The 67,685-nt window shown below is 56.0% G+C and overlaps 4 protein-coding genes across 10 annotated transcripts; all 4 read right to left on the minus strand.

Moving 5' to 3' along the window:
* Positions 1-11,515: 11,515 nt before the first annotated feature.
* Positions 11,516-29,607, minus strand: ZSWIM4 (zinc finger SWIM-type containing 4). The gene is made up of 14 exons (XM_025983515.2): positions 29,323-29,607; positions 27,141-27,342; positions 25,009-25,365; positions 24,208-24,356; positions 23,946-24,096; positions 22,709-22,876; positions 21,688-22,047; positions 20,044-20,181; positions 19,460-19,714; positions 18,779-18,914; positions 16,389-16,543; positions 14,975-15,138; positions 13,938-14,019; positions 11,516-13,550 (listed from the first exon to the last, which is right to left on the minus strand). The coding sequence occupies exons 1-14, from the start codon at positions 29,473-29,475 to the stop codon at positions 12,691-12,693; spliced, it is 3,330 nt and encodes a 1,109-aa protein (XP_025839300.1). The 5' UTR covers positions 29,476-29,607; the 3' UTR covers positions 11,516-12,690.
* A 4,953-nt stretch (positions 29,608-34,560) lies between these two features.
* On the minus strand, positions 34,561-40,168 carry C9H19orf53 (chromosome 9 C19orf53 homolog). Its single transcript, XM_025983427.2, has 3 exons — positions 39,926-40,168; positions 39,793-39,848; positions 34,561-37,844 (listed from the first exon to the last, which is right to left on the minus strand). The coding sequence occupies exons 1-3, from the start codon at positions 40,020-40,022 to the stop codon at positions 37,701-37,703; spliced, it is 297 nt and encodes a 98-aa protein (XP_025839212.1). The 5' UTR covers positions 40,023-40,168; the 3' UTR covers positions 34,561-37,700.
* Positions 37,767-46,634, minus strand: MRI1 (methylthioribose-1-phosphate isomerase 1). The gene is made up of 8 exons (XM_072721452.1): positions 46,409-46,634; positions 46,089-46,327; positions 45,110-45,285; positions 43,641-43,817; positions 43,339-43,563; positions 41,576-41,705; positions 39,793-39,848; positions 37,767-37,844 (listed from the first exon to the last, which is right to left on the minus strand). Exons 1-6 carry the CDS (start codon positions 46,538-46,540, stop codon positions 41,578-41,580), a joined length of 1,077 nt encoding a protein of 358 aa, XP_072577553.1. The 5' UTR covers positions 46,541-46,634; the 3' UTR covers positions 37,767-37,844; positions 39,793-39,848; positions 41,576-41,577.
* A 1,392-nt stretch (positions 46,635-48,026) lies between these two features.
* Positions 48,027-60,358, minus strand: YJU2B (YJU2 splicing factor homolog B). 7 transcript variants are annotated; one of them, XM_025983510.2, is made up of 11 exons: positions 60,274-60,358; positions 58,012-58,099; positions 57,729-57,933; positions 56,225-56,278; positions 55,039-55,121; positions 53,570-53,625; positions 52,195-52,255; positions 51,294-51,436; positions 51,039-51,211; positions 48,855-48,993; positions 48,027-48,724 (listed from the first exon to the last, which is right to left on the minus strand). In XM_025983510.2, exons 3-11 carry the CDS (start codon positions 57,729-57,731, stop codon positions 48,243-48,245), a joined length of 1,194 nt encoding a protein of 397 aa, XP_025839295.2. In that variant the 5' UTR covers positions 57,732-57,933; positions 58,012-58,099; positions 60,274-60,358; the 3' UTR covers positions 48,027-48,242. The 7 variants fall into 7 exon arrangements, with proteins under 7 accessions (XP_025839295.2, XP_072577556.1, XP_025839296.2 ...); XM_072721455.1 differs by having other exon boundaries at positions 58,012-58,076; positions 60,274-60,328; XM_025983511.2 differs by having other exon boundaries at positions 58,012-58,076; positions 58,272-60,286.
* Positions 60,359-67,685: the final 7,327 nt, after the last annotated feature.

Raw genomic sequence — 67,685 nt, forward strand, 5'->3', positions numbered from 1 at the left:
CATGGAAGTGTTAGCCGCCAGGGACTGGGGCCACCTCATAATGTCCTTCCCCGGATGTGGGGATCGGCCGGAGCCCCAGGGAGGGGGCAGGTGGTGGGATCCCTGCTCACTCCATAACACTGTCTGTCACCAGGGCGATGGGAGGCAGGGGCCCTGACTGGCAAGGAGGAGCACACGCGCCAGGGGGGCTGGGCTGGGAGGAGCCACCCTAACCACAGTGACGTGGGACTTCCTCGGCAGGGCCTGTTTGATGTCTCTGTGTGCAGCGTTGCCATGGGGCCCGGCAGGCAGCCCTGCGTGTGAGCTGGGGTGACCTACGGGGCGGCTGGGTCTGACAGGGTCCCTTGACCCAGCACCCCCATCCCAGGCCTACACGACTGCCTAGACCTGGTACACCTCTGCGCACACGCTTATCCGACTTTTACCCCACCCCAGGCCCTAGGCCAGGACATTTCTCATCTCATCTCAGAGCCTTGTGACAACTGCAAACTGCGGGTTTTCGAGATAAAGAAACTGAGGTTCAGGGAGGTGTGATCACTCGGCCAAAGATACTCAGCTAGAAAGTCGGGGAGCAAGGATTTGAAACTTAGTTCTTTTTTTTTTTTTTTTTTTTAATATTTTATGTATTTATTCATGAGAGACACAGAGAGAGGCACAGACAAGGCAGAGGGAGAAGCAGGCTCCATGCAGGGAGCCCGATGTGGGAATCGATCCCGGGTCTCCAGGATCACGCCCTGAGCTGAAGGCAGGTGCTAAACCATTGAGCCACCCGGGCTGCCCCTGAAACTCAGTTCTTCTACTCTGCTCCTCTCCTCCCTCCATCACGCTGGTGTCCTCATTTTTTCTCAGATACCCCGGCAGGTCCCTGCTCCCTGCCTCAGGACCTTTGCACTGGCTGTTCCCTCTACCTGGACTTTTCCTCCAGAAGTCTGCATGCCTTCTCCTTCACTTCCTACAAGTCTTTGTTCAAATGTCACCTCCTCGTCATGTAGCCTTTCCCGACCTGGCCCCCACCCGCTCCATCCTCATCTCCTTTGCCCCCTTCTGTTCTCCCTTAGCACCTATCACCCAACAACACAGTCTATCTTTATACTTACTATCTGTTTTTGTGTGTGTTTGTTTCCTCTCCAGATGTTAGTCCCAAGAGGCAAAGATTTTTTTTTTCTAGCTTGCTCTGTGCTATATCCCCAGCGCCCAGAACAGTGCCTGGCACACAGCAGGCACTCAATGAATGTTGGAAGAATAAACAAATGGGCGTGTGTTTGATCCCTGTGCCACTTGACCACTTAACCTGGCCTCACCCTGGCGCTGTCCCCCTACCCCTCCCTGTCATGACAAAGGATCGGTTGGCCAGTTTGGAGAGCTCCTATCCCTGTTGGCTGCTATCCCTGGGTAAATTGGCCAGCCCCAGGTCCAGGGCATGTGGGGCAAATGTCGGGGGGACCCAGGGGGAGGGCTGGTGGCACTGGGAGGTCCCGTCAAGCTTGTGCTGAGGGATGCTTGGTGAGCTGGGGGTGGTCTGAGCCATGTACACGTAATGGCTCATACGGGGCTTTGGCACAGGTATCCCTGGAGAACAGCGTGGAGGAGGCTTTTCTCCTAAATGTACGCCCAACTGGACTACTGACAGGAGAGGGATGGTTCTGGATGGGAGGCCTCGTTCTGGGGTCTGAAGGAAGCGTTCTGGAGGCGCAGTGTGGACGGGGTGCTCTGTTGTCATTTGGTCACTTTCTATTTCTACAAAGACGAGCCTGTGCATGTGTCTCCACAGGGAGACCCTGGACCCCCCGGAGAACTCCATTCCCCTGTTTGTAGCTGCTCAGGAGGCCATGTGGCAAGTGCCCCACCCCTCTCTGGGCCCCGCCCTGAGTTGGGGAATTCTGTGCCACCCCAAATCTTCCCCCAGGGCCCCACAGGCTGCTCTGCCCCCTCCTGCCCCAACCTGCCAGATCCTGCAACTTGGGCCAGCCTGCCCCTTGGGCCCCACAGAGAAGAAAGACCCAGAAACCCCCCAGGCTGGGTCCCATGGGATGGGAGCTAGGTGTGGCTTCCACCCGCCTCTCCCCATTCCCACTAAGATCCAAGGTGGGAGTCTGCTGAGCCGAACCAAGGAAATGGAGGACTCTGGAGGAATTCTAGGGTGCAAGGTGACCCAGAGGCATCCAACCAGCCCCCTCTGGTCCCCTGCCTGGGCCTGCTGCTGGGTTCCCCACGCCCCAGAATTACTCTTACTTCCCAGGATGGTGAAGAATGTGGCCCCCAATCCCAAATATATGATGTCAGAAATGTTAGGAGTGGGCAGAGAAAAATGTTCCCCCAAAACAATGCCCATACGGGTCTGAGAAGGGTCCTTTGGCCCCAGAACCCCACCCGCAGAGGTAGTGGTGGCTGGTGCTGGTGGTGGTGGTGGCGGCTGCTGCGGCGGTGGTCTGGCAGCCATCAGCTCCTGTCCCATCTTGTAGAGGGCAAAGTGGCAGTCAGGCATGCCCAAGGAGGCTGTCTTGGCGGCAGAGGGCACCCCGCCCCTCCTTTGCTTAGTTTTGTTCCTGGCCCCCCACCTGGGCACAAGGCCAGGCCCCAAGGCAGGGCCCCGTCCTGGGGAACAATGCAGCCGTGTTTCTCCGGGTGGAGGGGAGGTCGGTGGAGGATGTGGTGGGAAAGACGCAGGCAGGGAAGTAGGGAGGGATCCAGGGAGGGACTCTATCCCAGGGATACTCCAGGAGCTGGGGAGTTTCCCAGAGCCTCTGGGTAGGTGGGGGGTGGGGATGCTGGGAAGCCAGGGTGGGGAGGGAGCCTTGCTCCAGGGACCACCTGGACTGGGGTCAGAGTCTTCAATGGCAGCAGGAGAGGGTTGGGTGGGATAAAAGGAGGGACTTCCTGGGGTTGAGGAAGGCATGGGGGGAAGAACTGCAGGAAGTGGGGATGGGTGTCGGGCAGGAACCCAGAACACCCAGGCCCCTGCCCTCCCAGGGAAGGGTACACAGTCCCCATAGGGCCTGGTCAGGCGCCGAGCCTCCCACCCCTCATCTCCCTCGCGCGGGCCGAGGCCCCCTGGGCTCCTCTTGCCCTTGCGCAGGACTTTGCCAAGAGGGGTTTGGGGGTGCGAGGGGGGATTAAGCCCCCTGCTTCTGTCCTTTCCCCCGCAGGGAGAGCCTTCGCTTGAAATCTGGGGCTGCTTCCAGGGCCCAGGACCGGCAGGGGGAGGCCAGGCTGGGTTCGGGGCCCCAGGTAGAGTCGGGACAAGGAGGGAGAAAGTTGGGGCTGAGTTGGGGGACGGAGAGAGAAAGTGGGGGCGGACCGGCTCCGGGGGCACATGACGGCGGCGCCCGCCCCGCCCCGCGCCCGCCCCCTGTCCGGCCGAGGGGAGGAGACGGGAAGGTTTTAAAAGCGATTCGGCCCCGCGGCGGGCCGGCCAGTGAGTGGGATGGAGCGCGGCCGGCGACCGACCCCGGCCCGTCCCGGGCCCGCCGCCCGCCCGCGTCTCTGCCGCCGGGCCCGGGGCGGCGGCCGGAGCCCCGAGCGCCGCTCCCCTCCCCCGCGGGTGAGTCGGGAGGGAACCGGGAGGGAGGCGGCGGCGCCGCGGCGGCGGCGGCAACTTTCCGCGCCGGACTCGTGGGCGGAGGGGGGTGCGCCCGGCGGGGCCGCGGCCCTCTGCGAGGGGGTGGGCGCCCCCCGCCGCCGGCGGCTGGGGGGGCAGCGGGGATCGTGCATCTGGCGGCGGCGGCAGAGTCCCGGGGCGCCCCCTACGGAGCGGGGGAAGGGCGGCCCAACCTTTACCCCTCCCCGGGGGCCCACTGGGGACCCCTAGCCACTCCCCCCCACCGGAGACCCCGGGACCCATGAGAGCTGGCGGGGAGGGCGGGTCCCCCAGAGACTGGGGCAGGTCAAGGTGGGCAGGGTGGGAAGGGGGAGGGCATATGCCCGGCTTGGGGTTAGGAGGGATGGATACACGGTGTCTGGGCTCCTGGGGTGCCTATCTCGCCTTTGGTGGGGATGGGGCAGGAGGAGTGGGTGCAGGGGTCTCCCCGAGGCCCATGGATCGCGGGTGACACAGTGGTTCAACTTCTCGACATGTCAGCCAATGAGTGGAGGGGAGGCCTTCCAGGGAGGAGGTCGAGTGGGGGCCCAGCAGCTAGCCCCAGCTTGGTGGAGACTGGGGAACCCCTCTCCTCCCTCATGGCTCCTTCTGGGCCAGGACAGAAGAGCTCATTCCGGGTTGCTTAGAAAGGGGGCCGGGTTTGGGAGATTCCTGGGAGTAGCTGAGATTCCTGGGAGTAGCTGCGGTCCTCGTGCCCTTGGGCTGCAGGAGGGTGGAAGGGCCCAGACTAAAAACCTGAACCTTGCATTCTCACCCGGCACTGACCTCTGACCCCAGCACTGGACTTGACTGCCACCAAAGCCCCCAGCCCTACACTGACTTGCCTATCCCGCCCAGCCAGGCCCAGCCAGGCCCCACGGCCTCCTGAATGCCTTGAAAGTGTAGCTGGCTCTGTGTCACCGCCCCCTCCCTGCCCCAGCCCTAACCAGCTGCCCACTCCTGACTCCTGACGGCTGGTGTATGCGGGTAGGGCTGGGGGGGGCGGTGCGGGACTCCTGGCATGAAGGGTGTCCTCTGGCAGCCCTGCCCATGCCAGCCGGAGCTGGAGGGCAGTACCCAACAGGTGCCCCGGCTTAGAGAGGCGAGGTGATGTGGGACACACCCTGTCCGCTCGCCCACGCACCCTGCCCGGGCCAGCCCGTGCGCATGTGTTCACACGCCACCGCCGTCCTGGGAAGGCACGGGCCCCAGGGCCTGGTGCCAGCTCTGTCCTGGCTCCCAGAAGGGCACCCATCGCCCTCTGCCCTTGCGGGATGTCCTCTGGGAGCTCCTTCAAGACCCCAACTGGCAGGCCTCGTCTGTGGGCCTAAGAGGGGGCCCTAAAATAGCTGCCGGCCTGGCCCAGGGCTGGCACGCGGAGCACAGGCGTGACAGGGCGTGTCCGGGGGGGTCGGGCCTGTCGGTGCTGGCCCGGCCTCCAAGTCTCCGCAGACCCTTGCTCACTGGAGAGAGCGGAGGCGGATGCTCCAGGGGTCCTCGCGGGGACCCCCATACCCACCCCTGCCTGTTGTGAGTGGAGGCCAGATGTTCTGCGCGTGCTAGGCAGATCCCTGTCCCTCTGCCGTCCCGGGGTATCTGGCGCTACGCTCAGGGTGGGTACAGTTGGGGCGACCCGCTTGCTAGGGGCCCAGGTGGCGCTTTGATAGACCTTAAGGCGATTTTCAGAGCGTGCCCTTCACCTGGGAAGCTGGGTGGAGGGGTGGGTGCGCGGTGAGGGGTGCCGCCCGGAGCCCCGGGTGGTCTTGAGCAGCCCCCCCGGCCGCCCTCATGGGCTGCTGGCCGGCCAGCCCCTCCCTACGGTGGATACGTTTCTGCCAGGAGCAGACCTGGCTTTTCCTTAGATTTGCTGCATGACCTTGGGCCTGGCTCCGAATTCCTCTGGGCCTCGGTTTCTCCATCTGTACATGGGGAGCGTCGGGAAGCGAGCGGAGGGACGGCGTACCTCGCCTCCCCGTGGCGGGCCCTTGCCTTCTGGGGCACTGTGGCACCGTGTCTCCTGCCTTCGGGTGTCCTGGGTGGACGAGGAGGTGTGTCTGCAGAGGGCTGGTCACCTGGGAAGGACGGCCGTGGAGGGCAGTGGGCGTGGGCGGATGGGAAGCCTTGCGCAGAGGGCGCCGCCATGCTGGGCACGGCTGAGTCATGCTCGAGCGGCGCCTTGCCCCAGGGTGCTGGTGCTGGCGCCACCCTGGGTGTGGTCACTGAGCTGTGGCCCTGGGCAGAGCGGGCCTGGGTGGTCTGGGATGGGGGCCCCGGGGGCGAGCGGCCACGAAGCTGACTTCTGAGACTCTAAGACCCTTGGCCTTCCCCTGGCCTGGGTCTGGCATCGCCAGCCAGGACTGTGGTCACCCACACCCTTAGAATGCCTTGGCGATCCTGGGGGCCCTGAGCCCTGGGCTTGGGAATGTGGGGGGGCGCTAAAGGAAGGGGGACGGGACCCAGAAGCCAGCGCCAGGCCTTGAGGCCAGCAGCCCCCCAACACGCAGGCCGGGGCCAGGACGTGGAGCTGGGAGGACGCGGCAAGAGGTGGACATGGTAGAAGGGCGTGCCCGTCGGTGGAGGGCTCGCAGTGTGGCTGTTAGGGGGCCCCTGGGAATTGTATGGCTGACCCTATGGGGATTAAAGTCGAAAGCAGGGGCTGGAGTTTGGTGTGGTGTGGCTGGGCGCAATGGGGGCTGGGATGTGACTTGCCTGGTTCCCCTATTTATAACAAGTGATTCAGTGCTCACTTACTCACCCCTTCCTGGGCCTGTCCCCCCCCCCCAGCCCCGGGTGGGCAGCGGGGGCCCACCCACTTGCCACCGTCCAGCTCTTGCCTCCACCCAGGTGCCAGTCTCTGAGGGCCGCCCATGGGGACGGTCGTTACGGTCGCTGTGTTGGGGCTGGGGTAGCGGATTGGGGGGGCTGGTGGTCAGGCGGCACTTGGCTGGGCGGCCCAGGTTGGCGGCTGGCTCTGGGCCCGGCCCGGGGAGCCTCTGCGGAGAGTCTGGGCCCATTAGGCAAAGCGTTAGTGACAGGCTGGGAGGGCGGGCGGTGGCGGGCAGGGCGGGGCCTGCAGCCCTTGGTATTTTCCGATCCCAGCTGCTCCGAGAGGGTGGAAAGTATTTGGGGACCAGGCTTGGGGGCGGTGGTGGTGGCGCCCCCGGCGGAAGCTGCCCCTGATTCATTCTTGGAGCACGGGGTGGGGGGGCAGTACTCCTGCCGGCTTGTCTCCTGCCCCCACGCCCTGTCTGCAGAGCGCACTCCGGCTCACACGCATACATCCATCCATCCGTCCGTGTGGCTTGGGGCCTGCTTTGCTCCCTCGGCCCAGGGGCCCATCTTCTCCCCACGCCTCCAGCTGCCAAGAACTTGGCCTTCCCTGGACACCGTCTCCTGTGGGCCCGAGGGGCGCACCATTGGTAACGGGGGTCCTGGCTCCGGGGCACCTGTGTGGCGGTGCCCCATCCATGAGAGACCCGGGCCTTTTGTGCCTTTGGGGATGGGGAGTGGCCTTGGCCCCGGCCCGGGGCTCTGTGCAGGGGAAACCCCACAGGAAACGGGCCTGGCCAAATGGCCGCCCTTCCCGTTCTCGTCCCTGGGACACGAATGTGCTGTCTCACTTCCGGAGGCGGCCCAGGGAGGCCGGCCGCCCTGCAGGGCCTTGTCTGCTCCCGGTTGGTGCCCCCAGACCCCGAGGGGACAGGGTTGGGCTGGAGCCTGATGGGAAAGCGGGTGGCCAGTGTCTGTGTGTGCGTGTATATGGGAGGGATCGGGGGATGGAGCGGGACCCCTCGCTCCACCTGTCTCCCAGTGGTGGGCGCCACCAGCTCTGGGCACTGGGGTCCCACCAGTGTTCAGAGTCTTCGTTTCCACCATCTTTTCTGTTTCTGTGTGATGACAGCGTAGCCCCGTCCTGAGTACACGTATCACTTCTGAGATCCTTACCACGACATTATCCCCGCTTTGGGAACGAGGAAAGGGAGACCCAGAGAGGCTGAGTGACTTTGTAGGAGTCGCCCCCGCTACAGAGCTACAGAGCCAGGGTTCAGATCTGCCCAAACTGGCTTCAGAGTTGGGGTGTCCTAGCCACAGGGCTCTTACCATTACGGAGATCTCCATTTACTGAACATAGAGCAGCTTCATGGCCTTGTAATGTGCAGCTCACAGGGTCTCTCCTGCTCAGAAGGACCTGAAGCTTGGATTAATGCTCTGCTTCAGCCTCTTGACATTCTTAGCTTGGGAAGGGGCCCCACAGTTGCATTTTGCACTGAGTCCTGGAAGTTCTGGAAGGTGGTCCTGGCGCTGGGCACTTGCTAAATGACACATACACTCTTGGCGAAACCTCCCCGTGATATGCAGTTGAGGCCCTTGGCTCTGTCTTACAGAGGGGGAAACTGAGGCTTGGAAGTCATTTGGGAGATGGCCGAGTGGGGATTTGCACCTTAAGCCCAGTCTGATGCTCTGCGGTTGCGTGTGCCCAAGGGAAGAGCGGGGCACCCACTGCTGGCGTCCGCTCTGGTGGGGTGCAGGCTGAGGCCTGGCCACTGAGGAGACCAGGCCACGGGGGGGAGGCCCTGGTGGTTTCCTCCTGCCCTTCAGGCTTCTAGGAAGTGGCGCCAGCTGGGGTGAGATCACTTCCTCACCCGCCTGCCCGCCACCCCCTCGACTTCCTCTCCTCATGGCCCCATTTAGCCCGCCCAGGGCTCGCTGGTGGGGGGGAAGGGGGGGACCTGGCTCTGGGAGTCCCTACAGCCTCCTTAGCCCAAAGGGATCCTTTGGGCATCTCTACGTCTTCGGGCCTGGGACTGAGTGCATGGCCGTGTCGGGGACGTCCAGTCTGGTGGTACAGCGTTCCCTGCGTGTGGTTCTGGAGAAGAGCTTCCCTCAGTGGGCAGCGGCAGGCAGGTGACCTGGAGGACAGATGTCTTCAAATCTCATTACCTCCTTTGCTCTCTCTCTCTCCCCCAGGTGCCAGCTGCTGGCCCCACCCGGTGCCCCCCCACCCCTGTGCCATGGCCGGCTGGGGTTCCTGGGGATGGGATTTGCTGCCTGTCACAAATCACATTGCCAGGGATTTCCAACCGACCCTGAGCCCTGCCTCTGGGGCTGCCACCACCACCACCACCACCACCACCACCACCACTGCTGCTGCCACTGCTGAGGACACTGCCTGGGGATGGGGATGAGGCTGGGGTTGGGGTGGATGGCAGAGAGGCCCCTGCTGTCTTCGTCTGGCCTGGGGAGCAGGGCTTAGCTGCTTGTGAGCAGAGTCCACACCAAATCGTGTTCACAGTGGCTAAGTTCCGCCCCCCGGGACCCCGCCTCCTCTGGCTCTGCCGCTGCGCCTGTCTGGGCCTCCCTGGGCTCTGCCTCCCGTGCCTACTGAGCTGAAACACAGTTGATTTGTGCAGACTGGCTCAGTTCAGCAGGAACAGGAGTCGAGCCCCCTCGGAGCCTGTGGCGCCGGCTTTCCTTGGGTGGGCTGCTGCCTGGGGGAACGATGAGGACCCTGACCCAGACCTGTGTCTGGAGGCGGGACTTGCGGGGAGGGATGTAGCTTGGGATGGGTAGGCAGGCCCAGCTGTCTGCTGCAGCCTTCCACCCCTGTGCAGTCCTACCTATCCCTGGATCTACCCTGGGCAGAATATACAGGTGGGTGGTTGGCCCTTCCATGGGAAAGGAAAATCAGCTGTATCTGCCCCCACCCAACCCCCCATCCCCCAGATAGACCTCCCAGCCTAGAGCCTTGGCACTTTCTCCCCCAGGCCTGGTGGGGCATGGGCCAGGCCTGTACCTTCCCGGCAGCCAGTTACCCAAGAGGAAGCTGCCTTGGCCCCCAGACCGTTAAATGCCAACTCCAGCTTCCGGAACCAGGCTGGCCTGACCTGAGTGTGCCTGGCCCCTTCTCCCCGAGCCCAGCAGCTTCCTAACTTGGGGGTTGGAGTTGTGACGTGCTCCTGGCACGTAGGGCAGGGAGCAAGGTCCCTGTGGGCCCAGAAAAGACACAGATCACATCCTGGGGTGTCTAAGAGTTGAGGCTCTGTTCCATGTCAGATGGGATGGGCTCTTTTTAGAGGGAGACTGGGGAAGCAGAAAGAAGCCCCCTAGGCTGTCAGGGGTGGCACACCCAGGGTGGGGGCAGACACAAGCTTGGGGCAGGGTCTGTATTGTGTGTGGCTCCTGTTGTCCAGTTAAATAAAAGCTGCTCCCTGCCTCATTCCTGAAGGTCTGGTAGTTTATGGTTTACTCCTTCCTCCCATCCCTGCAGTTTTGGGTGGGGAGGGTGGGTGGTCCTCATTTTACTGTTCTGCAGCCTGACCTTCTGACCTCACAGATCCTCATCCCTGTCCCACCTGTTCTGAGGAAGGCCACCGTTTAATCATGTGGGCAGAGAAGGCTGGAAGGGTGACCCTGAGGGAAATCCTTACTTTCAGGGCAGATGCAATGACAGGTAGCACTGTTCTGGGAAGGACCCCAGACAGAGGCCATATGAGGAATGTCCCAAGCCCAGGGCTGAGGGGGATTGAACCCAACCCAACCTGGCAGTGGTGGCAGTCGAGGGTGACCCTGAGGGAAACGCTGGGCATTCAGAGATGGCTGGGACCTGAGGATGTTGAGCTAGGGACAGCTGGGGTGGCTGAGACTCAAGGGACAGCTCCGGGTGCTGGTATCTGAGAATCCTGGCAGGGAACTTGGGTTCGAGCTGTGCCTGTGTCCCGAGAATCCCTAGGCCCAAGGGGGACTTTTTTGGAGGACTTTGAGAGCAGAGGGGCACAGTTAATGGGGGGACCCCCTGAAGCCCGAGGACCGCCTCTGCAGGCAGCTCAGACAAGGGCAAAGGAAATGCCAAGCGCTCCGCGCCTCTACTCGGCCAGGCCTCTAGGCGGCGCTACGGAGCACGCCGGCCAGCTGGAGTCCGCCGGCACATACCTGCGGGAACAGGCGAGGCGGGGCAGATGGGCCCGCCTCCAATTGGCCCTCTAGGGCGGAGGGCGGCGCCACCAGCCAATCGCTGTGGCCAGCGCTGCCGACGCCCCGCCCACGAGTGCGCGCGCCGCCTCGGCTCCCGCTAGCGGCCGGCCCCGCCCCTCCGGGAAGCCTGTCCTCGCCTGCCCCGGCCCGGGGAGTGACCCAGACACGCTTTGTTCGCCCAGCCGTCACTCTCCAGAGGCGGGCAGGTCCCCGGGGAGGCCCCGCTTCTCAGGGAGCCGGGGAAGGCAGGCAGCCGAGGGCCTCCTCCGCAGCCCCCAGGGCCTCGCCGCGCCCTGTTTGGGGGCTGGAAGGCCTCCGGTGCGGCGGAGCCCCGCCGCGCCCTCCCTGACCACGCCCGCCCGCCTTCTCGCCGGAGCCCGCCCACCAAGGCCTAGCGCCCGCCCAAGCCCCGCGTCCTGTGTGCGTGTGGCGGTGGCGGAGGAGGGGGCGTCTTCCCCGCCAGGTGCACCCAGCACCTGACAGGCCTCCGGTGCTCAGCAGCTTGGACGCAAGCACCCCCAAGAGCGGTGTCTGGAGCCAGGGCGCCCCCTAGTGGCCATTCCCAGCAGTGCGGGGTCCGTGGCTCCCGGACGGCAGGCACAGCTCTGCCTCTTCCTAAAATGGGTAGCTTTTCCTTAAAGTTTGGCACCTGTCTTCTCGTCTGTAAAATGGAAAGGATGGTCTCCCGTCTTGTAGGGCCGTTGGGACAGGTGTTGTAACAGGTGGCAGGTATAAAGCGCTCCTCTTGGGGTTTGCCCTACGTGCTAATGTCTACGCTACCGCCACTGGGGGAAACCAGCAGTCTGCTCCCCTTCCACCCCTCGCTTGGAGTTATGCCGGGAGCAGCGAGCTGAGGCTAGAGGTTTTCTATGGAGGGACCAGAGGGCCCTGGTCTGGGGTCGGGACACACCTCATTCTCAAAAGCCATGTTCAGTATTTAAAAAAAAAAAAAAAGGAAAAAGGAAATACAATATACGGTTCAATAAATAGAAAAAAAAAGTTACAAAATGACAATGATTTTGTCCTTAATTACAAGAGAAGAAAAGACAGGGGGGTGATGGGGGTGGGACACTCCCTCCTCCCCGGGCCAACACAGGGCAAGGGAGACCCGAGAGACAGCAGCTGATATTCAGAGCCACAAATAGGAAAAGTAGAGGGAAACCCGGGAAGAGAGAGTAAGATGAAGGGGTGGATCAGGGACACAAAGGAGGAGAAAGACAGAGCCGGAGCCAGAGCCAGAGCCAGCCAAGATGCCGACCTCTCTTCTTTCCAGATCTGGGCTGGGGGTCCCTGGCTCTCCTGGGCTTGTCTCCCCCAACACCAGGTTTGAGGACAGCATGAGCCCGGCTCAGTTCCTGAGCTGTATGTCCAGTGACTAGCAGGTAGGGGGTGGGACAGCAGTGACCCCTCGAGGCTGCCCTGGGACCCTGGCATCCTCAGGATTGGGAGTCCTGGCCGGACGGGGTGGGGGTAGGGGGGTGAGGTATGTGGCTGAGGCCTGAGGCCTCTTTAGATCCTTCAGTGGGGATGAGCCATCGGTACCAGCTGGGCAGCCTGGCTCGGGCACAGGGCTGCGGAATGGGGCCCCTGAGGCAGTGAGGGGAGGGTATAAAAGGAGATGTAGGCGCCCTAACCAAGTCCCTAACCAAGTCCGAGGGCCACTCAGAGTGGGGCGTGGGGAGGGTCTGCTAAACTGACTTTTAAGAGCCAGTTTCTGGAGAGTCCTGCCTCGCAGCCCCCACCCCCAGCCCCAGTCCAAGCCAGGCCTGTGAATTTGGGGAGGGAGAGCTTGCCTATTGCTTTTGGGGTGCCCAAGGCGGGGTCATACCGGCTGCCCAAGCACACACTCCCTTCCAGGCCTCTGGGTGGTGGTATGGCTTCTGATCCTTGCGTCTCGCACACTCGCTCGCACACTCCTAGGCACGCACGTGGCAGGACGCGTCACCCCCCCACCCCATGTCCCCTCCTCCAGCAGGGCTTGGGGGGACAGCAGGCAAGACCACCTAGCTCCGGCCCGGCCCCTTCCCTGACTTAATACTGAAATGCCACACAGGCCTCCAGCGGTGAGGCCCCTGATGGAGAGAGCTGGTGCCACGGGAGCAGGGGCGAAGGGGGTCCCCGCCGCTGCCGCCCGCGGCCCCTCAGCCGAAACGCTCCCGTACCAGGAGCATGAGCTTCTTCTTGCCCTTGTAGGTCTGTTTCAGGTTCTCCAAGAACTGGGCGAACTGCAGGTGCCCATCAGGCGCCAGCAGGAAGGTCTCACGGGCCTGGCCCAGGAACTCGATGAAGTCGCCATAGTGCCGCGGGCTGATGTGCGTGAGGCGGGAGTGGCTGGTGGCGATGTAGGCCGCGACCGCGGCGTCCAGGAGCTGACAGAGCGGCGCCCGGTCGGCGCCCAGTGGCTTGGCGGCCCGGCGCGCCCCCAGGGGCCCCAGGCCAGGTGCTGAGAGGGTCCAGCGGCGCAGGATGTCGGAGAGCATGGGGGCGCAGTGGATGCTGCGGATGATGAGGGGGACGATGGCCGAGAGCTCGTGGCGGCCCAGCGAGTGGCTGAGCGAGCAGGCCCAGAGCACGTCATTGACGGCGGGGTGGCTGTCCTGGTTGAAGGCGATGCTGAGCTGCGCCAGGGCCAGCGTGGCCAGCTTGTAGGCCCGCAGCGGTAAGCCGCGGTGCTCCATGTAGCGGGCCACGGTGAAGAGGTGGGCATGGCCCAGGCCGCCGGCCGCAGCGTCCAGCACGATCTGGTAGGCTGCCTCGAAGGCCGCGTGGTTCTTCTCGCAGAGGGTGAGGGCGGGCAGGGCGCAGTTCTGCGGGTCTTTCATGGCGCACTGCAAGGCCAGGGTGCGCGCACAGGCCCAGAGCTCCTCCCGCCGAGGAGCATCCAGCTGCAGCCGCGACAGCGTGGCATGAGTGGTGCCCGTCACCGCCACGATGGTGGCAGCCTCCACTGGTGTGAATAAGGAGTACCAGTTCTGCATGATATTCATCAGGGCTTGTGGGCCTGGGGGAGGCAGGAGGACAAAGCTGGCCTGGGGACCGCATGGGCGTGCACGGGTTTGTCCCTCCCACCGCCATCCCCACCAGCCAGGGCTGAAGACATCACCCCGCCGCTTCCACCCCAGGCCTGACAAAAACTGCACTTCACCTTGCCAAAGGAGCAGGGGGCAGCTGGGAGGGGTGGGAAGAGCGTGCATGGGACTACACTTCATTCAGGGTGATTGTCCCTTCTCCAAGCCACTTCAGCCTGGTCAGCTTCCAGGCCTCTGTCCAACTGTCCCCCCAACCTGCAGCTCTGCCAGCCTAGCCCTGAGCACGGGCCCAAGCCAGGGCAAAGGCCCTGCTTCTCTCTCGTGCCTGCCTGCTTCCAGGGTCACTCGGGGACTCTCACCGATCTCTGTGGCGCAGCTGACCAGCCAACGCACCATCTCCCTCCGCCGCCAGGTCATGGTGTTCAGGGTCATCCTCATTACCTGCAGGACGGAAGGGAAGAGAGAAGAGCGTTACCCCAGAACCCTGAGCTGGCCATCGGAGAGGGATGGCCATCGGAGGGGGATCGGGGATCCCAAGGGGCCCAGGAGACTAGGAAGTTAAAGCCATGTGATCTGGATAAGTGGCCCCACCTCCTGGGACTGCAATTTCCTCCTCTGTAAAATGGGGATTAAGAGCCTCTACCTCCAGGCTCTTCTAGGAAATGAGTGCAGTTTTTCAGGTAAAGAGCCTGCACAGTACCTGCTGTTCCATGCTTCGTGTCAGCAGATTCCCTCGTGGCCCCAAACAAGGCACCTGCCCTACAGGCCCCACCTTCTTCGGGTCCCACCCCCAACAAGCCCCTTCCCTACTTGCTCCCCCAGACCCCCTCCCCAGGTCCTGTCTGGTGGACTCTGCCTTCTGGAAGCTCCTAAGGAGGAATGGGTCACCTCTCTAAAGGACCCCTCCCTTGTCTCACCTCCCACATATGCCTGAGGATGGTTCCACGCCCCCACAGGAGGTTCTTCGGGAGGAACTCCCTAATTCCACCTTCTGCAGGTCCCCTGCCTGCCGGTTCTCCCTGGGCAGGTCCCACCCCATCCTGCAAGCCTGCCCCAAACTGTTCTTCCTTCTCTTCCTTCACTTTGGCCTCACTTGGAGGTCCCGCCCCCTCCGGGTCCCACACCCCGCCGCCGACACCCCACCTACAGGCAGCACCCGTGCTGGTCTCTGACTTGCCCCAGCAGGAGAGCCCTTGCCCGGCCCCTGAGGATGGCCCCAGCTCGCAAGCCCTGCCTCAAGGACTTGCAACCACAGACCTGGTCCGCAGAGGTGGCTTCAGAGCACCCCCCGCCTCCACCCACCCGCCCCTGCCAGCAGCACCCTTTCCTAGGACCTTTCCCTTCTAGGCCGGTTCCTGGGCAGCATCCCCCCTCCCGTCTTCCCTCTGTCCCTCACCTGCAGGCCCAGCTCCAGCGCAATGCCCAGCAGCGTGGTGTCGGGAGGCGCGCTGGCCGGGGTGGCCGTTTTGCAGGCGTCCTGCGCCAGCTTGAAGAGCAGGGCAGGCGAGTGGATGTTCTGCTGGATGGAGCCCAATACTGCATGCAGCCACTTGGGGTCTCCTGGGGTGCAGAGAGGGAGGAGGGCTCGGTTGGCACCTCTGGAGCCAGCCCCTGCTGCTGCTGCCTGACCTGTTCACACAGGTTCCTCCACCCAGGTGTGCGCGTGTGAGGCGGAGGCACCCGGCAGTGGTTCTGGGAAGATCCAGACCACTCTTGGCACTCCCTCTCTTTTCTCTCCCCACCACTCAGTGGAGAAGGCCACCTGGGGACCCCTCACTGTTAAGGGCAGTGATTCTGGACCCAGAACACCGGGGTTCAATCACTAGCCTAGCTATGTGATGGCTAGCTGCCCCATCTGTAAAATGGGTTATACTGATGCAACGGTGCCTGCCTCACAGGGCCTCGGTGAGCCCATACTTGAAAGGCTTTAATGTGCCAAGAGCTATAGAAATGTGAACTTTTCTTGCTATTATCACTGGCTCGGATCCTACAATTATCACTTCAGCCACACAGGCTTTCCTCTGTTCCTCAAACGTACAAGGCACAATCCAGCCTCAGGGTCTTTGCACTGGCTCTTCCCTCTGCCTGGAAGGCTCTCCTGGCCTGGACTGAACCCTCCCCAAAGTCATGGGAAGCCCTAATCCCCAGCAGGGTGGTATTCAGAGGTGGGGACTCGAGGAGGCTTTTGGGTTTGGGTGGTGTCATGAGGGTAGGGCACCACGATGGCATTAGTGTCCTCCTGAGACAAGGAAGAAATTGGGAGCTCTCTCTTCCTCTGCATTGTGAAGTGTCCTCTCCAATGACAGGAGGGTGGCTGTCTGCAAGCCAGGAAGAGAGTCCTCCCTGAGAACCCACCATGCTGGCACCCTGACCTTGGACTTCCAGCCTTCAGAGCTGTGAGAAAATAAATGTCTGTTGCTTAAGCCACGTGGTCCGTGGTGCTTTTATGGTGGCTCAGGGTGACTGGATGCCAGACCTTGGCAACAGCTCTGCTCTCTTGGCTTAAGCCAAGCTTGCTTCTCTCCCTCCGTGGCCCTTGTTTCCTCCTTGCCTACTGTGTGACATCACTAAGTGTTTGACCTCGTTTAGGGTCTGTCTGCCTCCCCCTAGAATGAAATGCCACAGGGCATGGAACCTGGAACAGTGTTGTTCAGTCCTCAACACCTGGGACAGTGCCTGGCCCATCTAGAAAGTGCTCAAGGAAAACTGAAACTTGCTGAAAGGATGAAAAGAAGAGGAAGGGATGAGGGAGAGAAGGAAGAAGGTAGAGGAAGATGGTGGGGGAGAGAAGGGGCAGCCGCCGTCCTCACCCTTGGCAGCTGTCAGCATGGCAGAGGCCAGCTCGCACTGGCGTGTCTCCAGGTGGCCAAGGATGAACCAGCGGGGGAAGCGGTTGCTCATGATGGAGTCCAGTGGGTTGGGGTGAGGTTCTCCAGCTGGAAATGCTGTCTCCAGTACAGGCAGCCTGGTGGGGGCAGAGGAGGGAGAAGCAAGCCCATGGTGACAAGAGGTTGGGGTCTCCTGCCTCAACTGGAGGAGCCTCTCTGCTTGGGCAAGCCAAGCCGCAGGCATCCAGGAAGGCGGAAGATGTGTGTGCAAGATGTTCACTGCAGTACTGTTTGTGCTTATCACTTGGAGGTTGATTAAATAAACAATGCTCTATCCATGCATCAAGGACTGATAAAAATGTGAGGAGACTGCTTGGGTCCTGATGCAGCCTCCTAGTGGTCCTTCTGTCACCCCCACTTTCCTTTCTTACTCTGCTCCAGCCAGTTCCCCTCAATGTCCCTCAAATACAACCCGGCAGTCCTACCACAGGGCCTTTGCATATGCCTGGAACCCCCTTCCTCAGACATCCTGACACAGCTTTTCCCTCACCTCCCTCAGGTCTTTACTCAAATATTTTTCAGTGGGTTCTTCCTGGCACTCCCACCTATGAAATTCCCACCTCCCAACTCTTCCCACACCTTCTTTGTTGTAGGTCACCACCTGACACACAATGGTTTACCTATTAGTGAATTTATTTAATAATTATTTAAAATCATTTATTATTTTATCTCCCTTACTAAAATATCAGCTCCACGAGGGCAGGCATTTGTGACAAGTTTGTTCACTGCTTCATCTCCAGCAGCCAGAACAATGCCCAGTACACAACGGGTGGTAGGACAACAAATGTTTTTGGAATGACTTTACATGCCCGCTAGGGTATGTTGCTAAACGGCTCAACTCTACATATGTATTTTGTATTTAGTAAGTTCCTCAAATTCGTTAGATATGATCAACAGCATTCAATTAGCAGCAAGACTATTCTGGTTTCAAATATTATCGAAATCTCTTCGACATGTGACTTTGGACACACCTTAAGCGCATCTATGTGTAAAATGAGGGCAAACATGTTTATTTCTCTAGGTTGGTAAGGTTACACAAGGTAATGTGAGTCATAGATTTGGACCAGGGGTCAGCACCATTTTAAAAATTTTTGCACCGGTTCAGACAGTTAATATTTTTGGCTTTTCGGGCCCATTTGGTCTCTGTCACAATCACTCAACTTTGCCATTACCACGCAAAAGTAGACAATACATAAATGAATGTGCGTGGCTGTGTGCCGATAAAACTTTATTGCTGGACACTGAAAGTTGAATTTCATATACTTTCCATGTGTCACAAAATAGTCTTTTATTTTCAAACACTTTATATAAAAAGCCACTCTTATCTGAAGGGGTAACAAGTGCCAAATCTGGCCCATGTGCTGTTATGGGCTGGTGCCTGCCTGCTTTAGAAATTGGAGCTCTTCACAGATTACTCTTTCTAAATATTCTGGAATGATGCACTCTAAGTGGTTAATAGATATCTCTGGGTGATGAGATCAGAGACTGGGGACAGAATTCACCTTATTTGTTGGGCATGGTGTACTACCCAGAGGGCCTTTTAAAATTCTGCTTCTGGGGATCCCTGGGCTTAGCGCCTGCCTTTGGCCCAGAGCGCGATCCTGGAGACCCGGGATCGAATCCCACGTCAGGCTCCCGGTGCATGAGGCCTGCTTCTCCCTCTGCCTGTGTCTCTGCCTCTCTCTCTCTCTGTGACTATTATAAATAAATAAAAATTAAAAAAAATAAAAAAATAAAATTCTGCTTCTGTGATCCGTTGGTATAAATGAGAAACTATAAGTTTATTCACTGCAATATTTTTTGGGAAAAAGCATCAATTATCTATCAACTCTAAATTGGTTCTTTATGGTACATCCTAACAATAGTTCACATGCTGTGCAATACAACCAAGCCTTTAAGATGCACATTCAGTGAAAATAAGGTGCAAGACAGACACAGAATGTATCATGGGTATAAAAGGGAGACCAGCCTTCAATTTCCAGATTACGGGTTTGCAGAAATATTGATTCTTATGGGATAGATAAGAAGACAGTGGTGACACTGCTTGTTTTTAGAGAGATTTGGCTAGGCTGGACAAAAGTGTTTGGAGAACAACTCTGAATTCTGTGCCATGTGGCACTCTCTCAAATTCAAAATAATAATACTCGTGTATATTTAATAATCAAAAGCACGGGGCAACTTGGAATGCCAGCCTGAGGGCGACTGAAGTAACCAAGTTGTGGGTTCAGGTGGGAGGATGGGGCTCCAAGGGCGACTCTCTCCCTCCAGTGCTGCCCATTCCCAGGGCCAGGTTCCCAGCTGCACATTCTCACCTCATGGCTCGCAGGGCCAGGCGGTAGGCCAGGTCGGGGTCGTGGGGCAGCAGCGCGGTGAACAGGTAGCGGGCACAGGTGTGCATGGGGACGCTCTCTCGGAACAGCACCTCACCGAAGCCGCTGAAGGGACCCCCTGCAGGGGCATGCTGAGCTCAGCCCCCAGGTGAGAGCTCATCTCCACCCCTCCCAGAGTCTCCTGACGCCCCAGGCCGAGTAGAGGATGGGCTGGCCCCGGGATGCGCGGCTAGGGCTAGGGGCTAGGGAGCTCCCGGAGGGTGAGGGGCTGGGACAGAAAAGCGCTGGAAAATCCTTAGGAGACCCTGGGCACCCCTTGGTGGTGGACAGGACACAGAAACAAGGCGGCCCGGAAGGCGGAGGAGGGGCTACACTTGCTCCAGAGGTGGGGCCTCACAGGGACTAGGCTCCTTGACTCCAAGGGGGGCAAGAGGCGGGGCCTCTTCCAGCCAACAGTATTGGCTGCCAGCACTTTCTAGGGAGCTGAGCCAAGGGCTGATCTCATCTGTCAGGCACTGCCAAAGTAGCAGCGAATTGTAAGGACCAGGAGACGAAGCGTCCGGAATCCAGCAGCCACCGGCCACCAGAGGAAGGGGCAGACCCCGCCCCCTGGAGAGCCAGCCCCGCCCCCCGGGGAGAGCCAGGCCCGGGGCGGGCCCTCACCTTCCAGCAGCAGCCCCGCCTGCTTGCGCAGCACCTGCACCAGCCGCTCGTCCAGCTCCACCTCCTCCAGCAGGGCCAGCAGCTGCTCCTCGCTGCGCACCACCTTGTCTTGGGCGTACAGCCCCTCCGGCAGGGCCCGCTGCTGCCCCAGGCCCAGCAGAGCCACCTCGAGGGCCAGCGCCAAGTAGGACTCCCCAGGGCTCCCGGGCACCGGCACGTGCTGGTAGGCCGCCTTCCGCTTCTCGGGGCCTGAGTCTGTGGGAAATGGGTACCAGGGCTGCTGGAGGGGGATGCTGCCTCCTTCTGGGGACCCCCGGCAGCTCTCCGACTCAAACGTGGATTTGGGGGAACCCAGCAGCTCCCAGGACTGACCAGACCCCTTCTACCTGGCAGATAGGTGGACAAGCGAAGTCTGTCGGCTCCTGGCACTGGTCAGGGTGCTCTAGGCACTGGTCAGGCCTCTGCGAGGCCAAATGTAGGGACGTGACCAAGGGTAAGAGTGTGGCCCCACTTTCTTTTCTTGGGGCACTGGGCTGGGGAGGGGGAGATGTCCCATGTCCACCCAGGGGCCCCAATGTGGGTACCTGGGTAAAGGGCGAGGGTCTCCTCCTCTAGGCGGCAGGCTTCCAGCAGCGCCCTGCAGAGGCAGCCGATGGGGTCCAGGGGGTGGCCCACCCATCCTTCCGTGTTGGTGATGCAGGTGTTACCTTTCTGCAGCAGCTCTGCAGCCAGTATGAAGGGCTCAGTGCCTGCCCACCCCCAAGTCTGGGGCGGGGGGGCTTTTCTCCTCAACCTAGTCCAGCCTCCCAGCACCCGCCCAATGCCCATCACCCAACCACCCACCCAGCAGCCGTCCTGCCTGCCCCGGTAAACTGTAGCAGCCCTCACCTCCACAGCCTTGGCCTCCTGTCCCACAGCCAGACCTCGGGCAGGCAGGATACAAGAGTAAAACTGGGTGCTTTCTACAACATCCCCCCAGTGCCATTCTCTTCTTAATCCCTTCCATCTCTCCCCAGTGCTAGCGGCTTTCAGGGCACCATGTGTCCACCTGTCCCTCTCTGAAAGCCCCATTCTCCAGTCTCCTCCCATGAGCCATGCTTTCTCCTGCCTCTGGGCTCCTGCCTCTGCTGTTCCTTCTACCTGGAACACTGTTCCACCCTCCCCTTCTTCTGTGAGAAACTCCTATACATCTGTAAGATCTCAGCATAGCTCTCACCTGCTCTGGGGGCAGGGGGACTTTCCCTGTACCTGTAGGCCGGGACAGGACTCTGCTGGGGTCCCAGGTCCCCCAGGGTTAATTTCCTGACTACTGACCTATCAGCCCAACCCATCACCCTGACCATGAAACTGGTGGCCTCCTTCCTGCCTCCCCATAGTTCATCCACAAAGATTTTTTTTTCCTAATACAAATTTGAATTTGTTGCTCATGTCTAAAAATGAGTAAATTGCACATCACCCAATCCAGATTTCTGACCTGTCTTGAAAACTTGGAAGATCTGGCCAGACTGGGTTCCTGAAAGACTCGTATTGGCACCCGCCCTGTACCTCAGGTCTGGAAGCCTAGAAACTGCGAGTCCTAGGCCCATTTGTGGGAGGCCGGGAGGCTGGGATAGGATGAGGCCCTGATTCTCCTGCAGCCTCCGTGAGCAGGTGTGTGGCTGTCTGCAGGGCACAGACATGAGGTTTTGCCAGCAGGTTCTGAGTGCCCTCTTGGGAGTGGCCCCCCAGTGGGGGCTGCAGCCTGCTGAGCTCACTGGCACCCCAGTCCCTGTGCTTCTGAGGTTCAGGCTCTTGAACCTAAACAGTGGCTTCCCTAACTTTCAATCCCGCAGCCCTTCTGGTACTTTTGTGAGCCCTCAATCTCCTGTATTAAACATTATTTTTAGGCACACCTGGGTGGCTCAGGGGTTGAGCGTCTGCCTTTGGCTCAAGTCATGATCCTAGGGTCGTGGGATTGAGCCCCACATTGGGCTCCGTGTTCAGTGGGGAGCCTGCTTCTCCCTCTCCATCTGCCCCTGCTTATATTCTCTCTCTCGCTTGCTCTCTCTCAAATAAATAAATAAAATCTTAAAAAAAAAAAATCTTTTTGGCTCAAGACTCCTTCAGGTGCTCTGGTTTTCCTGGTGGGACCCCAAGAGGAACCCACAGATGCCAGGGTTGCCACAGTGCCCCACAATCAGCATTGGTGTCTACAGCCCCGGGGGGAATAGGACAGTCATGGCACCCACCTTTTTTTTGCTGCTTGTAGCTTTCAAGCTGATGCCGCCGCTGGAGCCGGAGTGTGTTGATGATGGCACCTGCCAGCCGCAGGGCCTGGCGGGGGTATCCGTGGGCACGCAGGGTGTCCACTCGGGCGCAGGCAGTGGGGAAGGGCTCGCCCAGCCACAGTGGACGGCCCTGGGGATCAAAGGTTGGCTTTTCACCACTGATGGTGCCCGTGAGACTGGGGCCGTAAGAGTCGCTGGCCAGGATCCTCTGCAGGTGGGCGTCACTCCAGTGCAATGATCCCGCCTGCAGGGCGCGGCCGAAGACCGTGTGGCGGGAACCTGTGGCCACCGCCTCCTCCTCTTCCTCCTCTTCCTCTGGGCCTGCAGGAGAGGTGCCCACATGGCCTGGTGAGGGGGCCCTGGCACCCAGGCTGAGGCAGGCTCCCCTTGACTGAGAGCCAGCTTGGGACTGGACTCTGGGTACAGCAATGGGGGGGTATCATCTCCCTAAATCCCTTAAACAGCCCTCCAAAGATGTGTGTTCACATATGCGAATGTGTTGGGGTAGCTATTGTAGCCCTTTGTGCCAATGGACCATGGAGAGTGAATAACTGCCCGTGTCTCTCTGTCCATCTTGCCCCCTCCCCAGACTCTATTCCTCTCTTCCTCCCTCAGTCTCCGTCCCCATCTCCCATCCCTCTTTCTCCTGTCTGTGTCTTTTCCTTTCCCCATCTCTGCCTCTCTCTCCTTGATATCTTTTTCTTTTTCTCTCAGTCCCTCCCTCCCACTCCAACCCCACCCCCACCTCCATGGCCAGGAGGAGGCTGAGTCAGGAGACCAGCCCAGAATTACAAGGCGTAAATCTTAAGCATTTCACTTCACGTGCTTCACACTGCCCATGGCCCCTGCCTGGGCACTCCCTCCCTCCCGGTGGGGAGGACAGGCAAGGGCTGGGGGCCCGTCTGCTCTCCCCGAGAGCACCATGATGGTAGGTGAGGCCGTAGGCTAGTATTCTGGGGGAATGGCAGGGACCCTCTCCTACCTGGGCTGATGGCCACGGTGGGCTGCAGGCTGGGTCCGTCGAAAGAGTAGTTCCCCTCTTCCAGCGGGCACACATCCAGCTTGTCCCACTTGCCAAGCAGCTGGAGCCAGCTCGCCCGTTCCTCTGGTTTGCAGTGGGGGCTCAGGACGACACACACCCACAGGGCCCCTGGAGAGGGAGGAGGCTCAACAGTCATTCCAACAGTAGCCGCACACACTCGTGGAGTGCCTACCATGCACTGGCAACTGGGCTCTGCTTAGTCCTCATCTCCAGTCTCTGAGGTTGCAACTGATAGTCTCTTCACTTTACGGCACAGAGAAGTAAAAGCAGTTGCTCAAGGTCACACAGCTGGAAAGTGGGAAGCCAGGATTCGAACCCAGGCTGCCAGACTCCTCTTGCTATTTTTTCCCCCTATAGCACTCACCACCCTGTCATTACAGGGGTCAGTAGACCCCTACCCGTGGATAAAATTGAACCTGCCACCTGGTTTTGAATTGCCTGAAAGCTAAGACTTACTTTTGCATTTTTATTATATTTATTTATTTATTTATTTATTTATTTATTTATTTATTTATTCATCCATTCATTCATTCATGAGAGACAGAGAGGCAGAGACACAGGCAGAGGGAGAAGTAGGTTCCATGCAGGGAGCCTGATGTGGGACTCGATCCCAGGACTCCAGGATCATGCCCTGGGCTAAAGGCAGCGCTAAACTGCTGAGCCACTTGGGCTGCCCATTACTTCTGCATTTTTAAATGGTGGGGGAAAAATACATCAGAGGAATAGTTTGTTACCTGTGAAAATTATGTGAACTTTCCATAAATAATGTCTGTAAATATAATTTTATTGGAATGTTGCCCTGCCCAGCTGGTGGCATGTCTGTGGCTGCTTTTCTGCGGCAAGGGACAAGATTGAGAGGCCGTGATGGAGACCAGTGGCCCACAAAGCCAGAGTGACTAGAGGCTATTACAGAGAAGGCAATAGGACCTCTGGACTAAGACGTCTGTATTTTTTTTTTTTTTTTTTTTTGTCTGTGTTCCCTACTGGAGTGTCAGCTCCACAAGGGCAGGGTTTTAATCTCCCATTTCCCAAAGCCCGGCACCCAGGACAGCACCTCCTGCATCCGAGGTGCTAATGACCACAGGAAGGATCCAGGGACCAGACGCTAATGTCGCGGTGAGCACGACCCGGTAGCCAGAGCCCCCAGGTCCACTGTGCGCCCCGGGCCAGGCCTTACCCAGCTCGTCCCATAGCTGCCGGCACTTGTCGGTCATGCCCGCGCCCTGCTGCCGCCACAGGGCCAGGCGTGGGTCCTGCAGGAACTGCTCCGTCATGAGGATCAGCATGCGCGCCCCGTTGGAGTCCCGCATCCGCAGCATCTCCCGCACCTGTGCCGGGAGGGGACGGGGACAGGGGTGGTGAGGAGGCGGCGGGGCGCCGTGCCTGGGCCTTAGGTCCCCAGCCCGCGTGCCCGCTGTGCCCGCTGAGCCTCGCAGCACCTTGCAGAACATGGAGCGCAGCTGCTGGCTGGCGCCGTAGTAGCCGCCGTTGGACAACAGCTGCTTCACCTGCTCCTGGATCTGCTCCTCGTCCAGGTGCCAGCAGTTGGCGTCCTCGATGCCCGCGCCCGCCGTGGGGTCTGGGGCGCCTGCGCGGAGGGAGGAAGCGGGAGGCTGGGGTTTCCCCTCTCCCAGCAGCCCCATCTGCCCCCAGCCGTGGGGTCCACCTCGGTCCCAGTCAAAGCCCCTCCCACTCGACCCCGCGGTCAATTACCGTCAAGGTCAATTACCGCCAACTCCACATTCACCCGCCGCCCTACTTAGCCATCCATCGGCTCACCCCATCCACCTTCCCACACCAGCAGTTCACCTCAACACCCCATCATCCACCCATCGCCATCCTCAACTATCCATCCGTGCCACCCACCGCTCCCCGACGCCCTCACTTCCATCCTGCCCCATCCTCCCACAGCCTCTTAGAGCTCCAAACCCTCCCCAGAGCTCACACCACCTCCCGGATTATCACCCACCTGTACCCCACGCCTGACACCCACCAACATCCACACATACCCTTCATGCCCTCCCCACCTACACTCTTGTGCTCTTGGGGAACCCCCACCCAGTGGATGATTTCCGAACATTCATCTGCCAGGGGCCAGGTCAGGTCCAGGATTTGCCACTTAGTAGGTGTGACCTTGACTTCAGGCAATGGCTTTCCCCCCACCCCCCCCACTCAAGGATCAAGGGGCCCTGAGGATTCCAAGACGGATGCCCCGTGCTCAGGCCCCCGGGTGCCCTTACCGTGCACCAGGTTGATCTCAGAGCCCAGCAGGAGGATCTCGTCTGCCAGGCGCTGGGCGGTGGGCAGCACCTCGGTGTGGTGGGCGCTGATGAGGTACTGCACGAACTTCTGCAGCTGGTCTCTGTTCATCTGGGACAGCGTCTCGGAGATGGGCAGCCGCAGCTCCACCTGGCGGGCGTGCCGAATTCGGTACAGCGACAGGGCCACCACATGGGCACAGTAGAAGAGGTCACGGTTGTCACAGCCACAGCTCACAGATGTGATCTTGCAGCGGTCAAAGCTGATGGAGACGTGGTAGAGGCGCTCCGGCTCTCCGGGGCCCCCCAGCTCCCGGATGTTTCCGCTCAGATGGAACCCTAAGACCAAAGCCAAACCAGTCGCCGCTGTGTCAGCCCAGAGACGGGTGCTCGTCCACAGTGCGCGGCAAGACCCAGGTGCAAATCCCATGGAGTAACCTGGCGCAAGCCGCTTAACCTCTGTCCAATGTGAACCAATAGTGACATCTTCCTCATGCGTTTGTAAAGGATTAAATGAGCTAATATTTGGTAAGTGCTTAGAGCCCTGCAGGCATACAGTAAGTCTTAAATAAATGCTTATTCTTGCTCTAATTCTGAAGAATATCACAGTGAAAGGGGCGCCTGGGTGGCTCAGTTGGTTGAGCCTTTGGCTCAGATCGTGATCCCGGGGTGCTAGGATCTAGTCCCGCATCTGGCTCCCTGCAGGGAGCCTGCTTCTCCCTCTGCTTGTGTCTCTGCCTCTCTCTCTGTGTCTCTCATGAATCAATAAATAAAATCTTAAAAAAAAAAAAAAAGAAATCACAGTGATGATGCTGAAGGTGGTTTTCTCAGCCCTTGGGTTACCATGGATAGGGCCTGGGCTCTAGGAGCCCCGTAACTTCCTGGGAAGATGCCCAAGGCCTATGACACTTGCGAGTGAGGGGCTGATGTGGCAGGCGAGGGGCCAGGCCACCCCATCACCCCCTGCCCCTCCCTGGCCCCTGGGGAGCCCAGATGCCAGGCTTATCCAACTGGTTGGGCAGCTCAGGCCCCAGCCGGCCCTGGCTGCGTCATGCCGAGAGACGGCGGCTTCCTCATACCGGTCGAAGATGGCCAAGCCTGTGGCGGGCTGGGCCATGTCCAGGCAAAGGGGGCCCCCAGGCTGACAAGGTTCAGGGAGGGTCATCTTGGCCAAGCCCCTGCCTCCAGCTAGGAGACGTGGCATTTCCACATGGGAGGTGTAGTGTTCCCTGTTTTCTGGCGCAATCTTGACATGTCCCCTCCTGAGCCCCACTACCTGAGGTCTAGAATCATCTTTCACCTCTAGCTCCACACCTCTGCCCCCTACCCTCATTTGGACACCACTGCTTGAGGTCTAAGACCACCCCTCACCCTGATCCAAACTTCTGCTCGAGGCTCCCACCTACACCTCGTTGCCTTAGGTGTGAGACCATCCCTAAACGTCTGATCCCAACTTCTACCTGAAATTCTCTGCCTGAGGTCTAAGACTCCTTCTCATCTCTGGCTCTAAATCTTTGCCTCCAACCCTCCCCTAGGCCCCTGCTTCCCAAGGTCTGGGGTCATTTACCTCTGGCTCTCGACCTTTGTTCCATAGCATCCCTGGGTCCCTCTGCCTAAGGTCTGAAATCTCCCCTTGCTTCTGGCTTGCAACCACGCCTCGGTGCTGCTTCAGACCTGCCCTCCTCCGTGTCACCACCTCTTCTCCCACCCACCAGTCTAACTGTCCAAGGACTCTAGGACCACCTCTGCCTTTAGCTCAGAATCCTGTACTCAACCCCCATAGTGGCCCTCCACCTCGGATCTAGAAGTAACTTAAGTCCTCCACCCTTCCCTGGTTCCTGTCGCCTAAATTCTGGAACCTCCTCTCCCCTGCTTTCTGGTTCACCATCCTTCCCCCCACACCCCGTCCCCAGCCCCATTTAAGTCCGCTGCCTGAGGTCTAGGCAGATCTCTGATCCTAGGCTCACAATATCTTGTAAAATCTGGGCATGGACGCCAGAGGTCTGGAACGTCCCCTGACCCCGGCCCAGGCCCTCCTTTACTCCTTCCTCCTCCAAGCCTGCTCTGGACCTCCTGACCTCCGTGGCCGGTAGGGGTGGGGGGCGAGCACTCACCCACTTGCAGCACGCGGTCCACAGCTCCGCTCTGAAGCAGATGCAGCCCTCGGGTGAAGGGCACCCGGGCATCATGCTCGCCCTCCGGGGGTTGGTAGCCCAGCGACGAGTACATACAGATCTCCCGTTCGCTGCGTGGGAATGACCAGAACACAATGCGCTTCTGGACCGGCTCTGGCACCCGGGAGAACCGCTCCTCAACCTGCGGGGAGGGCGGTGGGTTAGAAACCCGGCTTGAATCCTAGCTTTGCCAGTTAGAGGCAGTATGACTTTGAGCAAGTCACTTTGCCTCTCTGAGCTTGTTTTTTTTCAAGTGTGAGGTGGGGATTGTTAACAGCACCCGCCTCCGGAGTATCATGAGGATTAAATATGCATTAATATACATAAAGCGCTTACAATAACACCTGGCCTGTACTTAGTGTTCTAGAACTTTCTGTGACTTCCCTCCTGGATGTCAGGTCCAGGGTCCTGGTATAATGTAGCCCCACTTCCTGGGCTTTGAGGGGGCAGGAGAAAAGGAGACAAAGTGGTAAGAATAGTGATCAGGCCTCTATACTCTCAGCCTACACAATGCTAAATGCTTTGAGCCTGTGATTTCCCATAATTTTCATAGCAACATCTCAGTAATACTAGTTATCACCCCATTTTGCAGCCCCAAGACTCTGAGGCTCAGAAGTGGGGTGAATCCATTTGCTTAGTCTCACAGCTGCTGAGCTCCAACTCCCAAGACAGGCTTCGTTCTCAGCTTCCAAGGGCCTGCAGGAAGGGAGGGTGTCCTCACCAACCCTGTGGGCTTCGAGCAGTAAACCAAGCTGATTGAACCTATGTTCCAATCAGCTTGCTACTCACTGGCTGAGTGACCTTAGGCAAGTTGCTCAACCTCTCTGTGCTCTAGTTTCTTCAAAGTGGGAGGGATAACAACAACTCCAAAGGGCCCCAGAGGATTCTGTGAGCTTCTGAGGAGCAAGAGCTGTCCTAGCACCAGGCCTGATCGGCGCAGGTACATGGGAACCATCAGAGATGGTTTTAGGATTATGCTGGGTGTCTCACATCACAATAAAGGGGCAGTGACCTCCCAGAACTCCCAGTCCTGAGTTTCTGGGGGAAGTGGGAGGACCAGTGACTACTGGCTCAGGCCTCAGGGACAGTTGGCAGATGACTAAGGAGGGATTTTCCAGGCCATGAATCAGAGCCTGCCCCATCCACACTTGGCCCAGACTCATCAGTCCCGGCAGACTTCCTAACTCTCAAGAAGCCAGGGAGCAAAGACACCCCCTCAAAGCTAGACAGAGGCAGAGCCTATGGGGACTGCAGAGGGCTTGGTCCGGGCCAAGCCACATCTTCACTCCTCAGAAGTCCACTCTGAGGCTGGAAGAGGGAATTCTAACCACCCCAGCCCTGGGACATTGGGACAGAACCCCCAGAAACTACAGAAGTAGGTTCCAGGTGCACCTGTCCAGGTACTATGACCCAGGCCTTACCCTTGCTGCGGACCTATGGAAGGACTGGAATGGCTGGGGGGCAGAGAGAGGATGAACACTGGGGGAAATGGGGAATGTGAGAAGTGCCCTGACACTGGAGGGCTTGGGCAGTCTCAAGTGGGAGGTGGTCCCAGAAGTACTGAGGGAGGGGAGCAGGACTCCAGGGAAGGATCTGGGGTGAGGGGTTTCCCCAGGGAATAGGTGGGTTCTGGAGCACACATCAGGGACAGAAAGGAGTATTTTGAGGCTGGGATCTGTAGAAATGGGGGAGTTAGGTCTCTACTGGGGGTGTGGGGCAGAGATCTAGAGTCGCTAGGGGATGAGATCTGGGGTGTCCCCCAAGTGGGGGCGGCTTGTAGGAGTGAGGACTGAATGGGGTGCCTTAATTGGGAGCTGACGATGAGGTGGTAAAAGAGGGTACCCAGGGTTGTGAGAGGAGGAAGTGTCCTGAGCTGGGATCTAGGGAGCCGAGGGCATCCCTGTGTCTTGTGGGCTGGAGGGCAGAGATGGCAGGAGGAATGGGGGAGTGAAATGGGAGGATAAGGGGGTGTTTCAGGGCGGACTTAAGGACCCCGGAGATCTCTGGGAGTGTCCCGTATGGGGGCAGGTTCCGAGGCCCGGGGTTGGGCAGGGGAGGAGAAGGCAGGTCGGAAAGGGGCTGGGGGTGCGTCCCTCCCCCACCTCCCCTCACCCCTCGTCACCTGCTCGAAGGCCCAGCTCTCGGCTACTCGCTTGGCGCTGAGGTCCAGCAGCGCCTCGGGCCGGCCCCGGCCGCGCACGGCCCCGGCCCCGGCATCGCGCTCCTCCGGTCCCGCGGGGCAGCCCCGGCTGCGCTTGGCCGCGGGGGGGTCCATCGGCCGGGCCGGGGCCGGGGCCGGGGCCGGGGCGGGGCCTGATCGGGGGTCGGTCCGATGCCCGCTTGGCTTCGCCGGCTCCCGCGCCCCCTACCCGCCTTCCAGTTCGTCTTCTGCGCTCTGCCGCCCCGGGACCCCAGCCGCACCCACCCCCGCCCCGCGCCGGGCCGGCCGGGTGATGCGGCCCCTTTAAGACTCTTCACAACAATGAAGCTGCCTCAGTCGCCGCTTTATCCTCCGCCGTCGTCCCGCCCCCGTCGCCCGTCCCCATTGGCCCCCCCTTCGGCCTCCGAGGCTCTCCTCCACTATTGGCTGCACCTCCAGACTCGTCAGCAAGCTCTCGCTTTTCACTGGTCGAAGGTGCTGCCTGTCTTACGGCGGAAGCCCAATCAGAGTGCTCATCGGGCTGCGCTGTCCATCATGGGGCGCCGGTGGCCAATCAGGACGGGAGGACCCCCGCGGCGCAGGCCTTATGCGGAGTTTCGGGGCGGGCCCTGGGTTCATTCACAACATTCCTCTCCCGCCCCCCTCCGGCTGGACAGCGCGCCCCGGGCAGCTGGGGCTGCGCCCACACACGGCTTTGTTTACTGAGGGTCGCTTCCGGGCTCTGCGAGGGGACAATCAACACGGCTCGGCCGGGGAGCGAGACTGAGCGGCGGGATTCCAAGGCAGCAGCTCAGCCCCTCCTCCCTTGGGCCGTGTGCGGCGAGAAACCCTTCAGCGTCTCTGGGCGCGGAGTCCAGTTTTGTTGTTTGGGGGGGTGGGGTGGGGGATCACAGACCCCCTCGGTAGGGCTCTTGGGGCTGCAGACCTCTTCTCTAGAAACGGAGCCTCACCCAAGCCCCAAGCTAAAAACCCTTCATCCATTCTATGCTCAGGATACTACGTTGAATCATAGGAAATTGCTGATTTTCGACCTACTAAAATTTGAGGCAATTTCCTAAGATTCAACTAATAGTTGTCAAATCCGATCAGCTCCGATTGTTTTCCTGACCCATTTCGTCCAGGCCACCCTCTCTGGCCCGGAAGCCGCCCGTGGTCTCGATCGGCGGCCACGCCCCCCGCCCCCTCCCGCCCCGCTACCCACGCCATCCTTCCTCTCCACTGTCCTTAGAAAACCCCACATTTCCCCTTCGCCATACTTTTCTCCGTGATCACGTTTCTTTATCGAGTTCAGCAGTTGCTTAATATCTGTCCCTTCCCCTCTCCACCGAGACCCCCCAGTGGCAGTAGTTTGTGTAACTGGTGCAGGCTATGGGCGCCAGCACAGGAGCAGCATCAGGCATACAGCAGTCGCTCAATCCGTAAACAGGAGCAGCACCAGGCATACAGCAGTCACTCAGTCCTTAACTTACTGCCTGAACCAACTCGTCCGCCGCTCCCACTCATCTGAAATGTCTACAAAGCAGGAACAACCCAAGCTGGTCCCTAAGAGGCCTGATTGCTGCTCCCAGTCTCCCCAGGCATCTGGGAACTCCGGCTTTTTCCTTTTTTTTTAATTTTATTTTAATTTTTATTTTTATTTATGATAGTCACAGAGAGAGAGAGAGAGAGAGGCAGAGACATAGGCAGAGTGAGTAGCAGGCTCCATGCACCGGGAGCCTGATGTGGGATTCGATCCCGGGTCTCCAGGATCGCGCCCTGGGCCAAAGGCAAGCGCCAAACCGCTGCGCCACCCAGGGATCCCCTCTCCGGGCTTTTTCCTTCCAGGAATTTCCAGCTGCACTTTCTGGCTGCTCCCCAGCCCACCATTCAGTAAACTGCCTCCAACCTGTGCTGTCCAGTAGGGTCACCACTGACCGCAAGTGGCCTTTGAGTCCTTGAAATGTGGCTGGGCTGAATTGGGTTATGTTGCCAATATAATTTTCAAGGACTTAGCAGGGGAAAAAAAGGGAAAATAGCTCATTAAGAATTTTTAATATTAAGGGCTGCTTGGGTGGCTCAGTTGGTTGAGCCTCTGCCATTCGGCTCAGGTCATGATCTCCCCGGTCCTGGGATCCAGCCCCACATGGAGCTCCCTGATGAGTGGAGAGCCTGCTTCTCCCTCTAAGTCTGCTGCTCTACCGGCTTGTGCTCTCTCGCTCTCTCTCTCTCTGTCAAATAAATAAATAAAATATTTAAGACAATTTTTTAATATTAAAAAAAGATTTTTGTGTGGATTACATGTCAAGATGATAATATTTTAGGTAAGTTTGAGTTTACATTATCAAATTAATTCCACCTGTTTTGTTTATTTTTATTTTTTATTTTTAAAGATTTTATTTATTTATTCATGAGAGACAGAGAGAGAGAGAGAGAGAGGCAGAGACACAGACAGAGGGAGAAGCAGGCTCCATGCAGGGAAGCCCTATGTGGGATTCAATCCCAGGACTCCAGGAACACACTCCCTGGGCCCAAGGCAGGCGCTAAACCACTGAGCCACCCAGGGATCCCCCTATGTTTTATATTTTATGTGGTATCAGAATATTTAAAGTTAGAGACGTGACTTGCGCTGTAACTTCAATTGGACAGCAGAGGTGTTAGAAACCACAGCCTGCCACAGTGACAGCAGCAGAAAGGACACAGATAATAGCCCATTGACTACCTTCGAGGTGCTCTGGTGGTTCCCGCGCATTATCACACTTAAGTCTTCCAAACCAGTGCTGCAAAGTGGGGATCGTGGTCCCCATTTCTCAGATGAGGAAACTGAGGTTTTGAGAAGGAAGTGCTTGCCTGAAGTCACCCAGACTGGGAAGCCCTAGACTTATTGCTGCGTGCCTTTAAAAGACAGACTGGGGACGCCTGGCTGGCTCAGGGGTTAAGTGTCTGCCCTTGGCTCAGGGCATGATCCTGTGGACCCAGGATCGAGTCCCACATCCGGCTCCCTGTATGGAGCCTGCTTCTCCCTCTGTCTCTCTGCCTCTCTCTCTCTCTGTCTCTCATGAATAAACAAATAATTAAAAAAAAAAAAAAGACTGATGGGGAAGGAGTAACTGGGGTGTGGGGAGAGGCCAGGAGGACTTCAGCAAAGCCTGTGTGTCAGGTGCTCCCCCTCGCAAACTGGACCCCGGGGGTGCCCTTACCAGCAGTCCTCCTCGGCATCTGGTGCATGGCTGTGCCAGCTAAGCCTGGGTCCCGGTCCCCGGAGCATGCTTCAGTGGGCGTCCTGAGATGTTGAAGTCGCTCTAGGCTGTTCTAGTTCAGTGACTACTTGTCAGAGGAACTGAGAATGGGTGATAACAAACACAGTGAGGATGTTTATTGTCCAACAATAGATACTAACATCATCATCATGCCCATCTCATGGGTGAAGACACAGGCACAGGAAGGTCAGGTGAGGGGCACCTGGGTGGCTCAGCATTGTGTGTTTGCCTCTGGCTCAGGTCGTGATCCCAGGGTCCTGGCATGAGGCTCCCGGTGGGGAGCCTGCTTCTCCCTCTGCCTGTGTCTCTGCCTCTCTCATGAATAAATAAAATCTTAAAAAAAAAAAGTGACTTGCCCAAGGCCCCCAACGGGGAAGGGTAGGGCCAGCATTCAAGGCCGGTGGGCAGGCTGGTTCTGCCGCCTTGGCTGGGATCAAACGCACGGAGTTTGGGAAGCACCAACATTCTATTCCATTTTCCTGATTTTAAGGATGAGGGGAATGAGGCCTGGAGAAAGAAAGCTGCCCAAGGCCACCCAGTGATCTCAGGAGAATATGTGAGGTCAGAAAGGCCCTGGGAGTCTCTAAGCCTGCTCTTCGCCTTAGCAACACTTTGAGGAGAGGTTGGGAGCGGGGTTCCAGCCATACACACGTCCTCCAGTCCTCCCTCCTCGCAGCCAGGGAGCTTGGGCTTCAAGGAGATGGAAGCCACATTTATCCGCCAGGCTGCTGTGAGCTCACTGTCTAGGCATCCACAGCTCCTGACCCCAAACCCACATGTCCTCGAGACCCATGGGAAATAGGGTGGCCCTGGAGGCTCAGTTGGAAGGGGATAGGGCCCCTGGCTCTGTGGCCACCCCCCAACCTTCCAGGGTCCTCGGTGGCTGCCAGCCCCTCGCACAGCCCCTACCCTTGCTGACTCAGGCGGGAAACCAGCCGGGGCAGTTTCACTTCCCTGTTCCGATGCAGCCCCTCTGGCCTGCCCAACTGGCAAGCTTTACTTCTTACATGTCTTTTCTTCCCTTTTGGAACACACTTCACGGGCTCAGTGTCAGGGCCGCCCCCCCCCCCCCCCCCCCCCCCCCCCCCGCCCGGGACGAGTGGGCATTCAGGCCGAGGGGGATGGTGGAAGCAGGAGGGGAAGGCATAATTGTGTCTGAAAAGGCGCATTTAGTGACTGCTCCAGCCCTGCAGAGGGCCAGGGTGAGAGGCAAGAGAGGCCAGGCTGAGGGGCTAGTCTGGGGCTCCACTCTTTGAACAAAGGCAGCACTCCCAGCCCTCATGTTCCAGAATTCTCCATGCTGAGTGAGGGGTGTCAGGATCCCCATTTAATAGATGGGCAAACAGAGGCTCAGAGAGGTGACAGGACTCCCTGAAGGTCCCATAGCTGGAAAGTGGCAGAAACTGGCACTGAACTCAAGGTGTAGGTATTTTCCAAAGTCTGGGGCTCTTGGCTTCAGCACCAGTGGTGGGCTTCTAAGTGGGCAGGGAGGAGGGGGGAACAGGCATAGAGGGAAAAGTCATGCGGGATGGTGAGGCTATTTGGGGAGGCCAAGGGGTGGGGGGGGAGGGGGAACAAGTGGGTTGACATTCCAGACCTCATACCTGTTGCGCCTGAATGCCTTTCCTCGCCCCTGGGGTCCTCCTCAAAAGGGCTGGCGTCAGAGGGACAAAGACGGCTGGTTTACAGGAGTCCCTGGCCCGCCTGGGCGCCGCCGGCCTCAGTGGGGTTGGCCTGGGTTCCAGGTGCCTCCTGGTGGCCGAGGGAGGGACCAGGAGGCACTGGGAGCCCACCCTCTCCCAGTCCTCGCCCTCCTTAAAACTCTAGATGAAGATTGACAAGGGATTTCCAAAAAAAAAAAAAAAAAAAAAACACAACAAAACAACAAAACAAAACAAAACAAAAAAAAAACAAGCGATTTCCAGAAGAGGGAGAAATCATGATTCTCGCAGACACACAAAGATGGACACGTGTTAACATTTTTATTGAACTTATGTGGGAACCAGGCAGATGTTATAGGCGATTCAAAAGAGTCTGGAGAGCAGGCACTTTCACATTATCAGACTGTTTGCACAAACAAACGTGCAGATGGGGGCAACTTATTTTTTCCATAGGGGAGGAGGGTTGTCAACGAAACCTCTGCTGGCCGGGATGGAATTTGCATGTCTACAGATAAGTGGTTTTATATTGCTAGCAGTTGCTTACAAATCTCCAGAGCTGAGAGTTCAAAGACAATGCTATGAATCAGATAACCCGGAAGGGCGTGTTGTATAGAGATGATGCACTGAATAATCAGAACTGATTCATTGAAATGCAAACTTTTCCTTGCAAAAAAGGGAAAACAATTCATTACTGCCTTCATTCAACGAACACCTGTTCATTAAGCACCTCCTGCGCACCGTCCTAGGTGTGGGGAGACACAGCAGTGAACAAAGACGCAAAGGAGAAAAGTCTATAGAGTGGTGCCAGCCGAGTGACCACTCCTGGGGTGGAAGTGCGGGAGGGCAGAGGAAGGCTCTCCGGGGTCACATCCGGGAGGGGAGGGAACCACAGCAGGAGGTAGGACACAGGATGGGGAGGTGGTCCGGAGGGGGTAGACTGGGCTCTCCTGGGTTTTCCCCACTAGAATGCCTGTTCTCAGCTCTACCTAGCAGGTGGAGCATAAATGCCCAATGGGCAAAGTGGCTCCATCTCAAAAGGCAGAAGCCACTTGCTGTCTTAGGGGAGACATTGCTGTGCTGTGGGCCGATGGCAGGGAAGTCTGGGATGCCTGGGCGGGGGGAGGCTCAAGGAAGGGTGTGCACGCCGTGTGCGCATGCATGAGACACCACTGAACTCAGACCTGCCCTCCCACCCCATCTCCCTGCCCCCTAAACGTGAGCATTGGGGCTGGGGAAACCCCAAACCAGTCTTTCCATCAAATTTGGGCTCTGCTGCCACAAGTTCCGACTTTTTTAAAGATGTAAATTAGGAGGTTTTTTTTTTTTTTTTGCGTGAAATTGCTTACACATTAAATCCACCGTTTAAAAGCATACATTCAGAAGCACCTGGGTGGCTCAGTTAGTTGAGCATTTGACACTTGATTTCCGTTTGGGTCATGACCTCAGGGTCTTGGGCTCCAGCCCTGCATGGGTCTCCAAGCCTGGTGGGGGGGAGGAGTGTATGTGTCTGCTTGGGATTCTCTCTTCCTCTGCCCCAGCCCCTGCATGCTCTTTATTAAATAAGTCTCTATTTTATTTCTAAAATATTTTACTTATTTATTCATGAGAGACACACAGAGAGAGGCAGAGACACAGGCAGAGGGAGAAGCAGGCTCCATGCAAGGAGCCTAATGTGGGACTCAATCCCAGGTCTCCAGGATCAGGCCCTGAACTGAAGGTGGCGCTAAACCGCTGAGCCACCTGGCTGCCCCTAAGTAAGTCTTCAAAAAATATATTTTTAAAAGAGTACAGTTTAGTGGTATTCAGTATTCACACTGTTCTGCAACCACTTGGGTCTAGTTCCAAAACTTACTCCAAAAGAAGACTCCAGCATCCATTACCAATCACCCCCTCCCCAACCCCACTCCCTCAAAACACTGGTCTACTCGCTGGCTCCCCGTGCATTTGCCTGTCTTGGACATTTCACACAAATGGAGTCCTGCACCACACGGCCGACTTCTTCCATTCAGCCTGCTTTTGAGGTTCATCCACCGTGTAGCGTGCGGGTGCATCGTACCTTTTGATGGCGGGGGCATACTCCCCTGCACTGGTACACATGCTACCTGCAGTCTGTTGAGGGATACCTGGGTTGTGTCTCTTTAGGGGACTGTAACTAGCACCGCTGTGAACATTCATGGACAAAGCTGTTGGTGGAATCCCGGTTTTCAATCCTTTTGGGCATGAGATTGGGTCATGTGATCTTTCTAGGCTGAACTGAGGAGCACCAAACTGTTTTCCATAGTGGCTGCCCCCTACTTTGTAGGAAAATTTTAGTAGTTTACGGACTTTTCACCACCACTGTGTGGGACCAAAAAAAGCTGTCTGGGGTGAGTTCGGCTGGCTGGGGAAGGGGAGGCCAGCAGGGGATCAGGGTGCAGCTGTCTGTACCCACAGGTGCCACTGCGTCCCCCAAAGGTGGCAGTTCAGTGGCACCCAGAGTGCAGCCCTGTTTCCGGAGCTGCGACCTGCTCCTCACACCCCAGTAGGGGGAGGGCAGGAAGGCTGTCAGGGTCTTGGCTGATTCACAGGCACTGTCCAGTCCAGCAGACTGCAGACAATGATGGAGGGGCCCAGGAGGGAGCAGGAGAGAGGCTCTACAACATGACCTAACCAGGGCATTGCAGGGGCTGAGGTGGTGTGGAAAGCACTAGAACAATGCCTGCACCACTGGAAGTACTACATAAATACAAGCTGTTAGGACTTTGAAGATCAAGCCCCGCCCACCCCCCCAACCCCCAGCAGTTCGGAAGTGCATTCTGGTTTAGTTGGCACTCAGATCAGGTGGTGTCAACATCTGTCATATGGATGGGAAAGTAGCTCCCTAAGACGCCTGGCTCGTCTCTGGTGAAGGTGGTGATCTGGGCATCCTTTGGAGGGTGTGCAGGCAAGTTAGGAGGCTCATGGGATCACCTGGGGCCAGAGGGGCAGGAGACTCTCCTCTGCCTCCTGGGCTGGAGGTACAGATGCCCATTCGTCATTCCTCTCGGGGCAGGCACATGGCTGGTCTCTGATGAAAAGTGCTGGGACTCACCTGGTTGGGGCATACCTGGTCTGCAGCCCCAGCACTGGCCCATCACAGGAGCATGAGAACGCAGGAAGAATCACAGTCAGGTTTATTGCTCTGGGTTAAACCAGTGGAGACAAGACCTGAGGGGGGAGGGGAAAGCAGGAAGTAGGCGAACATTTCCTTCCCTTCTGGAGTCCTCGGCACCCCGACAAGCTGACCAGTGCCTTCCAGATCTGCTGATCACCTGCTCACGGGCTTGGCCTCCAATGAAATCTGAGGTGCGTGCCACCTGAAGCTCTGGAGAGCATGGCCTCTCCTTGTAGTGCCACCTGTGGGGCCACCTGCAGAGGTCTGAGCACGGAGGCTGTGGCGATGGCCTCCAATGGGCCAGTGCCCTTAGGAAGGTGTCTTGGTGGAGGAAGAAGAGGCTGCCTCCTTCTTGGCGGTGGCCTTCAGCAGCGCCAGCTTCTTGGGCAGGCTGCTGTTGGCCTTCATTACAACGTCATGTTCAATCTTCTTCCGGATGCTGACCTCCAGATCCTGAGGGGGCAACCACAGGGCAATGAGACTGGGACCTGAGGTGGGGGGTGGGATGAGCACCTCCCCCTGTAACAGCCCCTGAGAGTCTGGGGTTTATGTCTTTCTTCTGCCCTGCACTCTTTGGGGTGTTACATACAAAAAAATCCTGTTCTTGTCTCTGGACCTCAGCTTCTAAACCTCTGCTCATCCCCATTTTACAGATGAGGACACAGGTTCCTGCAGTGAGGAGGCACCTGTCCAGGGTTCCCCCAACAGGTGAGGGATGGGAGACTAGAACCTGGCACCTGGCATGCCCAGAGCCTTTGGTCCCAGCTTCCAGGGAGCAGTCCTCTCCTGGCCCCTGCCATTTCCACTTGGCCTAGGGCGAGCTGGGGCCCCAAGACACAAGAGATGTGAGCAAGCAAAGGCACAGGGATTTGGGTCCAAATTTTTATCAAATTTCCCGAACTGCCCTGTCCTACATGACTTCCAACAATCATGACCACTGTGACTATCACACACCTAGAGGCAGGGGACACAACAACAAACAAGACACAGAAAACATCTGTCCCCAGGGAGCTAGCACTCAGCATGTGTGTGGTTTACAGATGACATAAACGCCCGTGACCCACTAGGTTTAAGTGAAGGTAAGCGCTGCTATTGATGAAAAAACATGGGACGTGTGAGGGGTAGATGTTATTGGGGACAGCCAGAGGCACTGCCTGTGGTCAGACTAGACCCTGAGAAACGGAGCCATGTGGACTTCTGGGAGAAGAATCTGGGCAGAGGAAACAGCCAGTGCAAAAATGCTACGGTGGCACAAGGAGCAGTTAAGGGGCCAGTGAGCAAGGAGGAGAGTGGGAGATGACAAGGACAGATCACGCAGGGTAGCCCTGGGGAGGATTTCGGCTTTTCCTGAGGTGGGAAGACACTGAAGGCTGGAGCAGAGGATGGAACAGCCCAGACTCGGTTGCTCACTGGCGCCCTCTGGCTGCTGTGGGGAGAGACAGGAGATGAGGAAAGAGGTGACTGCACTGGTGCAGGTGATAGTTGATGGGATGGGACCCGGTGGGGAGGGTCATCGGAGGTGGGAAATGAGTGGATTCTAGATTAATACTAAAAGCAGTAAAGGATGGGATTAGACCCAGATGAGAGAGAAGGGGGAAATCAAGAATGATCCCAAGTCTCTGGAGTCTTCCTGAATCAAGACTGTGGAAGGGTTATGTCCGGGAGGGAGAGGGGAGCATCAGGAGCTTGGTTTGGGATATGCTGAGTCTGAGATGCCCAAGAGGCGGTCTGCCTCCCGCTGCCGGTGAAGGTATGAAGACCACCGGGTGCCCAGGTCTCAGAAAACCGACATTCTCGGGAACCTAAACAAGCTGCTCAAGATTATACGCATTAATTGGCGTGGAGTACAATTTGAACTCAAGTCAGACTCCAGTAAAACCAGTTTCAAATCTCTTTAAACTTCTTAATAAATTCTACGCCATCCACTTCTGTAAAGAAGCTGCATTTAGACACAACCACAAAAACGACGAGCAACGCAGCTAACGTTTCCTTGTGTCCCGTGCTGTTCTCAGCGCAGGGCGTTAAGTCCTTACACTTCTGGGAGAAAGGTGCTGGCACTAGGACCATTTTACAGGCAAGAGACGCAGGGGCAAGAACTACTAGCTGCTGATGGGAGCTGCGAGCGCACGCAGCGCTGCCTCTCCGCGAAGCCGGGGTTTCCACTTGGCCAAGCCTCCTCCCCTCCCGACTCCTACTAACGCTGAACACCGACACCGGCTGAGGTGCGTGCTGAACACTTTCTGCACGTCAGGCCTTGCTGCTGCGAGGCCTGGGGAACGGTGCGTGACGTGCGGGTATTCACGGCCCTGGGCCGAAGCGGAGGCCCACCGGGTCCGGGCGCCAGCCTCCGCCCCTCACCCCCTCCAGGCCCCTTCCCTCGCCGCTCGCACGCCCCACTCACCTTCTTGAGCTTTTGCTGCTGCACGATGCGCGCCTTCTTGGGGGCGATCACACGACCTGGGAAGAGACGCGCTCGCGTGAGGCCGGGGAGCGCCAGGACACCCTCGCCCCCCAGACCCTTGATAGCTCCTCACCACCCTTCCTGGGGCCCCGGTTCCGCTCCGAGGCCGCCGCCGCCGCCTTGCTCTTCCCCGGCTTCCGCGCCTGGAACTTGCGTTGCCCCTGCGCCATGATCGGGGATGCGCCGGAAGAGGCGGGGCTGTGAGCAACGGCAGCCGGAAGGCGAGGGGCACGATGGGACACAGCGAGGCGGCGGGGCGCAAAGGCTCACGGGACACAACGTGGCAAAGCGTTAAAGAGACAGACTCCCCCAGAAGGCGCGGATCGTGGGCAGCGCTTTGCAAAAACTTCAAGGTTGTAATGTAAGAGAGTATTTACAGGGCGCTCACTTGTTTTGTAAGACCTAAGCTTTTTTTAAGATTTTATTTACTCATGAGAGACAGAGAGAGAGAGAGCGAGAGGCAGAGACAATGGGCAGCCCGGGTGGCTCAGCGGTTTAGCACCACCTTTACCCCAGGGCGTGATCCTGGAGACCCAGGATCGAGTCCCACGTCGGGCTCTGCATGGAGCCTGCTTCTCCCTCTGCCTGTGTCTCTGCCTTTTTCTCTCTCTCTCATGACTAAATAAAATCTTAGAAAAAAAGACTTCGTTTTATGCTCTTTGTACATAAAATTTAGTCTAGCACTAGGGTGAGACGAGTGAGGCACTCACTGGTGCAAATTTTAAGGGTGCCTAAAATTCCGTAATCAGTATCAATAATATTTTCAACATTTAAAAATAAAATTTCAGGGGTGCCTGGCTGCTTCAGTCAGCGGAGCACGTGACCCTTAGTCCCAGGACTGTGAATTTGATACTCACGTTGGTTGCAGGGATTACTTTAAAAAATCAGTATTCAAATATAAAATTAAGGGGACCTGTGTGTCTCGGTTGGTTAAGTTTCCATGTGATTTCAGCGCAGTCAGGTCATGATCTCAGAGTCGTGAGATCTAGCCGCATGTCGAGCTCCATGCTGACAGTGGAGTCACCTTGGGATTCTCTCTCCCCTCTCCCTCTGCCCTGACCCCCAAGTTGCACTCTCACTCTTTCTCTGCCTGTCTCAAAGAAGAGCCAGCTATAGCCTACGGACCAGCTGCCTAATACTTTAAACAAGGTTTTATTGGAACAAGGGCCAGTGTCAGGGCCAGTGTCAGGGGTTAGGTAAGGTCAATTCGTGCAAAGGCAAGTGTCCAGTCCGTTTAATATCTTGATCTTTTGTTCATCATGGATATCGTTTTGCATTTTTGCATTAATTTTTAGTTTTAAAAAATATTCCATGAAGCTCTTATTTATCTTGATTACTGAGCTTTTCAGTGTCCCATTGAAAATTCTGTATCCCACGCACCACCCTGGTTCTAGCCCTGAAGCAACCTAAGAGGGCAGTACTAATAATATCCGTGTTTTATAAATGAGAAGCATGGGAAGGCGAAGTGGCTTGGCCAAGATCACACTGCAGAGAAAGTGGCCGAGCTGGGTTCTGAACTTGGGCACATTGGCTCCTGTTACAGGGCCCCTAAGAGCCATGCAAAGGTCCTGTGTGCTCTCCCTGGTTTGGGGAAGGAGTGTTTGGGGGAACAGGTAAGTTTGGGGACAAGCCATTCAATAAGTTTATTATAAACCCTAAGAGGATGGGGGCTGGATATGGAGAGTCAGGTTGATTACTTCTGGGGTCCGTATAGGGTCCCTACCCTCAGGAGGCGGTGGTGCTTAGGGCTGCCTGGAGGTCTTCAGGAGCAAAGACGCCCAGCTCTGTGATGATGCCGCCAGTGATGAGGTCATGGGGGGTGACATCGAAGGCAGGATTCCAAACCCCAATCCCTGAAGGAGAGAGAGGGGAGGCAAGAAGGCAGGTATGTGGCTCTGTGGAGGTTCTCAAGCTATTGTCACCTCTCTCCCCTGTGGTGGTCCTTGAGAGTCTGGGGGTGCTCATTCTCTAAGTGCGTGAAAGCATGGGCTTTGGCACCTAGTAACGAGTTTAGACCCTGCATGCTCCCCCACCATTCCTGGGCGGTCATCATCCAAGAAGGCTCAGGAATCTTATGTACATCTACCCCACTTTTGCTGGCTCTGAGGGTCTCCATAAGAAGCTCTAAGAGTTTAGAGCCTTTGCATGGGCAGTTCCCTCTGCCTCTGGTGGGCACATGACTCACTGTTTCCTTTCCTTTGGATCTTTGCTCAAATGTCACCTTCTCGGCAAGGACTTCCACTCTGTCCACTCCCCATGCCCATCCTTGTCTTGTTTCTTTCTCCTCAGCTCCCACCTGCTTCTAACATACACTGTGGTTTTGTTAATTGTCTCATTTGTTTCCTGTCGCCCCTGCTGGATTGTCAGCCCCACGAGCCCAGGGATGTTCATATCTTTTTCACTCCTGTATCCTCAGCGCCTTAGCATCGGTCAGGTACTCAAAAATATTTGCCGAATGACAAACAACCTTTTACACCAGAGGTGGCAAACGGGTGGCCTGTTTTCTCTGCTCACAGGTCTTTGAAGACCACTGAATTAGCTGCCAGCTTTCAAAATGTAGATGTTGGAGAAATCAGAATACCCATCCCCCAGGTTCTGCATTCCCGTGACCATTGGCTGGAGCAGACTGTACATGGCCCGTGTCTCTCATCCTTGTTACCCTGCAGTCCCTAGTTTTATTTCAGGGGATGGGCAGGTGTTGTCAGTCTTATGGATTTTGGCTAGTGCTCCCTCTGCCTCCGGGAAAGCAGGGATAAAAAAAAAAAAAGAAGAAGGAAAAATATTTATAGAATTAATGTATCTGTTTTTTAAAAGCTGTAAGGAATTGGCAGCACAGAACAATGTGGACTGTTAGGATGTCCCTCTGTGTAGTTGTATAGCGTGATTTTTACCTTGGCTCCATACCTGGGACTCTGGGGTGGCAGCCCCATAGTACTTTCAGAGCCTAGGGATTTTAATGGGATCCCTTTTAAAAAATATTGTCAATCATAATTGTTACTATCTAATGAGCACTAAGCAACGGTCAGGCACTGTCTTCCACGTCACATGGGTGAATTTACTGGTCACCCTGGGGTTTGTCAGGTGGATTATAGAGAGTCCTCTTCTTACAGATGCAAACAACTGGGGTCCTGGGGGCGGGGAGGGAACCCAGGCATCTGGGTCACAGCAGCCAGGTGGAGTGGAGAAGCTGAGAACATCAGTGTCTCTTCATAGGCACTAGGTAAAGCAGTATTCTTATTTTTTCTCTTCAAGGGAGGAAACCCAGATAGAGACTAGCAGGACAACTTGCCCTAAGTTGAATAACTCTAACCTTGAATCTGACCTTCAGGATGCTTCTGTTCCAAGAAATGGCTTGAAGGAGCTGCTTATGCCCCAGAAGGCTGGTTCTACCCTAAACCTAAATCCACCTGCCTCTGTGATAGGGCCAGGGTGCCTAAAGGGAGGTGCCCGGGCACTCTGGTGCCCGTCTTTAAGGGGATGGCTTACCGGGGGCTGCAATCCTGACCCCGTTGATATCTGTCAGCTCCTGCCCTGGGCGCTCCTCAATGATGATCTCCTTTCCTGTCTCCAGACGGAGGTCACACGAGGAGCTGGGGGCAGCCACGTAGAAGGGGATGCCATGGTGCTTGGCAGCGATGGCCAGTTGGTAGGTGCCCACCTTGTTGGCCGTGTCACCGTTGGCAACCACTCGGTCGGCTCCCACGACGACAGCTGGGGAGCAAGATGCTGGGGTCATAACCTGGCTCTGGACGTCTGGAGCCCTGCCCACTGGCACCGCACCTGCTGACCTGACACGCCCCGGTGGGCCATGGCAGCTGCCGCCATGCTATCGGCGATGAGGGTGGCGGGGATCTGCTCGTAGACCAGCTCGAAGGCTGTCAGCCGGGCTCCCTGGTTGTAGGGCCGGGTCTCCGTGCAGAAGGCATGATCCAGACGGCCCAGGGTGTGCAGTGAGCGGATCACACCTGTGGGGCCCGGCCAACCAGAAGGTCAGGATGAGACAGAAAGTGACACATGGGCAGGGTGGCTCGTTGTTTAGGAGCACAGCTCAGGGGTGCCTGTGTGGCTCAGTCAGTTGGGTGTCCAACTCTTGATTTAGGCTCAGGCTATGATCTCGGGATCGTGGGATCAAGTCCTGTATCGGGTTCTGTACTGAGCATGGAGCCTGCTTGGGGTTCTCTCTTGTCCTCTGCCCGTCTTGCCCTCTCTCAAAATAAATAAAATATTAAAAAAAAAAAAAAGTACAACTCACCAAAGGCTTACCAGGAACAGTGCCATTTCCCCAGGCCCTTGCAGTGATGGTCCCCTCTGCCAGGCACATGTGTGCAGAGAACACCTTCCCCGCAAGGCCTTCCCTGATCCCTGATCTCTCATAGCAAGCCCCCACACCTCTGACCCCTTCCTGGCTCTTTCTCTTTAGAACTCATCACCTCGGGACCCAGCATACGTACTTATGGATTGGTTGTGTTTGTTTCTCCTGCTTTCCTGTTCCTCAGGGCAGAGATTTTTGTCTACTGTGTTCACTGGTGGGTCTCCAGTGCAGGACTGTGCCTGGCACACGGCAGGGGCTCAGCAAGTGTTGAATGAATAAAGGAATGCACGTCTGCAGGAATGGTGGGGCTGTCGAATTCTTAATGGATGTTTGTTGAGTGAGTAAATCGGTGTCTTGCCATCAAGGCCTCAGTCCCCAGGCACAAGGGCAGGGCCCAGGCAGGTAGGCAAATCTCCTGGGGAATTCAGGGTCAAGAGGAATCTGTTTCCTTGACCCCCAGGACCTCTTCCCCACTCTCCTGGTCACAGCTACCCCAGTCTTTCTTTTGGAGGGCTACTCCCTTCTCAGACCTTTTGGAGTTCGCATCCTGCCATTTCTCTAGGCACATGGCTTGGGCTGGGCCCACTGACTAATTGATCCTGGATAGGCAAGTGACCCTATCAGAGCCCCTGAGATACGAGGAGACTTTTCTGGCACTGTCAGCATAGAGACCCTTGGCTCTTTTCCTCATGATCTGAACCCTAGAAGCCTCCCTACTACCCTGTGGGGCATGAGAACGATGCCACCATGGAGGACAGAACTGAGGAACAGGGACAGGTGGATCCTGATGTCACTCTTTGACCCCTGGATCCAGCCATACCTGAAGCTAACACCCTAAGCACTTCTGTACAAGAATACATTCGTATCTTTTTGGCGGGTAAAGTGGTTAGGGTTTCTCTAGTGTTCAAAAAGGGCCCTTCCCCATTCCCACGGATGCCCACTCACCCAGAGCTGTGCCATAGCCAGCAGTGGCCAGTGCACCAGTGTTACAGTGGGTCAGCACGGTCACCTTGCCGCCCCCAGGAGCTGCCCGCTCCAGGAGGTGGCGGGCTCCTAGGTCCCCAATGCTTCGGTTGTCCTTGAGGTCTTTCTCCAGCATGTCCTCGGCGCAGCGGATCACTCTGGGGCCAACAAGGGGCTCTCAGCCACCAGGCTTTGGGCCCAGGCTAGCCCCTCCTCCCTAGCCAACAGCACTGTATAGGAGCCCTCCTGCTCAAAGCCTCTCCAGGCTGTGGGGCCCGCACTCTTCTGCCACTGTCACCTGTCACACCACTGGCTCACACAGCACATTTACCTCACGTGTGTGGGTGAGCATGGCAATAAGCAGGATAAAAATCTGGCCCTGTGGAGCTCACGGTGGAGTGGGGAAGACAGGTGGTGCACAGTTAATGAAGGAGAAGGCAGCAGAGTCAGGGGACAGAGAATGGGGGATGAGCTGTGTTACCTGAGGGGGTGGGGAAAGCAGGTATCTGAAACCTGATGGGGAGAGTTAGCTCTGTGGAGAGCTGGCCTGCAGAGAGCGCGTGCAAAGGCCCTGAGGCAGGAGTAAGCTTCGTTGCATCCAAGGAACACGGCAAGCATCGACATAGCTGCAGCGCAGAGGAGTGTAAGAACCAAAGGGCAGGGGCGGGATGAGGACAGGAAACAAAATTTCTCAAAAGCAAAACCCAGGAGAATGCGGTGGCTCTGAAAAGGACCTCCGAGGAAGATGGGGCTGTATACGGTCTGGGGAGGCAGACGAGGGATTGAGAGCAAGGATCTTGGGGTGGTCTCCAGCTGCCCCGGGGTGGGCTCTCAGTCCTGCTTGTGTGGTTTGGGGCTGATGCGCCGTGCCTCAGTTTCCCTATATGTCAAAGAGGTCACTCTGCGGAAAAGTAAACTCCCAGCCTCCCCATGGGGCAGCGCAGGGCACAAGGCCGCCTACCTCTCCCGGACCGCCTCCTCCGTGGCGCCGTCGCGCTCGGCCTCCAGGGCTGCGGCGTCGGCCAGGTGGCGGGCAGCGCGGGCCATGTTGACGGCGGTGGGCCGGGCGGTGACCAGGAAGCTCAGCGCGTCGCGCACGAAAGCCACCAGCGCGGCGGGTCCCGGTCCCCCCGCGCCCGCCTGCAGCTCCACGGCGAGGCTGAGGCAGCCCACGAGCGCGATGGCCGGGGCGCCGCGCACCTGGGGTCGGGGAGGACCGCGGCGTCAGGCGGGGGCGCCCTCCTCCCACCCCGGCCCCGCCGCTCGGCCGCGCGGCCCCACCTTCATGGCGCGGATGGCCTCCCAGGCCTGGCGCACCGAGCCCACTGGCTCGTAGCGGCTGCGCTGGGGCAGCAGCAGCTGGTCGAGGATCTCCAGGGAGCCCCGGGAGTAGCGGATCGCCTCGAGGGCCATGGGGCCGCCGCCTCGCCCGCCGCCGCTCAGGAGGCGCGGGGTCCAGCCGCGCACGTGGGCCCGCTCGGAACGCGGAGGGGCGGGGCCGGGCGCCCCCCGGAGGCGCATGCGCACAGCAATCCCGCAGGACCGGCGGCCCGCGGGGCTAGCCCCCTTTACTTGCCCCGTTAAATCTGGGCAGTTAGTTGATGGCCTCCCGGGAAGCACAGATGGCACCGTTTATGGGACAGCTATTGGATTCTGGGCCCTGTGTTTAGCGTTCGGCTGACCAGAATTCGGGCCTCATCGCATGACCCCCAGATATCCGGAGGGCTCCCTTTGGCGCCTGAGTTCAGCCAGAGCCAGTGCTGAAGGGGGTCTGAAGTAGAGAAAGGCCCGAATTGGGGGTCCCAAAGACTAAGGAAGGCGTCTTACTGTTTGTTGCCTTGAAACCTTCCCATCCCTGCAGGGAGCAAAGACTGGTGACGCCCGCCCCCCCACCCCCAGGGCCAAGTAAGAATTTGGCCAGGACCTCAGTCCCTAGAGGGCCCGGGCCTGTGTGGCTCACGGCTGTATCCCCAGGGGCTAGACTAGTGCCTGGCATACTGCAAATACTCCAATATTTGTGAAATGGGGGGACGCCTGGGTGGCTCAGCAGTTCAGCATCTGCCCTTGGCTGGGGGGGGGGGTGATGCCGTAGTCCGGGATCGAGTCCCACATCCGGCTCCCTGCATGGAGCCTGCTTCTCCCTCTGCCTCTCTCATGAATAAATAAAATCCTAAAAAAATATACATTTGTAAAAAATAAAATAAATTTGTGAAATGATCTTCCTTTTCCACAGTTTAGGGGGAGGTGGCCGGCTGGGTCTCTGGGTGGATGCCCTGCTGTTTCTGAGCCATTTTCTTTTTTTTTTTTTTTAATTTTTTTATTTATTTATGATAGTCACAGAGAGATAGAGAGAGAGGCAGAGACACAGGCAGAGGGAGAAGCAGGCTCCATGCACCGGGAGCCCGACGTGGGACTCGATCCCGGGTCTCCAGGATCGCGCCCTGGGCCAAAGGCAGGCGCCAAACCGCTGCGCCACCCAGGGATCCCCTCTGAGCCATTTTCTGCTCGGTTTATCAGTTCCCTTCAAAAGATGCATCAGGACAGGGAAGGAGGGGAGCTCTTCCACGACCTTCCGGGGCATCCCCACACATGCACGCTCCAGGCCCAGCTGCTTCGCGCACCTCCTATGTTCCCAGCCGGGCCTGCCCTGTGTGGATCCTGCCGCCTGGTTCCCTTTCCACCCTTCACATGCAGCCTGCATTGCCTCCTCTGGGAAGTCTGCTCTGACTGCAGACCAACCTGAGCCACCACCCTGAAACCCTCCTCATGCTGGGTGGGGCTCATGGCTGGGGACACAGCTGTGGCAACATCACACTGGCTGCTGAGTGTCCAGGGAAACTCAGTGGGTTGGGGGTGGGGGAGTCAGCCCCTGGGCCCATCTAGCAACCTGAGGCAGGGACAAAGCAGCAGAGCTTTAATGTTGGGATGTCGTCCCACAAGGCACAAACACCCTCTCCAGGACCAAATAAATAACTCCACCGTCGCAGGAAGGCGAGGTCTGGGGAGGGGCGGCGTCTGAGCTCTCCCAAGGGTGGTGGGCAAGCAGGGATGCAGTCTGAGGGGCCTCCTGGGGGTATGTCGCAGCCTCTGGAGCAGGTCTGGTCCCCAGAGCTGCTCATTCACTCTCTGAGTCGGAGTAATCAGCCACAAGAGAGGAGCTGAAGGTGCATGGCTGTGGTGTGTCCTGGGGGGTGGCTGCCTCCTGGGAGGAGGCTGGTGGGGACTGGGGCCTGTCCTGACATTTCCCCTCCTGCCTTGGAGGCCCCCTGCTTTTGGGGGTCTCAGCTGTCTCTGCAGAGCAGTCTTGGAGGGATGTGGGCCCGTCCTGGGTGTTCCTCTCTGGCACCCATGGCTCCCCAGACATGGGGGTCTCTGTTGTGGGCTGGGGGCTCTCTGAGACCTCCCGGGATCTCCGCCGCACGATGCCCAGGTCCCCTACAGTGATGGGAGAGCTGGCCGGTGCAGATCGGCGGTTCTGGGCCAACTTCTTCAGGACGCTGCCCGCTTTGCTGCTGCTGGTGGCAGGTCCCGGGGTAGAGGGGAACCAGGAGCGGCTGATGATCTCTGACCGCTTGAGTTTCTGCTTGTCCTCGTAGGCTGGGGGTTGGGAGGGAAGAGAGGGAAGGTTCAAAGCTGTTCTCTGCCTGGGCCTGGCACAGCCTCCGCAAGGCTGGGGGCCCCCATCTCTGCCCACCCAGTCCCCCATGCCCGCTAGCTCCCCACGCACAGTCCAGGGTGTGGAACTTGAGCAGGGCGGCCAGCCTGCGGTCGTCTTCCGTCTCAGGTACCAGTGGGATGGCCAGGCTTGCCTTAGCCTGCAGCGCCTGGTCCCTCTCTTCCTCCTCCTGCATGGCTTTTTTCTTTTCCTGTGTGGTGGGGGACAGGAAGGGGGGGGGAGGCATGGTGGGTGTCAAAGACCTGCCTCTTTCTTGCCCGCTACCCCGGGGTGTGTCACTCCACTCAGCTTCCTCCTCTTAGAGCCTGTTCGAGGGAAGGGCCTCACACAGTGCCCAGGACACAGAAGTCACTCAGCAAATGCAAGATGCAAGTGTCATTCATACGTGTGTTTTTCGGTCCTCTGTTGGTTCATTCCATGAATATTTACACAATGGTCAGCTTGTACCAGGCTTTGTTCTAGACACTGGGGACGCAGCAGTGAGTAGACACAAACCCTTGCCCTCACGGAGCTGACATTCTAGTAGGTTAGAGAGACAGAGTAGTGAGGAGCAAAAGAACGCAGGGAAGGGGATAGGGCGTGAGTGAGGGGTTCGACTGTAAATGTGGTGCAGAAGGGAGGGAAGGGGCAGGCAAGGTCTCCCTGAAAAGGCCACATTTGAGAAAGGACATCTGAGTGAAGGAGTCAAGTGAGCATCTGGTGGAAAAACATTCCAAGGTAGAGGGAACAGCCTGTGCAAAGGCCCAGAAGCAAGTGTGCTTGGAGTGGTGGAGGAAGTGAGGAAGCCAATGTGGCTAGAACAGAGAGAGTGAGGGGAAGGTGGAGACAGTGGGGAGGGGGAAGGTGAATCATTTGGGCTGTGGGCCATGGAGAGGACTTTGGGTTCTATTTTAAGTAGGAACCATGGAGTGTTCTGAGCAGAGATGTGAAATGACTCAGGTATTCCCACATGCCTCCTGGTGGCCACGTGGGGAACAGATGAGGGGACGTGGGAGCCTGGAGACCAAGGCAGAGGGACTGTGTTGGTCCAGGCTGGAGATGATGGAGGCTGTGGGAGTGGTAGGACCCCAAAAATTTGCCAATGGGAGACAGCGATGAGGGGGGAGTCAAGGTCGACTCCAGGTTTCGGGGCCCGAGTCCCTGCAAGGACAGAGATGCCTCCATTGCGAGAAGGGGAAGATGCAAGTGGGTGGCTTAGTGACGCACGGGGGCTTGTGCGGGTGTTAGGCTTGAGTGTCCTTAGACACCTCATGGGGAGATGCCCAGAAAGCAGGGGACACACAGCTCAGGGCACAGGCACAGCTGGAGGCATATGTTTTTGGTTATGAATAATTAATGAGAAAACTAGCAGTTTTAGTCCTAATAATGACCACAGAATGATCAGAAAAGGAAGCAGGAAGGGACAGGAGCTGTGGGATGGTGACAGCTTGTGTCCCATGGGGGTAGCTGGGGAAGTTCCTGCCTGTCGAGAGTGGGAACAACGCACAGGCACTCATATGACCCTGGGCCCCGACTCCCTGTGACGTGTGGCTCCACCGGGTATCTTTCAGAAGCCACTGCAGTCACTGACAGCAGTGTCCCTGGGGACAGGGGTCAGCGTTTGCACCTGGACCCTCAGTGACGCTCCATGCCAGGGCAAGTGTCTCGCTCAGGCATTCCTAAATATGCCTTACTTTTCTTTTTTTTTTCTTTAAGGTTTTATTTATTTAATCGAGAGAGAGAGAGAGAGAGAGAGAGAGAGAGGGGCAGAGGGAGAAGCAGGTTCCATGCAGGGAGCCTGACGTGGGACTCGATCCCTGGTCTCCAGGATCACGCCCTGGGCTGTAGGCGGCGCTAAACCGCTGAGCCACCCGGGCTGCCCGCATGATTACTTTTCATTGTAGGTGACTTTCCCTTTCAATTTTTGTTTTCTTTTAACCACAGGGCACTGCAGAGAAGGTTTTGGCAATTATGTAGGGGTGCGTTGATGATCTCTGGACTTCATTTTGGGATGGTTGAGTGGACCTATGAGGTGTGTGTTAGGAGCTGAGCAGCAGAGGGGTGCCCGGTGAGCTGGGGTTCCCCAGGAGACAGAGGCTACTCCTGAGGTAGGGATGTGGTCAAACTGAGGCTCAGAGGGCCAGATGACCCACCTGCAGATAGGACATGGTGGAGAGAGGGCTGGCCCTGCATGCTGCCCACCTTGTCAGTGACCCCCTCTTCGAGGTCCTGACACTCCCCCCATGCCCTGCTCACCCGGAACCTCTTCCGCAGCATGCTATTGAGTGCGAAGTCATCCTTCCAGGCACTCTGGGCCTCCTGGATGTGGCTCAGGGTGGGGAGGGCCTTCTTCAGTGTGCTCCGGTCAGCCTCGCCATGCTCCAGGCGGAACATGGCATCCGTCTCCAGCTTTTGCTTCTTCTCGTGCTCTGCAACAGCCAGAATGCGGCAGGGCTGGCAGGCTCCCGCTCAGGGCCGGGGTTGGCCTCGGGGCCCACCCTCCACGCTCACCTGTCGTCAGCACCTGCTCATTGTCCGCCATGTCCCAGCGCTCCTCCTTGCGCTGGGCGCCACTCACAATCACATAGTCACAGTTGGCGGGGTCCGTCTGCATCTCGATGTAGTTGACACAGAGGTGGCATTTCATCCGGAACCTGGGTGGGCAGAGGGTGGAAGTCAGGACAGCGTGGTGGCCCTGGTCCATCCGTCACCCCTGCTTCCTTCCCTTTGTGTGTGTCACTTGACAGGTGTTCACTGAGCACCAACGACACACCAAACTCTGTATCTGGGGTTATGGCTGTGGGGGAGACAGACTCTGTCCCGTCACCCCGGAACTGACTTTCTTCTATCTGTTCTCTGTTCATTTGTTCACTCATGTATTCAACATGTCCTGCTCTCTGTGGCAGGCTTGGCAGCAGCTGGGGACACAGCAGTGAAGAATGCCAGCCTGCTCTCGGGGGGACTGACATTCCAGCAGGGGCCATACTGGCAGCAAATGCACAAGTGACCACTGTCAGGTGGTGAGCGCTGCTTTGGAACAGGCCTGAGAGGTGGTGTTGGAGCAGAAACCCAAGGAGGGAGAGGGAGCCTTATAGATATCTGAGAAGAGCGTTCTAGGCTGAGAGCATCGAGGCCTTCCTGGGACCTTGAGGGGAAGAGGCGAGGACAGGGAGAGGACTGGGCAGAGCGTGCAAGGCCTGGTGGCCATGGGGAGGGCTCAGGAAGTGGGAGCCATGGAGTGTTCTAGACAAAGGGATGTGCCCTGATTGACAGATCAGGGCCATTTCGAGGACAGGACTGAGGACGTGGCCATCAAGGAATGGCTGCCCATTCCACTCAGACTCCTTTGTGGCCCTCTCACCCTGCAGCTACCTGATGTGTCCCTCTGAGACACCCACCGGGCTGCCTATACCTGTAGATTGGGGTTGTGTAGTAATTGCCAACCTTCTTCTTTTCTGCATTGTAGCGAACACCTAGAAGGAGAGGGAGAAGATGGGGGCTCAGTGTCTTTTCCCTGGGTGGAGGGTGGACAAGGGTGGTATTCCATCTCCCCAGAGGGGAGACACCTCTGGAGGGCCCTAAAACTCAATGTGGGAAAGAGCCGTGTGCACGCTCCATGACAGGTCCTCAAGCCACAGAGGAGGGTGGGCAGCAGGAGGGCCCAGGTTCAAATCCTGACTCCACCACATTCCAGCTACAAGACCTTAGGTTGGCTACTCTGGCCCTCTGGGCCTCAGTTTCCCCATCTGTTCAATAGGGATGACTACAATGCCTACCATGCAGCACTGATATGAGGACCACAGGAGCTAACTACATACACAGATCACTTAGCACAGGGCCTGGGATGTGGCAAGTGCTCAAGGGTCGGCTTTTATTATTTACATCTGTGTTTTTTGTTTTTTCACTGATAGGTGATAGTCTTGATCTGTTTAATCTTGCTCACTGATGCTGTGGCCTGAGTTTTCCTTTCCTGGTGGCTACTTCAGTTCCTGGTCTTGAGGGTGACCTGCCTCTGGTGTCAGGCTGTGCGCTGCTTTCTGTCCTCTGAGGACCTGGTGGCCCCAGATGCCCCTGGCTGGGTCTGATCAGGGGGACCTACTGGTGGGGAGTGTGTGTGTGTGTGTGTGTGTGTGTGTGTGTGTGTGAGACTCATCCTCCTCAGCAGTGGGGTGGCCCAGCTCCTCCTTCCTGCTCTTCCATGGCCTCTGTGGGAGGGGCCCGACCATCGTGCCAAGAGCTACCACTCCGGTTTACAGAATGGGCTGCTGCCTGCGGCCAGGTGCTGCGTGAAGAGCTGAGTGTCCCTGGTGTCATGGAGTTGGAAACAGAAGCCAGGCGGGTCAAGTCACCTGCCTGAGTCTCAGAGCTGCCCATGGGACCACGGGCCCCTATCTGTCTGTCCATCTGTGGCAGGCACAGGGGTCCAAATGCTAAAAGTAACAGCAGTTTGAGTTTATGAGCCTTCACGTGCTACATAATTTGTATGTTGCACAGGTGGGAACTCATATCATCTGAATTTTATGGATGGGTAAACTAAGGCCCATAGAGACTAAGTCACCTGCTGTAGGTGACCCAGCTCAGAAGTGGCAAAGCCACGCCTCCTGACTGCTCTGCTGTGAGGTGTCCACAACCCACTAGTCACTGGGGGTGCCTGTCTCCTCTCTGATTCCTGATCAGGGGCTGGTGGTGGAGGCAGCTTCTCACAGGCCCAGCAGTTAAGGGTTCACCATCTGCGGGGCTGAAGGGTCGGGGATGGGATGAGGAGCAGAAGGGCAGGTGAAGCTCACCCATGCCGATGTGGTTCTTACAGCCGTCACACCAGATGTTATAAGGCATCTCAAACCTATGCAAACAGAAAATGGTTTATTGGTGCCCATCTGCTTGGGCTCTCCCTGGATCTGCATGCCCGTGCCTCCAGCCACAGCCACGCTGCAAAGGGCATGTGCGTGGGGAGGATAGAGTGGTGGGCATTCTTACAGCCAGGCCAGTCCTGTCATCCTGCTCTCCCACGGGCTCACCCTATCTGGGTGAGTCTCCGCTGGTGCTGCGCCGTCTTCACGTCTCACTTATCAGCTACACAAACTAGAGTGGAGGAAGTGAGCTGAGGGGAGCAGTGGCCCAGCTAGAGTTTAGGAGAGGTGCTGTACTATTACTACATTTCTTTTCTGTGGTTCTATTCGGGACATGTGATCTGGCTGTCCACGTGCAGGAGTGACAAAGCTTCTGTCTGAAAATACCATTAAGTGATGAATAGTGCGGTGAAGTAAAGACGCTCTCCATATGAGCCGAGGGCTCTGCAGAGTGGGAAGGGGTGTTGTGCACAGGCCTGGTGGCGGAGCGTGGCGGGCTCTGGAGCTGGAGGTACAGGGTGGGGTGTTTCCAGGTGACTTTCAGTTCTGTGCTTCCTAAGGCGGGGACTCAGATCTAGATTCTTTTTCCACAGATGTTTTTGCCCCTTGTGATTGGCACTGGATCCTCTGCTCAGGCCCAGGTTGGACCGCAGAGACAGGTCAGAGTCCACGAAGCAGAGAGGGGCTTGTCCTTCTGAGGCAATGCAAGCTGGCTTCTGCTTCCTGTCGTGGCTGACCCACTGGGGCGTGGACCACAAACAAAAGGGGAGCCCTGCAGGTAGGGCCACTATCCTGGCTCAATGGCAGTCATGGCTGGGATTCTTTATCCTCCCTAAACCCGTGCCCTTTGCCCTGTGACTCTGCAATGCTGCCTGCCAAGAGGTGGGATAAATACCCTCCCAGCTCCCTGCAACATGACTGGCTTTGGGCAATCAGTGAGACAGAAGTGACAGTGTGCCAGCTTTGGGTCTTGGCCTCAAGGGTCCTTGCCTGCCTGTGCTCATTCTCTTCTGGAACCTGGGTGCTGCCACATGAACCAGCCCAGGCTAGCCTACTGGAGGATAAGACACCTGTGGAGTGGAGTCCAGTCATACCAGCCCAGCCAGTCCCTGGGGACCAGCCAGTCCCCAGGTGATCCTCAAACATGCCAGAGAGCCCAGCCCGGGTCGGCCAAGCCCAGGTACGGCCAAGCCCAAGTATGGCCCGCTGAGCTGCAGAACTGTGAACAGCACACAATACATGTTTGTCATTTTGTTACATGGCAAAAGCTGATTGATATGGCAACTTCCTGATTTCTGGAATTAAGACCCTGCGACACTGGGCAAAATCAAGGGCATTGAAATATCCAAAGACCCATGCCAGGTAGCACAAAGTGCAGGGGTCCTCAGGTGGTGCCAGGGCCTTACCTGATGATGAGGATGCCTTGTGACAGCTTCCGAGCCCGCTCCCGTAGTGGGTGGCTGTTGTGGTAGCGGTTAAGAGAGCCATGCTGTCGGAAAGGACAAGGAAGCAGGTGAGCACAGCCATGCCAGCTCCCCCAAATTAAGAGGCCGCTTGCTCACATCCTGCGGGGGGTGCTAACAGCAAACTGCAAGGCACTAAAGGTCTTGGGGCAACAAGTGGGGTTGGAATAAAAAATACAGAAGTCTGAATCTATGTTCTTCCATTTAGAATATGCGAGAGCTGAAAGAGCTGAGTGACCCTGGGGAGTGACATCACTTTTTGTCTGCTGAGCCTGGTGTCCCCCAACCGTCCACCAAGGATGGTGACTGTAATGGCCTCTGGTGATGGGGGGAAGACAAGGTGAGGGGGCAGCACTGGTCAGATTACTGGGTACTCCATGTGCCTCCTCTTGTTTTTTTCATTTCATTTCATTTATTTATTTTTTAAAAAGATTTTATTTGTTTATTCATGAGAGACAGAGAGGCAGAGACACAGGCAGAGGGAGAAGCAGGCTCCATGCAGGGAGCCCGACGTTGGACTTGATCCCAGGCTCCAGGGTCACGCCCTGGGCCGAAGGCGGTGCTAAACCGCTGAGCCACCCAGGCTGCCCTGTATTTTTTTCATTTTAAAGGTTATTTTGAGATTTTATTTTTAAGTCATCTCTATGCCCAGCATGGGACTTTAACTCACAACTCTGAGATCAAGAGTCACAGTTCTACCTACTGAGTCAGCCAGGCACCTGCATCATCTTGTTTTAACCCCTCCAGGCCCCTAGAACGTTGAGGCGTTTTTTTATTTCCCCCTTTTGACATATGAGGAAACTGTGGCACAGTGACGCCAGTCATGTGCCCAGGACCGTGTAGCTGGGATGCATCGCTTTGTTCCCAGGCCCTTACGGAGTGCCTACAGTGTGGGCCACAGAGTACGGAGTGCCACAGTGGTGAATGAGAAAGATGGACATCTCTGCCCTCAGGCAGATGTTCTAGATGGGGAGATGGGCAACATCCAAACAAATGGATGGCTCATCAGGGAGTTACAGGGAGACAAATAAAAATAACATGCTAGGTGATGTGACAGAGAATGAGACAGTGGTCAGGGAGGGCCTCTGTGGGGAGAGATCCAAAGAAAGGCAATGCCCACTGCCCTTACCTTTTCTGGATTGAAATCTGGAGGGTAGTACTTGTTTACACCTTTCCTTTCACCCTGGGAAGGAGAAGAGAGAAGTGACTCAGAGAGGATGTCCTGGAGGAGACCCTGTCGCCCAGCCTTGCAGGGTGGGACCCAGATGAGGGAGCCTGGGGGACATCCTAGAGAGGCCCTGGGCTCAGAGGGTCTGAATGGGGACAGAGATTTGGGGACTGGAAAACCACTGTTGTCACTCTGGAAAACTCCATGAGAATCAGACTCTCCTGAAGCAACGGCTTTCAGTGTTTTGGGGACTATGACAGACAGTAAGATGCATTTAACACCTGCCACTGCAAATACACACATAATAGAGCTGAAACATGGCACAGGTTTCACGAAAGAACGCTCACCCTAGCTGTGAGAGTCTTGGTTTTTATTTATTTATGTTTTAAAGATTTTATTATTTATTAGCGAGCAAGAGACAGAGTGGGCATGAGCAGTGGGGAGAGGGGCAGAGGAAAAGGGAGAAGCAGGCTCTCCACCTAGCAGGGAGCCCGATGTGGGAGCTGGATCCCAGGACCCCGGGATCATGACCTGAGCTGAAGGCAGACACTTAACCACCTGAGCCACCGAGGCACCCTGGGTCTTGCTTTTTCAATGCTGGCAGCCACCCAATAAACTGAAATAATGACCCACCAAAGGAGTGGGTCTCAGACTTGGCTGAATGTTACATCCACCTGAGGAGTCTCTAAAACACTGATGCCTGGGCCCCACCCCCAGAAGTTCCCCTGACAGGGTCTGCTCTGGGGTGTGGTGCCTGGACTTTTAAAAGGCATTGTGCAAAACAGGTGTTTGAACAAATCCTTGTGCATGCGTGTTCATGGCAACACTAGTCACAACAGCCAGATGGTGGAAACAGCTCAAGTGTTCATGAGTGGATGAACAGATACACAGAATATAGCAGATCCAGCCGGGGGAATATTATTCAGCAATAACATGGAACGGAGTTCTGATGCCTGCTACAAGTTGGATGAACCTCAAAAACATTATGCTCAGTGGAAGAAGGAACCCACAAAAGGCCATGTATTGTATGATTCCACTTATATGGAATGTCCCCAACAGGCAAGTCCATGTAGGCAGGAAGCAGGTTGGTGGCTGCCAGGGGCCGGGGGAGAGGGGCTGGGAAGTGACCACTCGAGGGGACAGGATTTCCTTTTTGGGGCGATGGAAATGCTTTGGAGCTAGATAGAAGTGCTGGCTGTGCCACACTTAGTATGCTAAGTGTCATTAAATCGCACACTCTACAACAGTTAATGAATTTCACTTCCTTAAAAAAAAGAAAAGAAAAAAGCTGCCTAGGTGATTTTAGCACATGGCAAAGTTTGAGAACCACTGCACCAAAAAGATCATGATCCAGAGTTTGGAAATACCACCTATCAGGTTGGGGGTAGGGAGGGGTGGGGGGAAGGGCTCCTTCCCTGACACAGACCAGAAGAGAAACCCAATAAGCACAACGCTGTCCACTTACCATCTTGGGAGTTGCCTACCGGTCCTCTCCTTCAACACCGCTGGACTGAAAAGATGGTAAGACACGGACTGTGCAATTTTAACTACCCTGGCCAGTCCTGCCCTCTTGAGCAGCCTGGTGGAGGGGCCACGGCTTTCCGGTGAAGATTCCGTGGGCTGTGTGTGGTGGCAGCGGCTCAGACAATCCTCCCAAGAGCGGTGTTTGTCTGTTTAGAAAGACAGTATCCTCTTCACTCTCCATCCAACATATATCTCATCTTTCTGCAGCCCTCATTATCTCTTACCTGGACCAGCACAGCTGCCTCCTCCCTGGTCTCCTGGCTTGCCCTTGACTGCCACACTCGGTTTTCTCCACAGGAACCAGGAAGAGATCTTAAAATATAAATCTGAAATACTGTTCTGCCTAAACCCCTCCATTGATTGCCATTGGTTTGAGAAACAAGTCCAACCCCTCCCCATAGCCTGTGGGGCCCCCACCTGCCTCTCCAAGCCCGCCTCTTACCCCTCTCCCTCTCCCTCACTCTGTTCCAATCATGTTGGCTACCTGGATGCGTTCAAAAGCTCGGCAGGTGCAGGCCAACTGCCTTGAATGTTCTTCCACCAGCTGTCTGTTCTTTGTCACTGGGCTCAGCTCAAACATCATCTCTGTCAGAGGCCTCATCTGACTACCCGATCTAGTCACTTCTTCCCTGGGGTTCCTATCACACTGCCCTGTGTCAGCTGACTTGTCTACAGTCTGACTCCTCTGCCAGGTCACGCTGTGCTGTATCTCCAGCACCTGGGATAGTGCCTAGCCCCTGATAAATGCTGACTGCACAAACCACTCATAACTGATTAAAGTTTCCTAAGAATTAGTGCAGGTGACACAGGTATCAAATGCAAGTCTCCTTAAGCTGGGAGTGGGCGACCTCCCTCCTCTTGTATGTTTGGAGGAGAGACTTTCAGGTCAAACAAAAGGAAGTTCTACTTGACACCAAAGAGAGACGCTACGAGACACTGAAGTATATTCTAGAATGGAGATTGGCAGATTTTCTCTATCGGGGACCAGAGAGTAAATATTTCTGGCTATGAGGACCAAACTGTCTCTGTCTCAATGACTCAATTCTGTTGTCATAGGTAGAAAGCAGCTGCAGGCAATATGTGAGCGTTGGCTGCATTTCATCAAAACTTTATTTATGGGCACTGAAATTTGAATTTCACATGGTTCTCACCTGTCACAAAATATTATACTTGTTTTTGTTTTTTTTCCAACCATTTATAAAGTCAAAACCATTCTCAGCTGGCAGGCTGTACAAAATCAGGCAGTTGCCTGGTTTTGACCTGTGGGGGTGGCCTGCTGGCTCCCTGTGCTAGAGTCAGGAAGTATCTAATGGTTTCTGCCAACTTAGCTGTGCACTCTCTACCAATTACTGCGCGCCAGGTGTGTACCCAGTCTAACATCACTGCCTCGTTCGCTCTGTATTATGTTACTATGATCTCTAGTTGATGAACGAGAACACGGGGGTTCAAGCAACTCGCTCAGGGTCAGAGGCAAGCTGAGGTGCAAAGCTCCAGATGTAACCGTTCCACCATGACCTTGAACATCTCTTCACCTCAGATCCTCCATTTTTAAAGCATGCCCCTGGACCAGATTTTCCCAAGGTCGTTTCCAACCTAAAAAACGCTTTTGCTAACGAAACAGCTAAGTGCCTACTTAGGCTCTGGGGCACAGTTCCCTGGGCTTGCATCCCAGCTCCACTCCTTCCTAACTGGGCGACTTCAGCCAGCGTCTGAGCTTCCCTGAACTTCTATTTCCTCACCTGTAAAGAGTATATGTTGGCAACAGGACTTCCTGGGGTTGCTGGGAATGAAATAAGACATTGGGAAGTGTTTGCAGGGCACCCCATTTACAGGAGCTGGGGCTCTTACAGGGGTTTTACCAGCCCAGTGACTGGCACTGGTGTGGGGCTATAGGATGAATGTACTGAAATCTCTAGTCCTTGGTGTCAGGAGTAATGATAAATCCCACTGGCTTAGGGCATCGTGCTCGGTTTGCAACCTGCTTGCTAGCGTTTTGACTTTGGCAAAGCATATCTCTCTGAGCCTCAGTTCTCTCATCTATAAAGAGGGTTTATAAAAGTATCAATCTGATAAGGTTGTCGTCAAAACTCAGTGAGCTGAAGCATAGTCCAGCGCCCGACGCAGAGTTAATTATCTCTCATGCTAGACCGTTTTACAAGCATTAAAATCTTCACCATAATCCAATTAGGTAGGGGCTCACTAGTCCCATTTTTCAGATAAGAAAGCCCAAGGGCCCTTCAGGCATAATATGGCCCGGCGGGGAAGGGGGGGGGAGCTGGGACTGAGGTCGCGGCTGGGGCCGGGGGATTCCAATCAGGGGTCGCGGCTGGGACCGGAGCCGGCTCCGGACATGGGCCCACAGCCGCAGAGCCCCGCGGCCCTCAGCGAACTCGTCCCCCATCGGGCCGCTCCGAGGTCGGGGGATGCAACGACCGGACCCCGGGCCCTCTGCGAGCCTGACCGCCCCTCCACCCGCGCGTACTTACCTGCCCTCCTCCTGACGTCACGCCGTGCCAGTGCCCGGAAGTGAGGGCTGGGCGCGCAAGGGGGCGTGGCGCACTCGGCGCGAACGCGGACGCTGGCGCGAGGCGGAGCTAAGCGGCACCGCTGCGCTGATTTGATTGGCTGAATGCCAAAAGGAGTAGACCAATCCGGGCTTTCCCTTCCCAAGTGTGGGGCGGCCCCGCGCTTCCCAGGCCCCGCCCACTCCGCCCGGCCCAATCCCAGGCCCGCTTCCCCGGGGGCGCTGGCTGGCTGGGTGCCGCGGCAGCGCGAGGGTGTGTCCACCGCAGCCTGCCGGCCAAATCAAACCCGCTCCCTGCCTTTGGACGGCTACCGATCTGAGACTTATTTTTCCATTTTTATTTATTTATTCAAGAGAGAGCAAGAGGTGGGGGGGAAGGGAGAGAGACAAGCAGACTCCTCGCTGAGCACAGACCCCCAAGTGGTATTCGATCTCATGACTCTGAGGTCAGGACCTGAGCTGAAATGAAGAGTCCCACGCTTAACTGAGCTACCCCGGTGCCCCTATTTTTCCATTTTTGAATGGTTGTGGGGGAAAAAAAAATCTAAAGAATTACCTTTTGTGACCTGTGAAAATACTATGAAGTTCAAATTTTAATGCCCATGAATAAAATATTGGAAGACAGCCATGCCCATTCATTTACCCAATTGTCCATGGCTGCTTTCCCACTACAAGAGCAGAGTTGAATGGTTACAATAGGGAGCGTGTGACCCATACAGCCTAAAAATCACTATCTGGAGGATAGTCAAGTGGGCTGGCCCTCCCCTTGGAGTCGTCAGGCCAGCCTGGATGTACCTTTTGCACAGGGGAGTGGCTTTTGAGTTTACTTTCATGCTCTCTAGGATCCATCAGTCTGTTTCTTCATTTGGTTATTCAACAGCCCTTTAAATAGGTGCCTGCTGATGAGACTCAGAGAGCAAATGACACACCCTTTCCTCTGATGAGGCAGATGCTTCAACTGGCAATTTACCAAGGGCAGTGTGAGAAATGCTGACAATACTACTACTACTACTACATTATTCGCTGCCAGGCCTTGTTTTAAAGCCCACACAAGTTGGCTGTCATGTAATCATGTTGCTGGATATTGAGTGCTCTTAACTCTCCAGGCATCCATTCATCAGTGCTCACCACGCATATGTATCATCTCAGGGAATGCTGCTCCTAGGAAATGAAGACTACATCTTACCCATTTTACAGATGAGGGACAGGCCCAGAGCTGTTAAGTAAGTGGCCCAAAGTCACACAGCTAGTGAGGGGGTGGAGGATTTGACCTCCATCTGCTGATGCTACACCTTGTTCCTTTAACCTCGGAGCTATGCTGCTTTGGCTTGTATGCCTTAAACCTAAGGGCCTTGGGAACCCAGAAGAGTCTTTAACAAGAGTGGAGTGTTTGGGAGTGGGCAGGAGTGAGGCAAGACCACTGGGAAGGGTGCCTCCTGAGCTGGATGAAAAGGAAAGAGGCAGGGAAGAGAGAATAGGGAAGAGTAATGCTCACAGATCCTTTATTTCTTTCCCCTCACAGATCCTGATGGACAAGATCGAACTGAGGAGCAGCATTCGACCCCAGGAATCTTGCTTACCACATCTGGATTTTGCTTGAATCCTTGTCTTGCACCTGAATGAAGAGATACATTGGAAAAGCCACAAACCGCTGCCTTGTGAGTTATATTTAGAGGAGGGGAGGTATGAGAATCTTTGGCTATCAAGGGACATGAAGAGCCTCTTATCATTCACACACAAGGCAGATGATGGAACCCACACATCAGCCTGAGATATGAAGAGATTGTTCTATAAAGATGTCAAACGCAGGCCAGTTCCTGTGGGGCCTAGGGAACCGACTTAGGGAGAGGAAGGTAATTATCCAGTCTGGGCAGAGTGGCAGTAAGGGACCTGAATTCTAGCTCTGGGGATCTCATCTCTGCTCAAATGTAAAGTGGAATATCTTGGCTCTGCCCATGGGAATGAATGCAATAAATGCTTATAAATGTATTTGCAAAACATTTTGAGTAAGAAGAGAACACTGTGGGCTGGGAAAGGCATTCCAGAATCATGATGCAGCTTTTGGGGACAAGGGCAGAATGCCTGAGGAGGAGGCAGGCTCTAAGTTAACAGAAAGTTCTTGACATTAAAGCTGAAGCCCTGGGCAGCCCGGGTGGCTAAGTGGTTTAGCACTGCCCGGGCCCTGATCCTGGAGACCCGGGATCGAGTCCCATGTCGTGCTCCCTGCATGGAGCCTGCTTCTCCCTCTGCCTGTGTCTCTGCTTCTCTCTCTCTCTCTCTCTCTGTATCTCTCATGAATAAATAAATAAAATCTTAAAAAAAAAAAAAAGCTGAAGCCCATTTCCCTGCTATTGGCACCCACCAGCTCTATTTCTAAGGTCAAGGGCCACAGAGAACCTCTTAGTTTTGGGAGTGGGGACAAGTTGTTAACTACTGTGTGGCCAATTTCATTAACCAAAGTTGGAGATAATGACTTTTTTTTTTAACTTTTTTTTTTTTTTTATAATAGTCACAGAGGGAGAGAGAGAGAGGCAGAGACACAGGCAGAGGGAGAAGCAGGCTCCATGCACCGGGAGCCCGACGTGGGACTCGATCCCGGGTCTCCAGGATCGCGCCCTGGGCCAAAGGCAGGCGCCAAACCGCTGCGCCACCCAGGGATCCCGAGATAATGACTTTTAATTGGTTAGAGATGTTTCATGGGATAACATTGGGAATGCACTTAGCATGATGCCTGGTCCTTCATCTAGATTCTGCGGATGTTGAATTGGAGGAAGTCTTTGGCTCAGCAAACAGGCTCCCCCCACACCTTTCCCATTGTATAAATTAATTGATGTTTATCAGAGTTTAAATGAGAAGACCAGCAGTTTTAACTTTCGGTCTTCTTCTTTTTTTAAAGATTTCATTTATTCATTCATGAAAGACACAGAGGCAGAGGGAGAAGTAGGCTTCTAGCAAGGAGCCCAATGCGGTACTTGATTCCAGACCCCAGGATCATGCCCTGAGCCAAAGGCAGACGCTCAACTGCTGAGCCACCCAGGCGTCCCTAACTTTTGGTCTTCTGCATCGAGGACACCTTGAGGTTGAGTCAGTGCATGAATTCATGATTGTAAACATTGGTCTGTAGGAGAAATGACCTCAGAGAAAAGAATTGTTTCCAGGATATCACCAGGGACATACTAAAAATCTTTTGAAAATGTATGGGAGTTTGATATATGTTTGATATAACTGTTACGTTCAGGCAATTGAAATTTGAAAGGAATGGAGTGGAATCTCCCTACCTGTATCATCCCCTGTGTCAAATACAGATTTTTACTACAGATGGTTCTTCTTAAGAAGTGGTTGTCCAAAAGAAATGAATACTGTTGACAAGTTTTTAAAAAAGATTTTTGTTTATTTATTGATGAAAGACACAAGGAGAGGCAGAGACATAGACAGAGGGAGAAGCAGACTCCCTGAGGGGAACCTGATGTGGGACTCGATCTCAGGACCCCAGGATCACAACCTGATCCAAAGGCACTCAGCCACTGAGCCATCCAAGCACCCCACTATTGACAATTTTTAAGAGGAAGTCTATCCCTTTGTTTCTTCTGTGATGGATTCTTTTTTTTTTTTTTTTTAAGATTTTATTTATTTATTAATGAGAGACACAGAGAGAGGCAGAGACATAGGCAGAGGGAGAAACAGGATCCCTGTGGGGAGCCCAATGCGGGACTTGATCCCAGGACCCCAGGATCAAGACCTGAACCAAAGGCAGATGCTCAACCACTGAGCCACCCAGGTGCCCCTCTGTGATGCAGTCTAATAAATCATGAAGATGCTAAGAAATAGAATCAGAACCCTTGGGATAGAAAGCCTCAGCACGAAGTTCACTTTTAAGTTCCATTTCCTACTGACATTTCTTCATTGACTCCACCTGTTCTGAATTGTCTGTGTTCAGGTGATGTTACCAAAAAGCAAACTACAAGCATACAGAACAAACTTCTGGGATAAGATGAGGTGAAACATGGCGAGGGCGGGGTGCAGGAATCAGGTTTCGGGACCACAGAACTGCCCCCACTCCCACCCCAGCTCCACGTAATAAATCCCTTCTGCTACCAGCAGCACATAAATAAACACCCTCCAGGAAGGTGCTGCTCATGAAGAGTGGACCCAGTGAGGAAGGAGATGCTTTATTAAATGAGATCACTGGTGATGGTAACAGACAGAAAAAGGTGTGAAATGGGATGCTTGGGTGGCTCAGGGGTTGAGTGTCTGCCTTTGGCTCAGGGCGTGATCCCCGGGTCCAGTATCGAATCCCACATCGGGGTCCTGTGAGGAGCCTGCTTCTCCTGCAGACTATGTCTCTGCCCCTCTCTGTGTGTCTTTCATGAATAAATAAATAAATAAATAAATAAATAAATAAATAAATAAATAAATAAATCTTTAAAAAAGAAAAAGGCGTGAAATGAAGGGAAAGGGGGAAAAGAGAGGGAAACTCTAGTACACCGATACTTTCTGGAACATGATCTCACACTCCAAGCAAAAATGTGTAGACGCCTTTATTCATTACTTATCCAAATAAGCCAGGTTCTCTTCCTTCCTTCCTTCCTTCATTCAACACGTATTTATTGAGTGCTACTAGATTTCTTTTCTTTCTTTCTTTCTTTCTTTCTTTCTTTCTTTCTTTCTTTCTTTCTTTCTTTCATTTTTTGCTGCTAGATTTTTAACATTGTTCTAAACAGTGAGGATGTAGCCATATGCAAGTCAGTCTTTTTTTCTCTTGAGCTTACATTCTAGTGGGTTCAGGCTGGATTGTCCTGGGCAGACCAATTTCAGGGAACAGGATCTCAATTCCTTATTTCAAGTTCCTGTTCTTTGAAGAGAGGACATAGAATCTTCTGACCCATTACCCCAACCCAGCAACTGCATTGTACACAGAAATGTACAAGAGAATTAACTAAAGGGATGATCTATGACGTTTCCTATGAACACAAGCTAGGTCAGAATAATTTATGTGGATGCTTGGGACATTCCTATAATTTAGCTCCACATCATGGAGCATTTTACAAGGCCGGTGTTTAATTTCATTTTATTTTTCCTCACGGAAACACCAGGGTGTCTTGTGCTTAAATACCGCAATTTCCCACAAACAAGCCCCTGCCACTGCTGTGTTAAACACCACCATAATTTACTTGTTAGAATCTGGAATAATAATGAATTTGTCTGAGTGGTAACAACAGCCTGGAAAAATTGACTCTGAAAGATGTGTCTGAGGGACCAGGCCAGGAGGCTGAGAGAAGTAACAAAAGACATTTGGAGGTGAAGAGGACACCCGGAGGGAGGTGGGGGCTTTAATAACCCCAAAAGGCCAGGGGAGAGGGAGGATCTTGTCAGAATCTGAGCACTACCAGGGGTGCCTCGGTGGCTCAGTTGGTTAAGCATCAGCCTCTTAATTTCAATTTTGGCTCAGGTCATGATCTCGGGGTTCTGGGATGGAGCACTGCATCATGTTTTGCACTCAGCAGGGAGTCTGCTTGTTCCTCTGCCCCTCTCCCCAGCTCATGCTTATGCGCCTTAAATAAATAAAATCTTAAAGAAAAAAAAAAAAAAGAATCTGAGCACTTCCAGATCCTTAGAAATCATCTCACTATTTTCATCTGATAGAGGGGAAAAAGGAGTCCAGGGAGGTTAAGTGACAAGGCCATAGGGCCTGTGATGGCAGAAATGGGGACAGACCCAAGGTTTCCTATCTTGGCCAATGCTTGGTCCACTCTGTGACAATCACCTCTTGTTTCATAAACTCCAACTGGACTAGTTTCCAGAAAACCGGCGATTTTAAGAATCTGCTTATCATTTAGAGAGAGAATTAATATAGCAAATACTTTGGAGCACAGAACAATGGTGAGAGAATTTAAAATCTATTTAGTGATAACCACTTTTAATTTTCGGCTCTGGTCAGTGGTTTTCAACTGGCTTCTTGCCCCCCAGGGAGCATTTGGCCATGTCTGGAAATATTTTTTGGTTGTGAGATCTTGAGGATTGTAGCGTTCATGGCATCTAGTGAGTAGAGGCTGGATATGCTTACAGTACACAGGACAGCCCCTCCTCGCCCCCCAGGCCCCCGAGAATGATCTGGCCTCAAATGCCACTGGTACTGATGTTGAGAGACTCTGCAGTAGAGGCACAAAACCCAAAATGGGAGCTCAGGTTGGAAGCTCAGGTGGGTTGTCTTGATCATCGTGGGGGATGCCAAGTGGGCTGAAGAATTTACCAGCAAAGGCATTGTTTCAAAGGTCAGTATCTTTGGGCCTAATTCTCATCCTGATTATGGTCCAGGTGGTGTCCAGTGCATTCCGGGCTGCTATTTCCTGCTCTCCTCCCCACCCCTGCCAAACCACAATGGCTCACCCCACCCCCAGATTCTCCATGGGGGTTACCCCAAGATAGGCACCTTTTCCTCCTAGTCCTGCTAGGCACTAGCCGAATCCCTTGGGCAGGTCCTTTCACTTCTCACGGCCTCAATTAACTTCCCTGTAAAAATAGGGAGAATGATGCCATCCACCTTCTAAGGCTGTTTGGGGAGGGCCCTTCATCCCATCACTCCTGCCACAAGGGCCTCGCGAGCGCTCCCCACGGAGCCCGCCTTGCTTTCAGTTTTCTAATTCTTCGGCTTCTGGGATAGGGACTGTGAACTTATGTTCTACAAATGGGGGAAACTGAGGCCGGAGGGGCCCAGAGAACTGGACCAGTCTTGCAGCTCTGAAGGAAGGGGCTGGCCTGAAAGGGGGGGGGGGGTCTTCTCCAGAGCTCCTCCCTCCAGCGCCTCTGCGATCCCATCTACGCGCTCCGCAAAGCTCCGGGCGGCGGGGGCGGGAACAGCCTAGCCCGGAGCTAGGGGCCCGTGGCTGGCTCCGAGGCGCATGCGCGCGCGCTCGCGGCTTCGCCCTGACGCCGGCGCGGTTGCCCGGGCAACCGGGGCGGGGCGAGAAGGCGACCAGTCGCCCCTATTCGTTCTTTTGGCGGAACTCCGCGGACTTTTGCCTAAACTCCGTGAAGCTTCTCCGGGTTGTTCCTCGTCCCTTCGTTCATCCGCTTCCAATTGGACAACAGCTGATTTCCTGTCTCCAGGAGTCTCTACGGTTAATTAAATGCCCACCACGGGCGGGCGGATCCCGGGCGGCCACGATTCGGTGCAGGTGGCGACCACTTTGAGGAACCAGCCCCAGTCCATCCCCTTCACCTTCATACGTCCCTTTTTCTTTCCTCTTTTGCCTTTGAGTACTCTATAATTTATTAACGGCATCTATAATTTATCTGACTTCTCCGGCCAGATCTTGCTTAGTCCAAATCACGAATCCGAATTTTGCAGAAATGACTCAGGGGTGACTAACTCCA

This window comes from Vulpes vulpes, chromosome 9 (assembly GCF_048418805.1).
Source record: "Vulpes vulpes isolate BD-2025 chromosome 9, VulVul3, whole genome shotgun sequence".
In the NCBI taxonomy this organism is placed as follows: domain Eukaryota; kingdom Metazoa; phylum Chordata; class Mammalia; order Carnivora; family Canidae; genus Vulpes; species Vulpes vulpes.

Coding starts and splice junctions, on each gene's coding strand:
- ZSWIM4 (XM_025983515.2), bottom strand. CDS start 29,475: ATGGACCCCCCCGCGGCCAAGCGCAGCCGGGGCTGCCCCGCGGGACCG. Junction 24,357..25,008: donor TGAGATCAACCTGGTGCACG/GTAAGGGCACCC, acceptor CCCTCCGCGCAG/GCGCCCCAGACCCCACGGCG. Junction 19,715..20,043: donor GACCCTCGCCCTTTACCCAG/GTACCCACATTG, acceptor CATTTCCCACAG/ACTCAGGCCCCGAGAAGCGG.
- MRI1 (XM_072721452.1), bottom strand. CDS start 46,540: ATGGCCCTCGAGGCGATCCGCTACTCCCGGGGCTCCCTGGAGATCCTC. Junction 45,286..46,088: donor GAGGAGGCGGTCCGGGAGAG/GTAGGCGGCCTT, acceptor TGTTGGCCCCAG/AGTGATCCGCTGCGCCGAGG. Junction 43,818..45,109: donor TGGCTATGGCACAGCTCTGG/GTGAGTGGGCAT, acceptor CGGGCCCCACAG/GTGTGATCCGCTCACTGCAC.
- C9H19orf53 (XM_025983427.2), bottom strand. CDS start 40,022: ATGGCGCAGGGGCAACGCAAGTTCCAGGCGCGGAAGCCGGGGAAGAGC. Junction 39,849..39,925: donor CCGGGGCCCCAGGAAGGGTG/GTGAGGAGCTAT, acceptor GTCTCTTCCCAG/GTCGTGTGATCGCCCCCAAG. Junction 37,845..39,792: donor AGCAGCAAAAGCTCAAGAAG/GTGAGTGGGGCG, acceptor TTGCCCCCTCAG/GATCTGGAGGTCAGCATCCG.
- YJU2B (XM_025983510.2), bottom strand. Junction 53,626..55,038: donor CAAGGCATCCTCATCATCAG/GTAAGGCCCTGG, acceptor CTGTTTGCATAG/GTTTGAGATGCCTTATAACA. Junction 48,725..48,854: donor CAAGTTCCACACCCTGGACT/GTGCGTGGGGAG, acceptor CCCAACCCCCAG/CCTACGAGGACAAGCAGAAA.